The sequence below is a fragment of the Arachis stenosperma genome, chromosome 3, assembly GCF_014773155.1.
Source record: "Arachis stenosperma cultivar V10309 chromosome 3, arast.V10309.gnm1.PFL2, whole genome shotgun sequence".
Taxonomy (NCBI): domain Eukaryota; kingdom Viridiplantae; phylum Streptophyta; class Magnoliopsida; order Fabales; family Fabaceae; genus Arachis; species Arachis stenosperma.
In genome coordinates, this window is record NC_080379.1 from 70,181,686 (window position 1) to 70,253,774 (window position 72,089).

The 72,089-nt window shown below is 35.9% G+C and overlaps 5 protein-coding genes, 1 long non-coding RNA gene, 1 other non-coding gene and 2 pseudogenes across 8 annotated transcripts; 4 read left to right on the forward strand and 5 right to left on the reverse strand.

The window, feature by feature from the left end:
• Nucleotides 1-17,477: 17,477 nt before the first annotated feature.
• LOC130966378 (uncharacterized) lies at nt 17,478-21,686 on the reverse strand. Its single transcript, XM_057891173.1, has 3 exons — nt 20,881-21,686; nt 20,606-20,790; nt 17,478-18,000 (listed from the first exon to the last, which is right to left on the reverse strand). Coding segments are annotated over exons 1-2 (774 nt in total). The 5' UTR covers nt 21,654-21,686; the 3' UTR covers nt 17,478-18,000; nt 20,606-20,789.
• Nucleotides 21,687-27,130: 5,444 nt separating this feature from the next.
• On the forward strand, nt 27,131-28,060 carry LOC130966240 (uncharacterized). Its single transcript, XM_057891026.1, has one exon. It carries the CDS (start codon nt 27,131-27,133, stop codon nt 28,058-28,060), a length of 930 nt encoding a protein of 309 aa, XP_057747009.1.
• Nucleotides 28,061-29,251: 1,191 nt separating this feature from the next.
• Nucleotides 29,252-31,353, forward strand: LOC130968585 (3-ketoacyl-CoA synthase 4-like; annotated as a pseudogene).
• Nucleotides 31,354-32,709: 1,356 nt separating this feature from the next.
• On the reverse strand, nt 32,710-35,893 carry LOC130968586 (phosphoenolpyruvate carboxylase 2-like). Of its 2 annotated transcripts, none has more exons than XM_057893936.1 (3): nt 35,466-35,893; nt 33,246-33,640; nt 32,710-33,080 (listed from the first exon to the last, which is right to left on the reverse strand). In XM_057893936.1, exons 2-3 carry the CDS (start codon nt 33,563-33,565, stop codon nt 33,062-33,064), a joined length of 339 nt encoding a protein of 112 aa, XP_057749919.1. In that variant the 5' UTR covers nt 33,566-33,640; nt 35,466-35,893; the 3' UTR covers nt 32,710-33,061. The 2 variants fall into 2 exon arrangements, with proteins under 2 accessions (XP_057749919.1, XP_057749920.1); XM_057893937.1 differs by having other exon boundaries at nt 35,367-35,893.
• Nucleotides 35,779-41,818, forward strand: LOC130966241 (uncharacterized). Its single transcript, XM_057891027.1, has 12 exons — nt 35,779-35,846; nt 36,554-36,641; nt 36,710-36,796; nt 37,106-37,252; nt 37,345-37,469; nt 37,703-37,712; nt 38,840-39,148; nt 39,372-39,544; nt 40,424-40,603; nt 40,727-40,808; nt 40,889-40,973; nt 41,087-41,818. The coding sequence occupies exons 1-11, from the start codon at nt 35,779-35,781 to the stop codon at nt 40,949-40,951; spliced, it is 1,332 nt and encodes a 443-aa protein (XP_057747010.1). The 3' UTR covers nt 40,952-40,973; nt 41,087-41,818.
• Nucleotides 41,819-43,654: 1,836 nt separating this feature from the next.
• On the reverse strand, nt 43,655-44,900 carry LOC130967898 (3-ketoacyl-CoA synthase 4-like; annotated as a pseudogene).
• A 1,186-nt stretch (nt 44,901-46,086) lies between these two features.
• Nucleotides 46,087-50,310, forward strand: LOC130967474 (uncharacterized). Its single transcript, XR_009081340.1, has 5 exons — nt 46,087-46,297; nt 46,386-46,511; nt 48,192-48,321; nt 49,397-49,545; nt 49,783-50,310. It is a non-coding gene; the product is annotated as an uncharacterized LOC130967474 (long non-coding RNA).
• Nucleotides 50,311-57,717: 7,407 nt separating this feature from the next.
• Nucleotides 57,718-64,594, reverse strand: LOC130968682 (lysine-specific demethylase JMJ18-like). Its single transcript, XM_057894081.1, has 12 exons — nt 64,339-64,594; nt 64,028-64,121; nt 63,416-63,487; nt 63,114-63,191; nt 62,499-63,011; nt 62,181-62,402; nt 61,892-62,053; nt 61,165-61,533; nt 59,977-61,006; nt 59,782-59,885; nt 58,732-58,929; nt 57,718-58,458 (listed from the first exon to the last, which is right to left on the reverse strand). The coding sequence occupies exons 2-12, from the start codon at nt 64,067-64,069 to the stop codon at nt 58,105-58,107; spliced, it is 3,144 nt and encodes a 1,047-aa protein (XP_057750064.1). The 5' UTR covers nt 64,070-64,121; nt 64,339-64,594; the 3' UTR covers nt 57,718-58,104.
• A 4,147-nt stretch (nt 64,595-68,741) lies between these two features.
• On the reverse strand, nt 68,742-68,849 carry LOC130970950 (small nucleolar RNA R71). The gene has a single exon (XR_009082192.1). It is a non-coding gene; the product is annotated as a small nucleolar RNA R71 (small nucleolar RNA).
• Nucleotides 68,850-72,089: the final 3,240 nt, after the last annotated feature.

Below are 72,089 nucleotides of genomic sequence, written 5' to 3' on the forward strand. Positions count from 1 at the left end.
AGTAGAGGTATCAGTTAAGTATATGCAGATGCTGTAGAGCTCATGGACGCCTGCTCTCCTATTGCTTCTACTCAATCCTTCTTACTCCTTTCCATGGCAAGCTTTGTATAGGGGTTCACCATCAGCTGTGGCTACTTTCAATCCTCTCGGGGAAATATCCTATGCGGCTGTCACTCGCACAGCTAACCAGTCTGGAGGCATCACCCATGGTTGATGGCTACATCCCATCCTCGCAGTGAAAGCTAATGCTCACGCACTCTGTCACAGTACGGCCAATCACCGGTTGGTTCCCGCTCCTACTGGAATAGAATCCATTGATTCTTTTGCGTCTGTCACTAACGCCCAGCAGGTTACAAGTTTGAAGCACGTCACAGTCATTCATTACCAGAATCCTACTCGGAATACCACAGACAAGGTGAGACTTTCCGGATTCCCAGGATCCTACTCGGAACACCACAGACAAGGTTGGACTTTCCGGATCCTCATAAATGCCGCCATCCATCTAGCTTATACCACGAAGATTCTGTTGGGGAATCTAAGAGATACACATTCAAGCTCGGTTGCATGTAGAACGAAAGTGGTTGTCAATCATGCGCGTTCATAAGTGAGAATAATAATGAGGGTTATCTAACTCATTAGATTCATCATGTTCTTGGGTACGAATGAATATCTTGGAATAAGAATAAGATAGAGACCGAATAAAAGAAAATAGAATTGCATTGATACTTGAGGTACAGCAGAGCTCCACACCCTTAATCTATGGTGTGCAGAAACTCCACCGTTAAAAATACATAAGCAAAGGGTTCAGGCATGGCCGAATGGCCAGCCCTCTCCATGATCAAGTGACCCAATGAATAAAGAGTTTAAGGTGGTCAAAAGATGTCAAATACATTAGTTAAATGTTCTATTTATAATAAACTAGCTCCTAGGGTTTACATGAGTAAGTAATTGATGCATAAATCCACTTCCGGGGCCCACTTGGTGTATGTTTGGGCTGAGCTTGTTCAATCCACGAGCTGAGGCTTCTCTTGGAGTTGAACTCCGAGTTATGACGTGTTTTGGGCGTTCAACTCCGGATCATGACGTTTTTCTGGCGTTTAACTCCAGACAGCAGCATGAACTTGGCGTTCAACGCCAAGTTACGTCGTCAATTTCCGAATAAAGTATGGACTATTATATATTGCTGGAAAGCCCTGGATGTCTACTTTCCAACGCCGTTGAGAGCGCGCCAATTGGAGTTCTGTAGCTCCGGAAAATCCATTTTGAGTGCAGGGAGGTCAGATTCCAACAGCATCAGCAGTCCTTTTGTCAGCCTCTTTCAGAGTTTTGCTCAAATCCCTCAATTTCAGCCAGAATTTACCTGAAATCACAGAAAAACACACAAACTCATAGTAAAGTCCAGAAATGTGAATTTAACATAAAAACTAATGAAAACATCCCTAAAAGTAGCTTGAACTTACTAAAAACTTCCTAAAAACAATGCCAAAAAGCGTATAAATTATCCGCTCATCACAACACCAAACTTAAATTGTTGCTTGTCCCCAAGCAACTGAAAATCAAACAGGATAAAAAGAAGAGAATATACTATAAATTCAGAAATATCAATGAATATTAATTATAATTAGATGAGCGGGACTTGTAGCTTTTTGCTTCTGAACAGTTTTGGCATCTCACTTTTTCCTTTGAAGTTTAGAATGATTGGCTTCTCTAGGAACTTAGAATTTTGGATAGTGTTATTGAATTTCTTAGTTAAGCATGTTGATTCTTGAACATAGCTACTTTTGAGTTTTGGCCGTGGCCCTAAGCATTTTGTTTTCCAGTATTACCACCGGATACATAAATGCCACAGACACATAACTGGGTGAACCTTTTCAGATTGTGACTCAGCTTTGCTAGAGTCCCCAGTTAGTGGTGTCCAGAGCTCTTAAGCACACTCTTTTGCTTTGGATCCTTTTTACCCTTGCCTTTTGGTTTTAAGGGCTATTGGCTTTTTCTACTGCTCCTTCTTTTTTTTTTCTTTTTTTTTCGCCATTTTTTTTTCAAATTTTTTTTTTCGCAAGCTTTCTTTTTCACTGCTTTTTCTTGCTTCAAGAATCAATTTCATGATTTTTCAGATCCTCAATAACATTTCTCTTTGTTCATCATTCTTTCAAGAGCCAAAAATTTTAACATTCATAAACAACAAGATCAAAAGACATATGCACTGTTCAAGCATTCATTCAGAAAACAAAAAGTATTGTCACCACATCAATATAATTAAACTAAATTCAAGAGCTATTTTCGAAATTTATGTACTTCTTGTTCTTTTGAATTAAAACATTTTTCTTTTAAGAGAGGTGAAGGATTCATGGAATTATTCATAATCTTTAAGGCATAGTTACTACATACTAATGATCATGTAATAGATAAACATATATAAAAAAAACAAAAAATAGGAAAAAATTTAGAACAAGGAATGAGTCCACCTGAGTGAGGGTGGCGCCTTCTTGAAGATCCAATGGTGCTTTTTTTTTTTTGAGCTCCTCTCTGTCTCTTCCTTGCTTCTTTTGAATGATTCCTAGTAATTTTGGTGTTCCTCCCCTTAGTTGTTTCCAATATTTGTGTGGAGGACAACTTATTCCCTGAGGTATCTCAGGAATCTCTTGATTTGCAGCCACATGTTCTACCACTGAGCTATGATGGCTTATATTAGTCTTTCCATCTCCCATGACTTGGAGGTGGAAGCTTTTTGGCTTTCCTTTTTTTTTCTTTTTTTTTTTTGAGGTTTCTCTGAATTGTTGATTTTTAGTTTCTCTTGACTTCCTCTTCAGAGTCCTTTCAGGTTCAGGATCTGTTCCAATAAGAATGTTCTTGTCCTTGCTCCTGCTCATATAGGGAAGAAGAGAACAAGAAAAGAAAGAGGAATCCTCTATGTCACAGTAAAGAGGTTCCTTATTGTTAGTAGAAGAAGAAAGGAATAAAAGTGGAGAATCCAATCACAATGGTGAGGATAGAAACAGTGATTGGAGATGAAGAGGGGTGAAGAAAATAAAAGAAATAGAAAGAGATGAGGTGGACAGAAATTCGAAAATAATTTTGAAAAATGGGTTAGTGATTTTTGAAAATTAAAATTAAAATTTAAAACAATTAATTAATTAAAAAGAATTTTTGAAAAAGAGGGAGGTATTTTCGAAAATTAGAGAGGGAAAAGTAGTTAGGTGGTTTTGAAAAAGATAAGAAACAAACAAAAAGTTAATTAGTTAGTTGAAAAAGATATTAAAATCAATTTTGAAAAGATAAGAAGTTAGAAAAGATATTTTAAAATCAAATCTTTTTTTTTTTGAAAAAGATAAAATTTTGAAAAAGATATGATATAAAAGATATGATTAAAAAGATATGATTTAAAAAGATATGGTTTTGAAAAGATAAGATTGAAATTAGTTTTGAAAAAGATTTGAATTTTAAAATCACAATTAATGACTTGACTCACAAGAAATCACAAGATATGATTCTAGAACTTAAAATTTGAATCTTTCTTAACAAGAAAGTAACAAACTTGAAATTTTTGAATCAAAACATTAATTTTTGATGCAATTTTCGAAAATATGATGTAAAGATAAGAAAAAGATTTTGAAAATATTTTGAAAAAGATTTTTTTTTTGAAATTTTCGAAAATGATGAAAAAATGGAAAAGATATGATTTTTGAAAAAGATTTTAAAAAGATAAGATTTAAAAAGATAAGATATTTTTTTGATTTTTGAATTTTTTTTTGATGAGAGAGAAAAACACTAAAAATACTCAATGTATGAAAAATTTGGATCAAAACACATGTTGCATGCAAGAACACTATGAATGTCAAGATGAACACCAAGAACACTTTGAAGATCATGATGAACATCAAGAACATATTTTTGAAAAATTTTCAAGAAAAGAAAACATGCAAGACACCAAACTTAGAAATTTTTCATGTTTAGACTCTATGAATGCAAGAATGCATATGAAAAACACCATACAACACAAAACAAGAAAATATGAAGATCAAACAAGAAAGTTCATCAAGAACAACTTGAAGATCATGATGAATGCTATGAATGCATGAATTTTTTCGAAAATTTTATGCAAGAAAAAGATGAACATGCAATTGACACCAAACTTATGACTTGACACAAGACTCAAACAAGAGACACAAAATATTTTTGATTTTTATGATTTTCTAATTTTTTTGTATTTTATTTGATTTTTCGAAAAAATTATAGAGAAAATAAAATAAGAAATTCAAAATTTTTAATATGAATTCCAGGAATCATGCAATGTTAGTCTAAAGCTTCGGTCCAGGAATTAGACATGGCTTAATAGCCAGCCAAGCTTTTGTGAAAGCTCCAGTCCAAAACACTAGACATGGCCAATGGCCAGCCAAGCTTTAACTGAAACATCCTATACAGTAGCCAATTTGCTGAGAAAGACAAAGAAGCTCTTCTATAAGGATGAGTGAAACCTCGGTCCAAAAGAATTTAGACATGGCTTTTACAGCCAGCCAGGCTTCAACATGCTTTATGAAACTCTAGAATGCATATTAAAAAATTTTTTGAATAATTTTCGAAAATAGGGAGAAGATTTTGAAAAGATTTTCGATTTTTTTTCTTTTTTTTTTTTAATAAAATAAAAATTACCTAATCTGAGCAACAAGATGAACCGTCAGTTGTCCATACTCGAACAATCCCCGGCAATGGCGCCAAAAACTTGGTGGACGAAATTGTGATCAAAATTCTTGTATCATTTGTGATCAATGTTCTAATTATGGCACTGGTTGAATTCACAACTCCGTTCAACTAACCAGCAAGTGTACTGGGTCGTCCAAGTAATACCTTACGTGAGTAAGGGTCGAATCCACAGAGATTGTTGGTATGAAGCAAGCTATGGTCACCTTGTAAATCTCAGTTAGGGAGATTAAAGGGTAATTGTGATTATTGGAATAATAAATAAATAATAAACTAAATAATAAAAAGGATAGAAATACTTATGCAGATTCATTAGTAGAGGTATCAGTTAAGTATATGCAGATGCTGTAGAGCTCATGGACGCCTGCTCTCCTATTGCTTCTACTCAATCCTTCTTACTCCTTTCCATGGCAAGCTTTGTATAGGGGTTCACCATCAGCTGTGGCTACTTTCAATCCTCTCGGGGAAATATCCTATGCGGCTGTCACTCGCACAGCTAACCAGTCTGGAGGCATCACCCATGGTTGATGGCTACATCCCATCCTCGCAGTGAAAGCTAATGCTCACGCACTCTGTCACAGTACGGCCAATCACCGGTTGGTTCCCGCTCCTACTGGAATAGAATCCATTGATTCTTTTGCGTCTGTCACTAACGCCCAGCAGGTTACAAGTTTGAAGCACGTCACAGTCATTCATTACCAGAATCCTACTCGGAATACCACAGACAAGGTGAGACTTTCCGGATTCCCAGGATCCTACTCGGAACACCACAGACAAGGTTGGACTTTCCGGATCCTCATAAATGCCGCCATCCATCTAGCTTATACCACGAAGATTCTGTTGGGGAATCTAAGAGATACACATTCAAGCTCGGTTGCATGTAGAACGAAAGTGGTTGTCAATCACGCGCGTTCATAAGTGAGAATAATAATGAGGGTTATCTAACTCATTAGATTCATCATGTTCTTGGGTACGAATGAATATCTTGGAATAAGAATAAGATAGAGACCGAATAAAAGAAAATAGAATTGCATTGATACTTGAGGTACAGCAGAGCTCCACACCCTTAATCTATGGTGTGCAGAAACTCCACCGTTAAAAATACATAAGCAAAGGGTTCAGGCATGGCCGAATGGCCAGCCCTCTCCATGATCAAGTGACCCAATGAATAAAGAGTTTAAGGTGGTCAAAAGATGTCAAATACATTAGTTAAATGTTCTATTTATAATAAACTAGCTCCTAGGGTTTACATGAGTAAGTAATTGATGCATAAATCCACTTCCGGGGCCCACTTGGTGTATGTTTGGGCTGAGCTTGTTCAATCCACGAGCTGAGGCTTCTCTTGGAGTTGAACTCCGAGTTATGACGTGTTTTGGGCGTTCAACTCCGGATCATGACGTTTTTCTGGCGTTTAACTCCAGACAGCAGCATGAACTTGGCGTTCAACGCCAAGTTACGTCGTCAATTTCCGAATAAAGTATGAACTATTATATATTGCTGGAAAGCCCTGGATGTCTACTTTCCAACGCCGTTGAGAGCGCGCCAATTGGAGTTCTGTAGCTCCGGAAAATCCATTTTGAGTGCAGGGAGGTCAGATTCCAACAGCATCAGCAGTCCTTTTGTCAGCCTCTTTCAGAGTTTTGCTCAAATCCCTCAATTTCAGCCAGAATTTACCTGAAATCACAGAAAAACACACAAACTCATAGTAAAGTCCAGAAATATGAATTTAACATAAAAACTAATGAAAACATCCCTAAAAGTAGCTTGAACTTACTAAAAACTTCCTAAAAACAATGCCAAAAAGCGTATAAATTATCCGCTCATCAGAAGGGTATGATGAGTGAGGTGGATTGTGGTAGGTTCTGTTGTTGTTTGATTAATGATTGGGGTTGTGATTTTGGTATTGATTGGCTTGGTATGGCTTGTGATGATCTTGGTTGTGACCTTGTTGGTTCCCTCACCCGAAATTTGGGTGGTTCTTCCATCCTGGGTTGTATGTCTTGGAGTTAGGGTCATATGGTGGTTGAGAGGGGTTGTGTACATAGTTTGCTTATGCACATTCGACTTCTGGTGCATCTCCTTCTTGGGGTGGTGCTTGAGCTTGAACCACTGCAACTTGATTGTTCTCCATCTTCTTAGTCAAGGCTTCTAGTTGTGCTGTAATTGCCTTATTTTATGCCAACAAGGCATCTACAGAGTTAAGTTTTAGCACCCCCTTCTTTTGGCCCCTTTCTGAAGCATAGAAGTAGTCATTATCAGCTACTGTTTCAATGACATCTATGGCTTCCTCAATGGTCTTCTTCTTGTTGAGTGAACCCCCGGAAGAGTGGTCCACATCCTTCTTTGATTCATAAGTTAGTCCTTCATAGAAAATGTGAAGCTGTACCCATTCATTAAACATTTTCGGTGGGCATTTTCTCGTTAGATCCTTGAACCTCTCCCAGACCTCATAGAGTGTTTCACCATCTAGCTGTCTGAAGGTTTGTACCTCAGCTCTTAGCCTGTTGATCCTCTGTGGAGGGTAAAATCTTGCTAGAAATTTGTTCACAACATCTTCCCATGTGGTTATGCTCTCCTTGGGGAATGCTTCTAGCCACTTTGATGCTTTGTCTCTAAGTGTGAAAGGGAATAAGAGTAGCTTGTAGGTGTCAGGGTGTACCCCATTGGACTTTACAGTATCACATATCCTCAAGAATGTATTGAGATGTTGATTTGGATCTTCTTGGGCACTTCCTCCACATGAACAGTTATTCTTTACTATATTGATGAGTTGAAGTTTCAACTCAAAATTGTTAGCATAAATTGTTGGCTTGAGGATGCTGCTGCCACAGCTTCCTAGATTTGGGTTGATGTAGGAGCCTAAGACTTCTCTCTTCCCTAGCTTGATTGCCAGCACCTCCTCCAACATTGTCGTGCACTTCGTCATCCATTGTGGTTTTTAGATCTTCTTCCACTGGCTCCTCTGCAACTATGCCTTTACCTCTAGCTTCCCTCCTTAATCTAAGGAAGGTTCTCTCAGGTTCACTATCAAAAGAGGATGAAGTTTCTCCCATTATACCCATCATACATTCAACACACAGCAAAAAAAGGGCAAGTGAAAGAATCACCTCAGTTAAGATTAGTGGTTAGCTTGATTGATGCAATTAATCAAATAGTTAGAAGAGTGGAAGTATAAACAATGAATAGCTAAAATGATCCCAAAAAGAAGAGAGAGAAAAGCAGAGATTAGAAGGGAATTTAAAGATCACAAAAATAAAAAGAAAAAGAAAAAGAACAAGGTAAATGAAAATGCTTAATCTAGCTCTCCAATCAATTTAATCATTGTCAAATTCAAACCAATCCATGGCAGCGGCGCCATAAAACTTGATGAGTCTGGATTCACTCCCCTCCCAATAAAATTGATGAATCTGCTCCTTAGCAAGTGCACCAAAATTATCGTCAAGTAATAACCCAAAGTTTGAGTGGGATCGTATCCACAGAGATTGGTAGATTTGAACAATTTTAATTAGTTAGTGAATTAGTCAAGCTTAAACAGAATAAGTTATGAGTGTGGAATTATAAATGACTGATAAACCCCATTTTGAGGGTTTATCTTGTGTTGATTTCAGGGGTTTTATCAATAATTCCACACACTTTCTATATGAAAATACAGGATTTTGTGTTCCTTTCCTAGTTTTGCCCCATGGAGGAAAACATGCTTATTTTACACTAAAATAGATACATTTCTAATCTTCTCTTGATGCCATTTGATGCCGTGACTTGTGTGTTAAGTGGTTTCAGAATATAGGGCATGGATGGACCGAAAGAGAGAAGGAGGACGGGTGCAAAGGAAGGGAGCATGAGAATTGAGTCTTGGAAATCTCAGCATGGGCGCGTACGCGCACTTAACGCGTCCGCGTGGATGGAGCAACTAGAAGTCGAAGCCAAGAGCCAAGCCACGAGCAGGCTTATGTAGCGGCCAAGCCATGATCTTCATGGGCGCGCACGCGTACATCACGCCTCCGCGCACATTACAAGACGGTGGCGCGCACGCGTACCTTGCGCGTGCGCGCTGATGTTTGAATATGATTTTTTTAAGAAGTCACGTGACTTAGGCGTGGGGGTAGTTGGGAATCTCATTTTGGGGAAATGCCTTGGCGGGAAAAGCTTAAGAAGACCAGAGGAGCAAGGGTTAAGGACTTTTAGTTCATTTTCTATATTTTAGATATTTTGGGAGGTTAGTTAGTTACACTCTTGGAGAAGGAGAGAGAGATTCCAAGCTTTCACTAGGGTTCATCTTCATCCAATTTCTAAATTTTCAATCACTCTTTGGTGAGATCCATTACAATTCTCACTTCACCTTGTTCATGTCATAGATTTTCTTCTCCAATTTCAAGTAGTAGTTGTAATTGCTCAATTCTCATAGATCTAGAATTCAACTTTGTAATTTTGGATTTCATCAATACTTTGAGAATTTGATTTTCATTGTTGCTCTTTGATACTTGTTGTTAGTTCCTTGTGTTGCAATACTTTTAATTCTACTTTTCTTCTCACTTTACTATGACTTTCTTTCTTGCTCATCAAATGTTTGATAAAATGTCAACACTAGCTATGGAGTAGAAATTTCTCACTTGGCATAGGGTTGGGCCATTAGAAGAAGTTGAATATTTGTGTCAATTGTTGATTTGGAATTAGGGATTGCTAATTGACTTGGAGTGCACTAAAGCTAGATTCCCATGAGGTGAAGCTAGGACTTGTGACTCAAGTTGATTATCTTCATTTGACTTTCCTCTATACCTAGGGGATAACTAAATGAGGCAAGGCCTAATTGTTGTCATCATTGAATGAACTATAAGGATAGAAATTCTAATGCCAACCCTAAGCCAAGTCTTTTAATGATTGATTGTTTGTTTCCTATTACTTTGCTAAAACCTTCAAAGAATCCTAACAAGGCTTTCTAATCAATAAGATGCACACTTTGGCAATTCCAAGGGAGAACGACTCGGGAGACTTGTACTCTCGGATATAGATTGTAGGATTGTTTGGTACGAAATTTAAGTGTCGATTAGACTATACTCACGATCACATTCATCTTTGAATTCTAATTCGGCATGCTAAATTTCGTTTATCAAAATGGCGCCGTTGCCGGGGAATTTGCTTAGTGTGCCATGTTATTGTTTGGAATAAGTGTGTATATATGTACATAGTTACATTTCATTGTAAATTGTTCAAGTGACTAACCCCCTCATCGTTACCATGAATTTCATTTCCCCTTCATTGCATGACGCGTTCACAACCGAATCCGAGCTTAGTCCCTTTTGATCCGGAAATAGAACGAACTTTGTTTCATATTAGACAAGCTCGGAGGCGGCTAAAGTTTGGGAAAGGTGAAGAGGTTTTCACCACCTCAACCACCTTACTAAAAGTGAGCATTGAACCGTCACTCAAAGAAGGCATTAGTCATACTTCCATCAATCTCACTAACAATTCTTCTTTTGTTTTAGATACTAGTACCATGGATGCTCCGAGGAGAGTTACCATCAAGGAAGCGGGTGCATCAGATTATGTCCTTCAACCCCTTCATGTAACTCACCCCAACTTGAATGCAAACTTTGAATTGAAGACCGCTTTGATCAACCTCTTACCTAAGTTTCACGGGCTTCCCGCACAAGACCCTATTCGACATCTCAAGGACTTTCATCGCATATGCACAACTACTAGACGGGAAGGATCCGATGAAGTTGCTATATGGTTGTTTGCTTTCCCTTTCTCTCTTGAGGACAAGGCTAAAGAATGGTTCTACACTCTATCTAGTGAAGTCACCTCCGATTGGGACCTACTTAGAAGAGGATTCTTGGATAAATTCTTGCCTCCGGAAAAGATGGATAGGCTAAGGAAGGAAATGTCTTGTATTGTGCAAGGTGAGACGGAACCACTCTACGAGTATTGGGAACGGTTTCGCAAGCTACTAGACGCATGCCCTAATCACATGATCGACACTCAAGTATTGCTTGGATACATATGTCAAGGGATGCGAGAGCAAGATAGAACTCTCTTGGACACTTCTAGCAATGGTTCTTTGTCCAAATATAAAACAGCGGAGGAGGCATGGCAACTTATCATTGACTTAGCCGAATCCAATCAACATATGAGGCGAAGAGTCAACCGCCCAAGGACCGTGAATGAGGTGTCAACTAGTAGTGAAACCACCGCTCTAACTCAATCCTTGAGCGAGATGACATCCATCTTGAGGCAACTCCAATTGAACCAACAACAACCACAACAACCTCAATTATACCAACAACACCCTCCACCACCTCAACAACACCCTCCACCACCTCAATCATGCAAACTCGTGGCTAGCGAATTTACAAGCCTTGTGGGCCCAATCCAACTCATTTCTGATGCTATTTAAGCCAAGAATTGAAGAGGGATGAGAAAGTTAGTTACCATTAGTTTAGTTTAGCTTAGTTTAGTAGTTAGAGTTAGTTTCAAGAGAGAGAAGCTCTCATTTCTCTCTAGGATTAGGATTAGGATTAGGCTTAGTTCTTAGATCTAGATTTTAATTCACCTTCTTCTACTTCTATCTTCTCAATTCCTTGTTGTTAGATTCACCATTCTTCCATTCTTTTGTTGTAATTTCCTTTATATTGTTCTTATGTTTTGTTGTAGATCTACTATTGTTCCTTCTATTTTCTTTCAATTCAATAAGAGGTAATTCATGTAGATCTTGTTTCCTTTAATTGTTGTTGTTAATTCTTTACATTTGATTGTTGTTAGAATTAATTCTTGTTGTTGATTTACTATGCTTTCCTTTTATGCCTTCCAAGTGTTTGAGAAAATGCTTGGTTGGATTCTAGAGTAGAGTTTTATGTTCTTGGCTTGGAAAGGTAACTTAGGAACTCTTGAGTTACTAATGTCCAAGTAATTGATGATTGGGATCCATTGACTCTAGTTCTCACTAATTGAATTAGTGGAGAGTTAGGACTTATGGACTAGGATTGATATAGCTCATTTGACTTTCCTTTACTACTAGTTAGAGGATGATTTAATGAGATTAATCCTTGCCAATTCTCATATTGTGGTTAGTGATTAGGATAGAGATCCTTGACCACCAACCCTTGCCAAGACCTTTTTAGGCCTTAGTTTACTTTCTTGCCATTTATCTTTCATGTTTCTTATTAAAACCCCAAAAATAACTCACAACCAATAACAAAACACTTCATTACAAATCCTAGGGAGAACGACCCGATGTTTGAATACTTCGGTTATTAATTTTAGGGGTTTGTTACTTGTGACAAACAATCTTTTGTATGAAAGGATTATTGTTGGTTTAGAAACTATACTTGCAACGAGAATTCATTTGTGAAATTCTAAACCGTCAAAAATCTAATCATCAAAATGGCGCCGTTGCCGAGGAATTGCAATGGTGTTATGTTATTGGTTATTGTACATATGTGAATAGTGTGAATATCTTGCTTTTTGCTTTATTTGCTAGTTGTAGAATTTTGTTTCTCTTGATTTCTATTAGCTTTTGAATTTTATTTTCTCTTTTCATTATGAATTCTCACTTTGGCTATGAGTGTAGTTACAACTATCTTGTAGGTAATGGGAACTTTGATGAGAATTGTATCAAGAATGGGATAATCAAAGGTGGGAAGAGCCATATGCTTATGATCAATCCTCATGGCAACAACCCCCACCAATGCACTATGAAGAAGAGTTATTCTATGATGCATACCAATCAAATGGCTATGGTGAATCTCCTTGTGATTTTCAAGAACCACTACCATATGCCTATGAGTCATATCCTCAACATAAACCTCAACCACACTCACAAGCCTATTTTTAACAAACACCTCCATATGACCATGATCCTTACCCACCATACCAACCTCCTTTTGAATCATATGAACCATACATGGAACCACAATTCCAAGATTACTACTCCCAAAAACCACCTCAATACACACCACCACCTTACCAAGAAGAACCACCTTCCTATAATGAACCCTTTCTCCAAGACAATGAACCCTCTTATCCACTCCAATCCTCAATGGATGAAATCCTTAGCCTTATACTTCAAGGTCAAGGAGAAATGCAAAGGGAGACACTATAATTTATGGCTACCTTAGCCAAGGTAGTAAGCATTTTAGCCTCCCAATGCTTGAGCACTCAAAGCACTCCTATGGTTACATGTGGAGAATTAATTAAAGAGCATAGCATGAAGGAGAGATTGGAAACTTCGGTGGAAAATGAGGAATGCCACTTTGTATTAGAACAATTGGAGAAGCCTATGATTATTGAAGAAAAGGAAGAAGTGGTTGAAGACTTAAGAGATACGGAACCTCCATGGGAAGCTAAAATCAAAGAAAATCCCTCCAAGAAGAGTAAATTTGATGTTGAGGAGGAATGTGCACAGCCTCCGAGGCATATTCTATATGAAGACTTGGAGAGAATGAAACAAGAATTGAGTTCCCTTGGTGATGAGGATCATGCATCCAATCTTCTTGGTGAAGAATCCTTTGAATTTGAAGAACCTTCTCCCAATGAATTTGAAAGTGATATGGAGGTAGATTTCTCTCAACCTCCCATTTATGACTTGAGTGATGGAGAAGAGTTAGATGAAGTTGATGAACAAAGGATTGAGAATGAAGAAGTTTATGAAGAGGTGGAGATTGACAAGGAAGCAAACAAGGGAGTAGAGCTTGCAAGCACATTGGAGATACCTCTCCACAAGCCACCACCATTTATTCTCTCATTCAAATGGGTAAATTTCTTATACTTAAGCTTTGTTATTCCCCTTGAATATGGTTTGCTTGAGAGGGATGGTCAACTTAGAAAAATTAGTGGCTTTAAGAGTAAAAAGGAGATGGTTAGTGGTTGGAAGCATCATTCTAGGTTCATTATGGTCACATGTTCAAAGCTTAATAGCAAGAGTTGGTGTAGAATTAGATTGCTTGGGTCTAGGATGATGTTTGGTCATTTCTTTGAGAATTCACTTTGCTCACTACCCACATGGACTAATGGTAATCAACTTCAAGACGGGTGTGAAAATAAAGTGTGGGATCCCGGATTAGAAAAAGAGGATCAACATTGGGAGCCCATGGTTTGTGAAGAACTCCATCAAAGCTTGGAGATATTGATCTTAAATGATGGAGCTTATTGGAAGTCCAAGCATTGGTGGAAGTTCCAAGATGAGTACAAGCACAAGCCACCTTGAGAAGAGCTCCCCATAAGTCCAACTTAAGGACAATAAACAAAAGTGCTAGGTGGGAGACACCCCACCATGGTAACTTCTTTTCATTTTCTCTTTTTGTACATATTGGTAGAATTAGTTTAAATTCTTGTTTTGATTGATTTGATGAGTTTAATTGGTAGTTTAGTATGTTAAATAAGGTTTTATGGTATTTTGGAAGCTGTTTGGAGGTTTGGAATGCTTGAATTGGTGCAAAAACATAGCAAAAATTTTTGAAAAACAGAGCACCATCCACGTGTACGTGCACTGCGTGCGTACGCGTGCATCTAGCATTTTGGACCATCCATGCGCGCGCCAGGCGTGCGTACGCGTGGATTGAGATGTTTCACCTTCCATACATTTTCCAGAGAGTTGTGCCTGCGCCGCGCCAACGTTGTGCCTGTGGCACAAACACTACTCGCGCGTGCGCGCACATGACGCGTACGCGCCACTCTCGAAATAAGCCATCGACGCGCGCGTGCCATGTGCGCGTACGCGCGGATCCCCTTTTCTCAACACTTCTCTTTTCTTCCCCTCTTTCCATTTCTTTCCTTCTCCTTTCTTCTTCCCTTCTTCTACCCCTCATCCAACACTTCCAAACACCATTGATAACCATTTATTTTAGTTAGTTAATTAGTTAGTTGGGTAGTTAATTAGTTAGTTTTAGTTTAGTTTTCATTTCATTTTTCTCTCTTTCCATTATAAGTGTTGGATTATGGATTTTGCTTACCATATATTGCTGCTTATTACTAATTGAATGCTATCTTAGCATAATTGTTTTAAATATTCTTTGTTGGATTCTATCGTTGAGGTTATATTTTGCTACTTGGTTTTGAGTTTTTTTATGCTTACCTTTTGAAAAATACCAAGTGATGAGAATTGCCTTCGAGCTTGTAACTCTTCTTGAATCACATGATTTGCCACCATGTGGTTTGAGCCTTATTCTGTGATTAGGCAACCTCTTGATGGATGATGTTGTGCATTTACCTTAATGCCTTATGTTATGATCATATGCATCCATAAGCTTTGAATTGAATGCTCTCATGCTTCTTTAATGCTTGTTTTATCTTACAAGCTTACTTAAAGCATCTCAAGTACACTAGGATAAGTAAAGTGCATGCTTCTTTTATGACATCACTTTTTATGCTAATGTGTGTTCTAAACCGCGCAATTTAGAATTCACACACTTATTTGTCATTAATGTCACATTAATTCACTCACCTCATTCTAGTGATTTACCTCATTCCAACAATTATGCTTCCTTGCTTTTATATCCTCTCATCTTATGGTGTTAATTTCTGTTTTTCATGATTGATGCACCACGAGCAATAACGGAAGCAAGACTAAGAACACGCAGCAATCCGGAGAGTCACCGTACCCCCTTGCTCATCTTTGAGTGCACCGAGGACGGTGCAAACTTTTAAGTGTGGGGAGATCGTCCGACCGATCGGCGATTTTGGGTGACAAATTTCTAATCCCAACACTTTTGCATTTCATTTTAGATTTTTAGGATTTTTACTTGCATTTTCTTAACTTTGCATATATATACACAATAAGCTTAGTCAAAATAATGAAATTTTTCAAGATTTCTATCTATAGGGCATCTCAATTGATGTGAGTGAAAACTTTTTCATAGAACTTGCTTGAATTATGTATATTGTGGATCATATTTTTGAGCTAAGAACACAAGCAAGTGAGATTTGAGCCTAATGGTGTGGTTACATCTTATAACCACTTATTTTCCTTCTTGTGTGCATTATTCTCTGTCTATGAATGTGATCTTTGACTTGTTTGATTCTTTATGTCCATTATTTTGTGTATTCATGCATTTATATGATTGAGGCCATCATTTCATTTAGCTTACTTACCCAAAAAGTCTTACCTTTTATCATCCATTGTTAGCCAATTTGAGCCTACGCTTAACCCACTTGTTCTTATTTTAGCACATTACAAGCCTTAAAGTGAAAAATAATAATTGTCCTTATTTGGATCTTTGATTAGCTTAGGCTAGTGTGTGTGAGTATCATTCAAGTGTGGGAATCTTGGGACATTGGGTGAATGAAAGGGTAGTTTTGTATTGTTATTGAAAATATTGGGAATTGGGTACATACTCATGTATTGATCAAATGTAAAATATTATGCATTGATGTTCTCGTATATAGAAAGAAAAAAATGAGAAAAACAAAAGAAAAAGAAAAATAATATGGAAAAGAAACAAAAATAGAAAAAGAAAAAAAAGAAAAAGAAAAGTAATAAAAAGGGGACAAAATGCCCCAAGTGAAGCAAGGTCCAATAAAATCAATGCATATGTGTTGTGAAATAAAAAGAAATACATGAGTATGTGAAAAAGTGAAAATGGGTAGTTAGGCTAGCTTTGAAATTATATAGGATGTCATAGGTTAGGTGGGAAGTCTAAGCTTATCAAAGATTCAAATCTCAAGCTCACTTAACCAAATATACATCCTACCTTGACCTTGACCCCATTACAACCTAAAGAAAAGACCTTGATAAACCCATATTTCATGAATTCTTTTGTGCTTAATTTGAGTGATTTATATAATCCTTCACCTACTTATTCACATTAATTGCATGGTTTTACTTTCCCTTCCTTATTATGTCATATTGTGAAAAACATGTTTCCTAAGCTTTAAAAATTAATTATTTTAATTACCTTTATTTCCATTCGATGCCGTGATTAGTGTGTTGAGTAGTTTCAGATTTTCTAAGGCAGAATGACTTAGAGGATGGAAAAGGAAACATACAAAAATGGAAGGAGAAAGTAAAACGGAGCTTTAAGGAAACTGGTGTTCACGCGATCGCATGTACGACGCGATCGCGTGCCAGAAGCGAAGATTCAGCGACGCGGCCGCATGACTGACGCGACAGCGTGCCTTAAGCAGAACGCACATGACGCGGTCGCATGACTGACGCGACCGCATGGCAAGGAAAAGCTCCGAATGACGCGACCGCGTGACCCACGCGGACGCGTGACAGAGGCCACGCACCAGAAAATTACAGAACACGTCCCAGCGAGTTCTAAAGCCCTTTTTGGCCCAAATCCAAGTCCAGAAAGCATAGACCAGAGGTTATGAAGTGAGGAAATGCATCCATTCAGGGGGAGCTCGCATAATTTTAGTTTTCAATGAATTAGGTTTAGTTGAGAGGGAGATCTTCTCCTCTCTCTCTTTTAGGATTTAGGATTTCTTCTTGTTTTAAGAGTGACTCTCAATCCAGGTTTTATATTTCTTTGTTTTAAATTTCCCTTTCACTTTATTTGTTTATTTCAGTATCTGAGTTGGCTATTTATCTTTATAATTGGATTTATGAATCTCTTCCATGTTATAGATTGATATTTGAATTAATGATAATTGAGGTACTTTCAGTTTATGATTGTTCTCTTTGATTTAAGTTACCATTGCTTCCCATCTAAGGATATTTTTATTATTTCAGCAAATTTACTTTTTTCCTTTTGGTTCTGGTTAAGAATTCAGTAACTCAACAGTTATTAAACTCAACATAATTGATAATCGTTATCTTGCTAATTGAGCTGAACTTAAATAATCCCAACATTTTCTTAAGAAATAATTAGGATTCAAAGGTCAATTTAATTAGTCCCTTGACTTTCCTTTGCCCTGGTAAAGGTTGACCAAGTGGAATTAAGATACAACTTTCATTATTGTTGAGAGGGATTGTAACGACCCAACTTCTAGAATGTCATGATCGTACCGAAAGTAAGGCATTACCAACCTGCTTTCCTTTATTAACTATTTACTATTGAGCCTCTAGTTCGATATCGCGATTCAATTTTAGTAAAAATACCAGAAAATTTTGTTTTTATTTATCAAATCCTATAGCAAGCATCACCAAGTAATAATAATCACATAATTACTAATAATAATATCTGTCATACAAAAGATTTCCAATAAAACTTAGATACAAATCCTATCCCTCTGTGTAAAATAAAAAAAAAACTAAAACTACAAATGCGAGGGAATTCTATGAAAGCAAATTAACTCATACATTTAACTCATAAATAAATTCTGTAATCGCCCGCAGCTTCAAACTGTATCTTCGAACCTGTGTCACTGAAAGGGTGAAAGAATTTTGGGGTGAGAACAAACCACACGTTCTCAGTAGGTAATGGGAATGCCGTAAAAGTAATGATTAACATGCAAATAATTAACTTTGCTTAATAATCCATCTTTGTCAAACCCTTTGAAATACTTGTTAATCTTACTTTAGTTAAATAATTACTTTCTTTGAATTTCTAAACCCAAAACTGATCTCAATTGCAAAACTTGTCATATTAAATACCTTTCAGCCACATAATTGATTCAAAGTCATAACAACAGATATTAATCATCTCTATCCATTCACAAACTACTAGCACAGGTAAGAAACTCAACTCAACACACAAACAAATCACAATAAGACAAACAACACAATCACAAACAAGTAATACAAGCAATACAACCAAATGCTAATACACAACTAATATGATGCATGTCTGTCCTAAGCAGGCCATGAGCTCACGTGTCGGTTTACACCCTGCAACCCGACATTACCTAGGAACAAGTCCCAGATATAGCTTCCCTTTGTGTCCTTAGTGCATATGTGTCGGTGGTAAAAATACCACTCCTTCGTGACTACCGGCAGTCGGCGCAAAGCCTGACCCCATAATATACGCACAAGGGGAAACAGTGATCCTCAGTTCGTGGGCGTCCCCGAGATCAATTCACAACAATAAAACAGAGATCTTCAGTTCGTGGGTTATTCCCCGAGATCAATACACAATAACATAGTGATCTTCAGTTCGTGGGTTATACCCGAGATCAACATACAATGATTCATGGGTTATTCCCGTAATCAATGATTATCAGTCCGTGGGTTTTTCCCGCTTATAAAACAAATAACAATTTATGGGTTTTCCCGAGATCAATGATCATTCAGTTCGTGGGTACTTCCCGAATTCAACCAATTATCAATTCTCCATTCTCTTTTTCCCTTTGAATCCTTATCACATTTTCTTAAACCTTTCTTAACTTTCTCAAGCATTCGTTCATAAAAATCTCAGTCATCAATTCAGTTCATAATCTCTGCTTTGGCAATCTTAAATAAAGCCAACTTTAAAACTATCTTTCATTAGAAGTAATCAAATAAAACTCTTTCGCATGCTTACTAACTTCACAAAGATTCAAAAGTCATATCTCTTTACCATTCAAATTCAAATATTATAAATTCATCAAACTTCTAAACAGCAATCCTTTAATTTAAACCCAAAACATAATTCTTTTCATATTAATTCAATCTCAAAACATGGTTTCTTTTTTAAATAATTTATTTTTGAAGTATAAACCTTTCTTTGGTAAACCGAATTCAAAATAAAATAATTCTTTTCTTAACTAAACAAAAGTCAAGTAATATAATTTTCCAAATTCAAAGGTTCTAAAATAACTTTTCAAATAAAACCTCATATTTTTTATAAAATTTCGGCAGCACCTCCCCTAAAACTCGGACTTCGCCACCCTGACGGGTTCCCTCTTTCTCAACAATTCAACAATCCTTTCCCAATAATTATCAAATACAAGATTCTCAAGCAACCAGAAAATCCACAATTCATAATATTTAACAGATCAATCATACTTCGCAATTTCTGCTAATCCATCAATCCAATCTCACCATTTCATATTTACTTTTCACTTATCATAAAATCCTTTCAAAATTAACCACAATCAATTCTCCATCCATGTATTAGCAACTTCCATAACAGATTCTCAATAATCATCTCATCATAATTCAGTTTAAGAACTAACATCCTTTCATCAATTAAAATCAGAATTTCACCCAGTCATCATTTTTTTCTAAAAGTAAACCAGTCTAACTTTAAAAACTCATAACTAATCTCCCAAACCAATCTTCAATCAGTCACCAACCAAATCCACTACCATTACAATATATCAAATAACCAACACATCATTCAATTCAATATAAATCCATCAAAGAACAGAATTTCAGTCAATTTGCAACCATCAGGCAAACCAGCCTATAACAACCAGTTCAACATAATCAAATAACAGGATTCTCAGTAATTCCAAACAATCAGAAAATCGGTAACAGTTACAGCCTCAAATCAAAATCAATATCATCAATTAATCACTTACAACAATGAAACCGGCCACAATCACAGCCAAGTTAGAATCAACAAATCATGACACAGAAAATTAGTCTAACCATTACAAAATTATTTAGATACTCTTAAAGTTTACTATATTATTTCAGGAGATCACAGGTTCTCAAAACAGTTTAATCTCTTAGTCCCAATCCTTCAATAACCATCAAAACCAATCTCAACTAGTTACAAGTAGACTTCACAGCCGTTCCCATTCATCAAATATCCAATTCAACATCAAACAAGTCAATAATTCACTCAAAATCAGAATCTCAACCAATTCATCGCAGAATCAATAATTCAGTCACATTTCACAACTGCATCTAATTTCAATTATAATTCAAAGTAATCACAACCATATTTAATTCGAATCATAACTCAGAAAAATCACAATAGCTAACCATTCTTAAACACATTTCAAGTCATTCTTGTCAATTAAGAAATTCTTAACTATTATTAACCATTTGCACTTATCCAATAACTTTGTAGGCATTCTAAATTAAAAACGTTAAATCCCCTACCTCAATTAGCCGTAATTGAAGAATTTAAACGCGGCAAACCAAATATTACGAATTCACAGCAGCAACGGTGCTCCATCGAATCCCAGCACCTGTTCTTAGCTTCGGTGGTGACTTAGCAGCAGTTTCCAATTAGAGCTGGCAGCTACCTCCAGTAACGGCGGCGGCAAGGTAATTTACAATAATCTCTTTATACAATACAAAAAGTTTCAGGGACAAGCTTCAAAGTAGAAACAAATTGGTAGGACAAGGAAACAGAAATAGGTGACAGAGCTCACCAAAACAGTAGTGGTTCTAAGGGTGGTTTCCTGAGCAGCTCAATGTTGGTTCCGAGTGGCAGAGAGCTCCGGCAACTCACAGAATTCAGAGGCAGAGGCAGAACAAGGGATAAAGATGAGTAGTAACATGGATGAATTGCTTCAGAATCAGAACAGTATCCTCGGCAAGCTCCAACAACCTTCCCGGCGACAGCTACAGCAGCGCGGTGGTTCGGCGACGGCGGAACGGCGGCGGTCAGTGGCGCGACAGCGGCGACTGGATGCAGCTGGCTTCGTGACTCCCACTCCCTCTTCGCGTCTGTCTCCGGCAGTGGGCTGAGCGGCGACGACACGGCTCCACAAAACGGCGACACTCCTCTTCCTCGCGTTCTACTCGACGGCGGCTCCAATGCAGACCAGCGGCGATGGCGACGACAAGGATGAATGGCGATGAAGGCGGCTGGCTCCAGCGATGGTGACAGGTCATGATGAGGACAACGATGGCGACGGCGGCTTTCCTCCGCGGCGAGCTCGCAGCAGACGCGACGCCACTCTCCTCTGTTTCTCTCTTCCTCCTCGGCGTGGGTGGATGGCACGACGGCGAGCAAAACACGGCCGGGTGTGACGCAGAGCGGTGGCGGCGCAGCTCCTCCCTCTTCTCCGATTCTGATCTCTCTCCTTTCCCTCTCTGTTTGTACGTTTCTTTCTTTGTTTTGTGGGTGTATTGTTTTAGGAAGAAAGGGGGCATGGTGCGGCTGAAGGGAAAAGAAAATGGGTAGGTTAGCGTTTCTCATTAGAAACTTAGGGTTTTCAATTTGGGAAATTAGGGTTTTTGAGTTTGATTTGGGAATTAGGGTTAGAAATTAGGATTTTATAAAAAAATATGGATAGATATGAATAGATATTTTGATAAAATTGAAGGGTAGGATAATTTTAAAATTAAATATACTCCGCTAAAAATATCTAAGAACATTGTTTATCAACATATTGCTAAGTTCAATCAATTATTTCTAATTTAAATTATAAAATAAACAAGTTAACCATATTTTGTAAAGTACAATTTAAATTCAAATATCAATTTTCTAGATTAAATCATACAAATCTCTATTAGTTTTCTATCTCTGAAACTTTAATTTTCAATTTATAAAATAACCAATTATAATAAAAATTGTACATAAATATTAATTGACGTAAACTTAAAGTATTTATAAATATCAATCTAATCATTTCTAATAAAATAATTTCTAGGAGTTCAAATTAACAACATATTTCATTCAAAATAGAATTTATTTAAATTAAATTATACAATTCTTTCATATTTTTCAATAACCAAAATTATAATTTCAATTATATCAAATATCTAATAAAGATTATATAAAAATTCAATTAATTTAAACTTCAATTATCATGAAACTCCATTTAATTACCTTTAGTAAAATAATTTTCTTAAAATAAATCACAAATAACTAATTATTTGATTTTCAAAAACTAGGGTTGTTACAGGGATAACTAAGTTGGACTTCTAATTTCCCTTATCTTGCCAAAAATTGTTTTACAGTTATTTATTTATTTTTAATTGCCATTTAATTCACTCGTCATTTAAATTACTTGCTTCTCATATTCTAAACCCCGATTACAACCTTTATAGCCAATAATAAGAACACACTTCCTCGCAGTTCCTTGAGAAGACGACCCGAGGTTCGAATACTCGGTTAACAATTTCTAAAGGGGTTTGTTACTTGTGACACCCAACACGTTTGTACGAAAGGATTTCTGTCGGTTTAGAGACTATATCTACAACACGACTGTTTTTATGAAATTCTTTACTGGCAAAAATCCTAACGTCAGACCTCATGATAATTATCTGACATGCATGAAATAAATGTTGATTGTTAGAAGAAAAATAAATCTTAGAAAGCATGAAATAGAGGAGAATTGAGAGAATCAACCCTAAACACGTGAGCGAATAGAGCACAAACACATCCGGTGAGGGTTTGATGCTCAATTACATGTTTCCACCTATGATCATCTCTTCTCATGCAAGTTTGTAAAAATATTTAATAACTCAATTCAATTGTGGATTAGACTTGCTAGTCCTTAGCCCTTGTGCATATATGATTCTTGGGAATTGATTTATTTTGACCAAGCAATTGCATTCATGTAGGTAGTTGCACATAGGTAGATTGCATTTAGTTAGTTTCCATTGAATAAATGCCATCCCTTACTTCATTCTTGGTTTAAGCATGAGGACATGCTTGGTTTAAGTGTGGGGAGGTTGATAAACCCGATTTGTAGGGTTTATCTTATGCTTCATTTAAGGGATTTTATGACCTTTTACCCACATTTATTCAATGAAATAGCATGGTTTTATAACTTCTCCTTTAATTATGCTTAAGAGTGAAAACATGCTTTTTAGGTCTTAAAATAGCTAAATTTAATTCTCCTTGATTCCACTAGATGCCTTGATATGTTTGTTAAATGATTTCAGATTTAGGAGGCAAAGATTGGATTAAGGGAATAAAGGAAAAGCATGTAAAAATGGAGAACTCATGAAGAAATGAAGGAATCGCAAAAGCTGTCAAGCCGACCTCTTCGCACTTAATTGACCATAACTTGAGCTACAGAGGTCCAAATGATGCGGTTCTAGTTGGGTTGGAAAGCTAACATCTGGGGCTTCGAAATGATATAATATTTGTCATAGTTGCTATACGTATAAGGATGCGTACGCGCACTGTATGCATACGCGCCGTTGGTGCACGTAATTTACTTCATGCAAACTCGTGGCTAGTGAATTTACAAGCCTTGTGGGCCCAATCCAACTCATTTCTGATGCTATTTAAGCCAAGAATTGAAGAGGGATGAGGAAGTTAGTTACCATTAGTTTAGTTTAGCTTAGTTTAATAGTTAGAGTTAGTTTCTAGAGAGAGAAGCTCTCACTTCTCTCTAGGATTAGGATTAGGATTAGGCTTAGTTCTTAGATCTAGATTTTAATTCACCTTCTTCTACTTCTATCTTCTCAATTCCTTGTTGTTAGATTCACCATTCTTCCATTCTTTTGTTGTAATTTCCTTTATGTTGTTCTTATGTTTTGTTGTAGATCTACTATTGTTCCTTCCATTTTCTTTCAATTCAATAAGAGGTAATTCATGTAGATCTTGTTTCCTTTAATTGTTGTTGTTAATTCTTTACATTTGATTGTTGTTAGAATTAATTCTTGTTGTTGATTTAATATGCTTTCCTTTTATGCCTTCCAAGTGTTTGAGAAAATGTTTGGTTGGATTCTAGAGTAGAGTTTTATGTTCTTGGCTTGGAAAGGTAACTTAGGAACTCTTGAGTTACTAATGTCCAAGTAATTGATGATTGGGATCCATTGACTCTAGTTCTCACTAATTGAATTAGTGGAGAGTTAGGACTTATGGACTAGGATTGATATAGCTCATTTGACTTTCCTTTACTACTAGTTAGAGGATGATTTAATGAGATTAATCCTTGCCAATTCTCATATTGTGGTTAGTGATTAGGATAGAGATCCTTGACCACCAACCCTTGCCAAGACCTTTTTAGGCCTTAGTTTACTTTCTTGCCATTTATCTTTCATGTTTCTTATTAAAACCCCAAAAATAACTCACAACCAATAACAAAACACTTCATTACAATTCCTAGGAAGAACGACCCGAGGTTTGAATACTTCGGTTATTAATTTTAGGGGTTTGTTACTTGTGACAAACAATCTTTTGTATGAAAGGATTATTGTTGGTTTAGAAACTATACTTGCAACGAGAATTCATTTGTGAAATTCTAAACCGTCAAAAATCTAATCATCAGAGCCCACCGATGCGTACGCGTGGCTGACACATACGCGTGACGAGCATCACGTGCTGCAATTAACAGAACTCGCTGGATCAATTTCTGGGCTGATTTGGACCCAGTTTCAAGCCCGAAAACGGATACTAGAGGTTGGAATGGAGCTGAGACTGAACACATTTTCACTTTTCACTTTAGTTTTTTATTAGTTTGGAATTCTAGTGAGGGAAACTCCTACTTCTCTCTAGGATTTTTGATATTCTTAGTTTTACTTCGAATTGGATCTTGAGAGAGTTGCTCTTACCTTCATTCCTCGTTATTTTATTTCGAGTTTCTTCTTTAATTCTCTTAATACTCTTTTCTATTTGGTTATTGAATTCATGTTTGGATCTTGTTACTCTTGAATTTTATTAGTGCATTGAATTTTTTTATGTCTATTTTTATTGCTTGTTTGGTTATTGTTAATTATTATTAGTGGTAACTTTGATTTAATTAATTTCTCAAAATTATATGTCTTTTATTTTTATCCACCAAGTGTTTGTGGAAATATCATCCTTGATAATGGAGTAGATTTCCCAACTTGGTTGGGGGTTGAGTAATTGCAGCCACTTGAGTTGTTATACCCAAGTATTAATCTATAATTGAAAATTGCTGGCTAGCTCGAACCTCGCCAACTCTAGTTCTTCTCTATGAAGTGACTAGGACTTGTGAGCTAAAGTTAGTGATAACCACTTGACTTTCCTTCAATTACTAGAGGATAACTAAGTGGGAACAATGAGCATTTACCATCACACTTGAAAAAGACAATAAGGATAGAAATTCTGATTCTCACCCCTAACCGGGCCTTTTATATTGATTAATTATCAACTCTTGCTAGTTATTTGTTGCTCTAAATTACAGTTATTTATTTTTCTTGTTCTCAACTTTAAAAATCTCTAGGAAATCTTAACCAATAATTCGCGTCTTGTGTCAACTCTTAGGGAAACGACGCGGGATTTTGCTCCTAGTTATTTATTTCGTTTGTGACACATTTTGAATTCGATAGTAAAAATTTCGTCGGTCAAGACTGTACTTGCAACGTTAATTTGGAAAAATACTTTTGGTAATTCTTGACCGGTATTTATCCGCCTATCAAGGTATTACCTATTTGATAATCATGTTTAACTGCTAATTGTATTACTTTTTCTAAATGTCATTATTTGTGATTGTTTGGTATGATGGTTTGTTTGTGATTGCATTCCATTGAAAGTATAGAGACTGAGAACAATAAAGATGACTATTGGAAGTGGATAAAACTAGTAGTAGATTAAAATACTTTTGTCTTAGTAAATTAACTATGTACGGATTAGTTAAGACCCTTGACTTTGGATTCCTGTAAAGTTAGAGATCAAGATTGTCTAGAGGGTTCATATTTTCTTGTGTAATTTTTATTTGGAACTGTTACTTTGCTGGAAACCTTCAGGATCTTACTCTTTGTTGTTATTCTGTTTTTCAGATATAGGATGTAACGAACCTCGTTGAGAGTATGGGATTTCACGTGATGAAGCGAAAAAGATTTTTTAGAGATTTATTTGGCTCTAAAGTTCACTCTTTTTTTAAAAATTATTGTTGTGTAACCAAAATTCCTCTTAGAGGCATTTTATGGAGAGATATTAGGTTGTTTATTTCGTATATTCTCTAGTATTGTAATATTATAGCCGGCCTTTCTTTACGGGTCAAGACTATAGTGACTATTATGTATCTTCACGTGAATATATGAATATATATTTCGCTTACGTATACGGCATTTATCACTTTAATACGTCTGTGTGGATTTAACAGTTTTTGGTGTTTATTTTTTTTACGGATTCCTAGTTATAATATTATTTTTTTAAAATTATATATGTATTTTTTTTTAAGCATAGTAATACTTTATCACCGTTGATTTCTAACTTAAGCGTAAATTAAAGGTTTTTGTGATAGGGTATTACAAAATTAAACCTGGATTATTTGATCCTAAATTACATATTTAATTTTATATTAACCTCATCATTCAAATGACCCACAGGTGGTCGATATCCTTATACTTTGTGGTATATTTCTTCTTCTTTCTCCTTTTTCTTTATTCTCTCGTTGCAAATAAGCAAATAGATTTTGCGATCTTGAGAGAATATTTATAAGCCCAAGTTGAATGTATTTCACAGCCAAAGTGACGAAAGTAACTATAATTCTAGTGCAATATAAATTAGCTAGGCCAGGTTGAATGGATTTCAGTGCCAAGGAACATGTGTATATATAGTCTGATCTGAGGCAAGTCACGCTTGAGAATCACCACTTTCAACTCAAAATCGCTCCTCCATTTGTTTTGGTTACCCCTTCCGCAAGAAATCCAAGAACACAAAGAAAGAAAAGAAAGGAGCCACTTTCACTCTCTCTCGCTCTCTCTCTCTCTCTCTCTCTGTTCTCTTTCTCTCAATGTCCCATGATAATGGCAACCAATCACGATCAACACCACCATCTCCTCCTCCTCATTCTCCTCTTCCTCCTCCAGACCCCACTGAACGCATCATCATCCCCATCACCCTCACCCTCACCGTTTCCATCACCAACGGTAACAACGCCCCCATTCTCTTGCCCATTATCACCGGTAACTTCCGTATCGTCCTCTCTGCCTCCAGCGACGTCTTTGGCGCCGGTATCACCAGAAACATCACCACCGCCAAAATCCCCACCACCACCACCACCACCGCCTCCTCCTCCACCACCGGCACTGCCCCCACAGCTGAACAACGTCATAGACGCACTGATCGGAGCCGGTGACTTCAGCATATGGGTGAACATTCTCTCAATGTCAAACCCTGCATTGCTCCCAATCAGCGCCACACTCTTCATTCCGCAAGATGCCACATTGAACCGCAACGGCAACGGCAACGGCAACGGGGTTCCGCTTATGGTAGACCCTTTTCTTTTTCCCTACCACGTGGTCCCGCAGCGCCTCACCTTCTCTGACCTCCTCCTCTTCCGCCGCGCCGCCCGCCTCCCAACCCTCCTTCCCGGAAAGTCCATCTCCGTTACTGACGACTCCGCCGTAAACTTCTCCCTCGATGGCATTCCGATCACCCACCCTGACATCTACAAAACACCCTCCATCGCCGTCCACGGTGTCGCCGGTGTACTCGACTACTCCGTCTACGGCGATGGCATCCCCCCGCCGCCTCCTCCTCCTCCTCCTGCTCCTTATTCTCCGCCGCCGCACACCTCCGTCATGCAGCCGTTCATGCCGATGGAGGAAACCATAGGAATGATGGGTGGGAAGTCTGGTTCTTGCGGTTCTCCACGTGCGTCTCTATGGTGCACCCTCGTCCACGTGGCAATCTTGGCTCTCGTTATTCAAGAACTCGTCTTTGTTCTGCATTGAGTTGTGATGTTAGTTCAAACGGTGCAAGTTTCTTCTTCTTAGCTTTTCTTGATTCGAATAAAGTGGAAGTTAGATATAGTTTTGTTGTTGTATGCTATTTTTTCATTGGGAGATTTTTCGTTACGGAAATTTATTAGGATAATGAGTTTTTTGTTACATTAATAATGACTGGTCAATGATTTTGAAAGAGTTTACTTGGAAACTTAGATTAGAATGGAGCTTAGCTCACTTTTTTCATTGTAATTGAACAAACATCGAATAATGCATACAAGTTTTTTTTTTTTTTTTGAGGTGCCAAGATTCAGTATGATTCTGGTTTCTTGTTCTATTCTGTCTCTGTTTTTTCTTCCCTCCTTGATTCTTTTCAGGCATCGATATATCTTTCTTCAGCAATGGTTTTTCCTTGATCTTGAATTGTTCTTGTGAAATATTCTGCAAATTATTGTGAAAATTTCAATAGTATGTTTTAAGTTGGTAATATGTAACGAAATTCGTTCACATAAAATTACTTGGGAAAAATTAATTCTGGAGATAAAAATTATTTCACTTCATGATACCATTTTATTTCGCTAATATTACATGTAATATTCTAACTGAAAGTTTGGAACATAAGCATGCATGGTCAAGTTTTGATTTATTTTATTATAGTCAATTATTCAAATTACTACTAAAGGATTTCTATTATTAAAGTGAAATCATATGAAACCTGAGTTTAATATAGCCAATGATCCGAACCAAAGTTAATATTAATTCATTTTGGTTGGGTGGGGTTGTTTTTTTTTGTTGGGGGGGGGGGGGGGGGGGGACTGAAACTTACACTTGTTTTTACTTTTTATTCCATATATTTAATGCACTAACTTCTTGTATGGATAGAAATAAGAAATGAAAAATGTTATAAAAAATGGTGTATATGTAAAAGGTGATTGCTACGGTACGATGATAAATTCATACATACCGATACGTTTAAAATGTGGACAAATAATAATAAGACAAGTGGAATTTATTTTCCACGTTAGCATTTAATTTTTTCTTTTTTAAATATATAATATATCACAACTTTTACTAAAACACCTTTTTAATTAAATAAAAATAAAAAATAAATTTTATTTAATTTTAATGAAAAGACTTAAACATCCTTTCTTTATTTAATTAGACAAAAATACCCTTTGAATACCCCTATCTTAACAGCTTCTCCCCTAAACCCTAGCTTCTCCACCACCGCCGCAAGGACTGCCGCCGACCGTCGCTCTCAGGCACTACCATCGTCGTCTGGTCGTCCGTGATTCTTCTTCCTTCAAGAATCGCAGCTTCTTCTTCGTCGACCTCGGCGCGTCAGTTCCTGGTATTCATCTGCACCATCGCGCTCCTGCCGCCGTCCGTCGGGCGCTCATTCACCATCGTCTTCGTCTGGTCGTCGCAGATTCTTCCAACCCACCACCGTCTTCTGAGTTGTGTTCGTCGCCTGGCCTCTATCTCCGTCACGATTCTGCCCCCTCTTCTCAGACTGCTCAGTAGAAAAACCCATCTCCATTCCAGTTTCCTTCCTTCGAGTTCAGAGAGCAGAAGCTCAACCAAGAACAAAACCTTAGACTTCGACGGTCAATATGTACCCGAAGCCATGCATCATATCCCTCCAACTCCTTCCATGGCTGCTGCAAGAGAAGAAGCTGAGAATGTTATGTTTGGTGCTTTGGATAATCTCTTTGCTAATAGAAAGATTAAGCCTAAGGATATTGGTGTTCTTGTTGTGAATTGCAGTTTGTTTAACCCAACTCCTTCACTTTCTGCAATGATTGTGAACAAGTACAAGCTTAGGGGTAACATTAGAAGCTTCAATTTGGGTGGTATGGGTTGTAGTGCAGGAGTTATAGCCATTGATTTTGCTAAGGACATGCTTCAAGTTCATAGGAACTTATGATGTTGCTGTTAGCACTGAGAACATTACTCAGAATTGGTACTTTGGGAACAAGAAATCTATGCTGATCCCAAATTGTTTGTTCCGTGTTGGTGGTTCTGCTGTTTTGTTGTCCAACAAAGGCTCTGTTAAGAGAAGAGCAAAGTACAAGCTTGTTCATGTTGTGAGGACTCATAAGGGTGCTGATGATAAAGCTTTCAGGTGTGTGTATCAAAAACAAGATGATGATGGCAAAACTGGTGTTTCTCTCTCAAAGGATCTTATGGCTATTGCTGGTGGGGCTTTGAAGATTAACATCACAACTTTGGGGCCTCTTGTTCTTCCAATAAGTGAACAGCTTCTGTTCTTTGCTACTTTGGTTGTTAAGAAGCTTCTGAATGCAAAAGTGAAGCCTTATATACTTGATTTCAAGCTTGCATTTGATCATTTCTGCATTCATGCTGATGGGAGAGCTGTGATTGATGAGCTTGAGAAGAATCTCCAGCTTCTGCCTATGCATGTTGAGAAAGAATGAGGAAGGGGAATAGGGTGTGGCAGATTGCATTTGGAAGTGGATTTAAGTGTAACAGGGCAGTGTGGCAGGCACTTAGGCATGTCAAGGCTTCACCCAAGTCTCCTTGAAAAGATTGCATTCATAGGTATCCAGTGCAGGTTGTTACATAGCTTTAATTTCTGCTACTCTCTCTGGTACACATAGCATAAGCCAATAATCAATCCTATTCAAGGAGATGATAGATAATGTCTCAGCTGTTCAATCATCACTTTAGAAGCCTATTTTTGTTGTTATTTTTAATTATTCTAATGCTTCTGTTTTAGTTACTTAATTCTTAAATTAATATTTATGTATTTGTCACTGAATCCTTTATTTCACTTGGTTGCATAAAGACTAATGCTAGATTTATATCAGCAATATAATGACTTTTGCTTTGCCTTGCTATCATGTATGAGATGCTACTAAGTTTGGTTAATCACTGTAGTCATCAAACATTTTGCTAAGTTAGGCATCGATTTCCCTTCTAGTAATTTTTTGTGTTGTGCCAACTGGAAGAAAACCTGTCTCTGTTCCTGAGGTAACAAGTTCTGGGATATCTTCTTGTGCTGAAATTAATTTTTGTTTCCTTCTGGACTATGCTTATGCTTAGAAACAAACTTTGTTCTGCCCTTCCAGTTTTTTTATGTTTTGTTTGTGTTTTTTTTAAAGAAAAAGAGCAGCAGCTTTGTTTTTGGTATGCTTGGAAACCAAAATTTATAGTGTGCCAGTAACTTTGTTTTTGTAAGAAATTGCATCTTCCCAGAATCCTATAAGCTGTTGAAAATGGTTGGACTATTTTAATTATAGTGCAGGAATTTTTTGTTATAACTAGTGATGTAAGTTTATCCCATTTTTGCTTTGTTAATTGCCTGTAGCTTCTGGAGAGTAAGATACAGGAGGCGAGATCAAAGGAGGATACTCTGAAAGCAAGAGCTCAATCTGCACAGTTTGTCCAAACCATTTTCTGATTGACTCGCATTTTATTACAGTCTATTCCTAATCCCTTTTAATCCTGGTTTTTTATTTATGTAATAAATGTAACTCTCTGATTTTGTTCTAGAACAATTCATTTTTCCATTAAATTTCTTGTCATTTGTTGAAAGAAAGTGAGAGAAGTTTTGTGGTCAAATATTAACTGTAAGAATAGTTAGATCTCTTACGAAGAATTCTAGTGTTGGAAAGTTATGGCATTAGCATTTTTTTATTCTTCAGCTATGTTTTGTTACTATTATTTTCATATAAAACACTGAATATTTAGCATCAATGGCCTTGTTACAACGTTTCTACTCATTGATAAAGCTTACATAGACTTCACTTATGCAATTTATAAATTTCATTGTGGATATTAATGTACAAGGAATCAAATCAAGGAATGTTACAAGCAATTGTTAAGTTGTAATCATGATTGCATCCTCTGAAAATGAAGTATATACATGAAAGAAGAAAGAAAACAACAATAGAGTGGTGCAACATGCACATTTCAAAGTATATCAAGAGCATGTACCTGAAGGCAGTGTTGAGTTTAATTCTTTATATACAAGTAAGACAGTGAATGGTAGATTACAGGCTTCATTTTGTTAGCATATCAACCGTTGAACAGAAAAATTATGATCTTATTGCAATTACTTGCAAGTGAAATTACTATATTAATCTGACTCACAACAATGACACCATTTTGCTTCCCATATAGTCATCAATTTTGTTAGCATATCAACCGTTGACTCCCTAACATTAACTCTAGTGTTGGATAACAAATGAATTTATATTCTAAGATAGGAACAGAGACAATGGGTTAAACAAATCAAAAATCAATTACAAGTGGGAGGGGAAAAATGGTGGCTTGTTTCTATCCAAAACAAGCAACAAAAATATGCATTATCTACCATGGCATTCATCCTCCTTTTGGCTCTCCATATCTCTCTATCTGTCTACCAAATTACTCTCATAACCACTGAATGAAAAACAACCCAATCCCTTTAAAAAGTGACAAAGTTCAAGGGATATGAATGCAACTTTGACATTAGAAATATACAATATGCACCTTCCAAGAATGATCACCCACCGTTACAACTTTAAAAGGGGTTTCTAATGGCTCTCCATACATCTCATTGAATAATGATCACCCACCGTTCATTGACATGATCAATCCAAAAACAGCCACAACATACTATTAAAAAAAAAGGGACATACTAGGTAGTAAAATGAAAAAATAAATACAATCATTGGATTCCTCCCAATTTAAAACACATATATGCTACTAGTTCACAATCATTGAACCACATAGTTTTAGCACTATGTAACAGATATTATTAACTAAAAGATGTTCTGCCCCTTAAACTTTAATAATAAAGAATAATATATTAGATTATTGTGTTCCTGAACTAGTTCTCACGTAAAGAATAATCACCTAAAAGATAGAAAAAAAAAAAAAAAGGAAATGTCATAACATGCTTCCACTCTAGATAGATATGCCTAAAGGCCTTAAAAAATAGCAATAGCCTTCTTCTTCTTCTTCTCATATCTGATTGGTTCTCATGAGACTGATCTTGCTTGACTATGGTATCCTTCCAGCCCTGTTCAAGCAAACAAAAAATAAGCAGGCTTCCTGGATCTATTACTCTATGAGATCTGTTTATATATAATTGCAAAGGAGATGGTAATTGAGATCTAGTAAAAGCAAATGGAACGACAAATTCGTAGTTAATGGACTATAATTATTCCTGAGTCCAGTGACAAACCTTCCATGCTTTTGCAGCAGAGATCGACGAACGGACTGAGTGGGATGAGCAGTTAGGACCAAATCTACAGTTTGCTTCTTCAAAGCATCAAACACTTCCTGTGGGGACTTTTTCAGTTCAGTCACAAGCCTCTTGAAGGTTTCTTCAATGTCAGATTCAGTGATGGCAGAGTTCTCATCAGCAAAATCGCCCTTCTTTAATAGCTTAATCCTTCTTCGGTAGGCAATTTGAACTTCTTCTGCCAAGTTAGCCAAATTAAGCATGTGGGAAAATGATTTGGCAATGACAATAGAATCCCCAGCATCAAGACCAGTTAGCATATTCCCAAGTTCCTCCAACTTCTCAGTCTTATGCTTCCTTTCATACTCAGCTGAAAGCTCATAACAATCTTGATCCTATTAAGCATCAAATTGTTTAAACTATAAGGCACAACAGGAAAATAACAAAGAAAGAAAAAATTACAGAACAAAGCGGAAGATTGGGTTCCTCTTTTTGAGTCAGTGCCAATCCTTAGTATGTAACATGTTTGAGAGTACTTGTGCATATTAAACTTCTCCCCTCTTTTCTAGAGTCAATAGATCAAAACAAGGTTCTGAGAACCGGACCGGTCATCGAACCGTTCTAATCGTTGGTTCACTGGTTCATTGGTCCAACCAGTGGTTCAACCAGAAAAACCGTTTTAAAATAAAATAATAAATAAATTATAAATAAATATCCTAAAATATAATTATAGTATAATATAAATCTTAAAATATCTTCGAAATTTAAAACACTACATAATATCATCAACCTAATCCATATGATCTTATCAAAATACAAACTCAAAAATTAAATAGTAAAAAAACATATCTAAATATTAAATCCTAACATCATGATTTATCAATCATCAAAATCCACAAGAACTTGTTGCAAATTTGCTTCAGTGGATTAGGATTAGGATTAGCAGTATCATTCGAAATTAATAAAAGTTTTATTAATCTCTATTTGATTAATACTATTATCTATAACTGAAATTAATAAAAGTTTTATTAATTAAAACAAAATTAAAGACCAGCCACAGCACAATGAAAAATCAAAAAATTATCAACATGACCATATCTAAATTCTGCCACCAACATTCAGCAACAAACAAAGCCAGCAAAACCAGCAATAATTAGGAGCCAGCGACTACAAATCAAAGCAAAACCAGCAACTACAAAACAAAGAAGTATCCATAACCAGATACGAAATTAAAGACTAGCCATAGCACATTGAAAAATCAAAAAATTATCAACATGAGCATATCTAAATTCTGCCACCAACATTCAGCAACAAACAAAGAAATAAAAACAGCAGGACATTCAGCAGCAAAAACACCATTACCAACAGCATTCAGCATTCAGCATTCAGCAACAAAAATGATCATTCAACAACAAACAGGGCATTCAACAACAAAAGTTAGCATTCAACAACAAAGTGTGATCTTATCAAAATACAGTCTCAAAAGTTAAATAGTAAAAAGAAATATCTAAATATTAAAAACCAACATGAAGATTTATCAATCATCAAAATCCATAAATTAGAACCTTGTGACTGACTATTATTCGAACTAGGTGGATTAGGATTAGCAGAATCATTTGAATTAGGAGGATTGGCAGACGAATTATTACTCAAACAGGCATTGTAAGCAACTGCTTCTTGATTAATACTTTCATCTATAACTAAATTCAATAAATCATAATCCAAATTAAAAACAGCAACAGAACGGCTAGAAATCCAATAATCATCCATAAGACCGTAGAACAGAATCAGTAACAAATCCATTACTCAATTTCAGAATCAGTAACAAAAAGCACATATTAGAACAGAATCAGTAACATCAGAAATCAATCACTAACTTCAGAGTTCAGATTCACAAATTCCTAATTTCAGAAATTGCATATTTGAGTAATTTGAAATTTCAGAGTTCAGACCACTAACCTTGGTTAAAGCATTTCATCAAACATGTTGAGTGCGGTAAAATTAAAATGAAATAAGAGAATCCAAAGCTTAATTTCAATGTGATAGAGAAGAGAACAAAACTATTGTAACTTTAATTTAATCTATGAAAAAATCCAAACCACTACCAAATCAAATAATTACTTATTGTAGTAGAAATTAGAAGTTGCAGAGTTTGAAGATGAGTATTGGTGTTGTCTGTTGTGTGAGTGTATTGTCTGGTGGCTGGTTTAGGGAACTCACGGCGGGGACAACAGAGAGCAGTTCGACGAGTGGAGCACGCGGGTTGGTCGCAGAGTTTGAAGCAGAGCAACGTGGCTTCCAGACGAACGCGAACTCGAACGGTGAACAACGAGTGAACGCGAACGGTGAACGCCGAGCGAACGCGAACGACGAAGAACGCGAACGAAGACGCGAACGTGAACGGCAAACAAACAGCGACGGAAGCGTGGCTGAGCAGACAAAGACGACGGACGCCGAGCTCGAGGAAGCAACCGCGCTCGGTGACAGCGAACAGGGGTTGAAGACTTGGAGCACGAGGGAAGCTAGATGACGGATGGCGAACTTTGAGTGCGACGGACGGCAGCAGTATGCCCCTCCTTGTGGCGGTGGTGTAGGCTTACAGTGCTAGGGTTTTGTGGTTAGGTTTGTGATTTCTCTCACTGAAAGAAAGAAAGGGAGAACGGGAGAAAGAAACGAAGGAGCTTCCCTTTTTGTGTAAACCGGACGGGTTCCGGTTCGGTCTGACCGGCCGGTTCTCGTCCGGTTCAACAGTTTTTAGCCGATTTTCTAATTGTCGGTTTTATATGCTGACCGGACCGTTAATACTGTCGGTTCGCGGTTAAACCGGTTTGACCGGCCGGTCCGGTCCGATTTCAGAACATTGGATCAAAATATTACCAAGAAAGAAAAAAAGCCATACAGATTTGTGCATCATATCAAAGTGGACCTAAATTTATTTACTTAAGAGTTTGCATTTACTTATGGCTCTAAAACAAAGTGGATATTCTATTAGCATGCCTACCCTAAACCAGAAAAACATCGAGCACAATAAATGGAGAATTGAATGGCCATCTGTAAGTTCTCATATCACGAACATTCGCATGAATCCTCTACGGTTACATAACTTAGTGATCTCACCAATTTTTTTTTATTTTTTTGCAGTGGATCCCGATTTTATTTAAGCCTCCTGCATACATGGATTTGGATGACTTAGATATTAAAATGGCAATCTATGTGTTTGCACCAAATAAAAGAAGGTTAAATATCTCATTATCTATCTACTAAAAATTTGAAAAATAGTTCAATATTAATGTGATTCGTATTTGTAGTGATGAGGTATTGGCGACAACAAACAAATTTAGCGGAACTCGTGACAATTTCAAGTCATTAATTCCCAAGCAGTGGGTACATGGGGATGTAAGTGCATAATTAAACTGCTATGTCTAGCATACTTTAATTTCTAATATATTTATTTTATCACATAGGTGTTGGATTTGGTTGCTACTATGCTAACCATGCAGGAAAAAGAAATGGGATGTCAAACAAACTGGTATTTGCCAGCTGTATTTTCGGTACGTAATGTCTTTTTCAGGCTTGTTACCGTTTTTATTTATTTTATCTTATTACTTAATTGGTGTCACTGATTTAGCCCCTAACTATTAAATTCAGCAATTCATACTGCAATGTGATACCAAAATTGAAGTTCTGTTGAAATATTATCAAAAAGAATTTATGAAAAAAGTTGATGAAGGTCTAAAAAAAGTATATGATTTATTGTATTTTAATTTTTTATTATTTAATGGCATTTATCTTTATGAATTGATCTATACCTTTTTTTTAAAAAAAAAAATTGTATCTAGTAATATTCTAATACGTGAAAGTTGGTACTAGATTTTTTACCTGTCAACGAGAACAACAGACATTGGTATTTGGTTGTTTTTGATTTGTGCAATCATCAAATAATTCTGCTAGACTCCCTACCGATTGCTACAAATAAAGAGCAGAAGAGATCGAGTATAGTAAAGCTGGTAAATTAACTTTTCCTATTTTCACTTTTATGACTTTTTTTTTTAGGTTTCAAATACCGTCCTTTATTTAATTTTTTTTCCTATATAAATAGGCAAAATATCTGGAAGATATGCTCAAGTATGACTCGTTCTATAAATACAACACTCCGTTCAGGCCAAGGATACTTGATTTTGCATTTGTGGATATGCTAGAAACAGGAGAACAAGCTTCTGGCTCGTAAGGAATATCTGTATTTGTGTTTTTTTTTTTCAAATTTTTATCTGCATAAGCTAACCGCGTCTTATTTAACACAGTAATGATTGTGAAGTATGGGTGACAACCTGGATGACAAACTACAGGAAGACGTATAGTTATACAATAAATGTAATTTTCTTTTGCTTAAAAAAATAGTACTTCAATTGCTAATGTGTATGGTTTTGTTGGTAACCTAAAATATTTATATTTTTCAGGTTAACCATGGTACAAGGATGCGACTTGCGTTGGATTTGATTCTAAGGTCCCACAACTTGATGCTGCGCAATGTCATTGAATCTGCTACCAGGAATTACAATAAGTATAAACAAAAGGAGTCAAACAAAAATTAATTAATCGTAATTGTCATGTAGTCATGTTAAGATTATATTAACTACTAAGACTTGTTAGTTTCATCTCTTTTACTTAAAAAATTATTATGCACTATATTTTTTATGGACTCTTGTTGAGAATTAATGTTTCTGTCTTTCGTTCGATTTTAGTTGAATTTACGTGAAATTTAATTTTTACTCTAGCATTTTGATTCCTTGAACCACTTCTATGTTGTAAGCTTAATTGAAAATTTGATACTAAAATATATTAAGCATTTTAAATAAAAACAGCATGAGAGAATAGTTATAATCTATCTTTTGAAAATCGGTTCGGACCAGCCGGTTAAACCATGAACCGCTACAAAAAATAACTCGGACAAATGTTAAAACCCCAAATTTCAAAAACCACAATTGAACCATTGAACCGGCCAAGAACTGATCGGTCAAACCGAACCGTCACTTGGCCGGATTCTTGGAATAAGGGAAAAATGCAAAGTTCTGAAAACGGTTCGAATTGACTGGTCAAACTGGTCAATTCGTGAATCGAGGGAAAAAAGCGGTTCGGACCAAGATTCTGAAAACCCGTTCGAACCGGTCAATCGAACTGTGAACCGGTACAAAAACAAATCGGTCATATATCAAAACCGAAAGATTCAGAAACCGTTGTTAGACTGTCGAACCGGTCGTGAATCGGTCGGTCGAACCGAACCGAGACCCGACCGATTTTCTAAAATTTGCTCAAAACGGTGCCGTTGGTTAGAGGAACCCTAACCAGTAAGAGTGTTCAAAACCGACTCGGACCGAACTAAATCGATCAACTGAACCGAAAAAACCGAAAATCAAAACCGGTTCTGATAATAAAAACCCGAACCGAACCGGTCAAGTAAAAAACCAAAAAAAACCAAACCCCCCCCCCCCCCCCCCCCCCCAAACCCCCCTCCCCCAAAATGAACGAAACCTAAACCTAACCCAGTAACCCCCATTCGGCCATTCCCCCAAGCCCCAATCCCAAACGAACCCTAGCCCCTCTCTCCCTACTCCCTAGGTCTCACAGCCTCGCTCTCTGCAACTCCCATCGCCGGTGAGAGACCTCCTCCCACCACCTCGCAGCCACCGCCACCTTCCTCCCAGCGCAGCCATTCCACTGCTCCGACCCAGGACCTCCTCGCGGACAGAGCAGCCCAGCACTGCAGCACACAACCAGCGCCCAGCGCCCAGCAGGTTGGCACCACGCTTGCAAGTCGCACCCACCACCACCCTCGGTCCCTCGCAACTCGCAAATCGCACCTAGCAGGCCAGGACCACCCAGGACCACTCGATAGCCTATTGCAAGTAAAGAACACGATTTGCTATTATATATAAAGTTCTTCTATTCTTTCTTATTAGCATGTTTTCCAATGCCATATACTTTGGTTCTAACTTGGCATAATGTGATTATTGAAATGTTAGACCAACGTAGTTCTGATTATTGCTTTTCTGTTCTCTCGCGAACATAAGGGAACTATATGCTTTTCTGATTATTGCTTTTTCTGTTCTCTGAATGAAAACACTGAAGAACGCAGAGAAGACAGAAGAGAACTCGAACGCAGCTTGGAGGAAGCACCGAAGCAGCCATCTCTCGTCGCCGTTCCTCAACGCCCAGCCACCGTCGCTGGCCTCGCCTTCTGCCTCCGTCGTGCAGCCACTGTCTCGACGGTGCCACTTCTGTTCCATCGCGTCAGCCCTTCGGTCGTGCCCTGTTCCTTTCTTGCTACTGATCTGCTCTGCTCTGTTCTGGCATTTAGTTCTAGGTGTTATTTTTTTAAACTATAATTGTTGAATAATTCTTGTTACTTGTTAGTTAATTCTACAATGAAGTGGCTTGCCAATGAGTTTTGGAAATGTGTTGCCTCTCAATTCTTCTGAATCTCACTTGGTTCTATAATGTTAGTACTTTTTGCGTGTACAACTTGCAATTCACTACTTTCTTGTCTGATTAAATTTTGGGTGACTATTTTTCGTAACAATTTAGTCAAATATATCAAATCAATCTATCGATTTTCACTTATCAGATAGAAACTTGAGAATCATTCTTATTTAAGTTGCATATGTGATTTCACTTGTGCATTACTGCCCCTTGGTGAGTGTGTATTTATTGCTATGAACTAGTGGTCTATTAGTAAAATTGATCCATCAATATGATGTAGTTTGATTCAGTTGCCAAATAATTTGACATCAACTTAATTCACTTCTCTTTCTTGTCTTATTGGCTCAAATATTAATATTTCTGGTCGTATTTCATAGCAAAGTAAAAAGCTCCTATTGTTCAGGTTTTGCTCTTTGGATTAATTGATTGACCAAAACATAGATGATGTACACCTATCCAAACAATCTTAGTATTGATGCTATTTGGATGTAGGATGATATATCCAATCAATCAACATCTTGGAGGCAACTTGAATTAATGCTGTTTAACTGTGGTTAATCTTGTCTAATTTGAAATTCATTCGATGCAATCAATTTACATTTCAAATGTAGATGGCATTGATATATGTAAGGCCAACTGCCAAAGGTACATTTAATTAATAATTGAATGACCTTTATATCATATCCGTCACACTCTCTTAGACTTTATAAATGGCAGCGAACGGGAGTAGTGTTTCCAAAGCGTTCTTTAGATGCGTCTCCAATATTTACTCCACCTCCTACCCATCAAGCTTCAGGAAGTATGCATGCTGGATATGGGATGCCAAGCGGTTCTTCAAAAACACTTGACAAAACAATGGCAACAGAGATAGAAACTTTGAGGTGAAATTTCAATTTTTTCACTATGTTGCCAACCGCTGGTGCTGACCTCTGTCACCAGACTTGTGTAAACTAAAATATCTCTCCTTTTTCCTTGTCTTCTTTTATTTTTTTTATAATTCATAGTTTGTCAAGCTTGGAATCCATGCGCCATGTTATGGACCTGTTGAGTGACATGCTTCAAGCTGTGAATCCTAGTGACTGTACGGTACGTTGGATGATATCTTGGTCTGGCTGAATTATCTCAGGCCACAGTAAGCTAAATTTATTTTGTTTTATGCTTAGCAGGCTGTAAAAGACGAAGTAATTGTTGATCTTGTTGATCGCTGTCGCACCAACCAGAAAAATTGATGCAGATGCTAACAACAACTGGGTTAGTTCCTATAGACTGGTTATAACATGTCACACAGACCCCAACACCTGTCGACTGCTTTATGAACTCTGCATGTCCACAAGATGCGTGGAATAATCCTAGTTTTCTTTCAGGGATGAGGAGCTTCTTGGACGAGGCCTTGAACTAAATGATAGTATTCAGAGTTTGCTTGCAAAACATGATGCAATTGCTACAGGGAATCCCCTTCCAATTCAACGTGCAGGTTCCAGCACTCCACCAGGTGAAGTTCTGCCAGATGAAGCTAACTCAAATTTCAATCAAACTGATGTGCGGAGCCCCAGCCATCAGACTGACATGAAGAGCCCCAGCCGCAGTCCCGTAGAGTCTATTTCAATGATTGTACTCTGAACACTCCACAAGCTCTAAGGTTCAATCACAAAAAGGGGCTGCAAGGGAACAAAAATAAATCAAAACAATGATGATGGACAAGTTAATCTGTTACTTTGAAAATTTTTTACATTCTCGGATCAATGTATCTGAATATAACTAGGATCTGGATATGGTGATAGAAGGATGTATCAAATTTTCACTGCGAGATTAAGGGGAACAAAAGAAGTATTTAGTTGAAGACCTAGAATGTACTTACCATGTCAACACTAACAGGCTTGCCATCTTCTGCAAGGATTTCGACTATAGTTCCTGATTGATCAGCCTGTATATACACACACAAGACACAAATTTGTAGTTCAAGATGGAAAGAAAATCTGAAGAACTGTGAAGTGAAGATAATGCTACAACTTATGCATCTCCCATTGCTTTTTAAATTTGCATCCCATAGTTACTAACCAAGAAAATCAAGTTGGTTTACTGGTTCACTATGCAATTTTTTATTGCATAGTTCATTTGATGGAAATGTCAGCCATAATGCTTCCTTAAATAATTCAACAAGTTTTTGCACTTTGCTTTGCTATAACCACCAGCATAAAAGAAGTGAAGTATACCTATTTTATACATAAGAACTCATAAAACACAAGAAAAAACCCCACCTTAAGCAGGACAAAAATTATAGCTATTATCGGGATACTTTTTCTTTTAATATGTCAGGACCTCGTTGTAACGAATTTTATATACATACGCGAAGAACCAGTAACCTCACAGAAAGACAAAAAGCAAAATAAAACACATGCATAAACCCGAAAATGCAACACTCCGTTCAAAGTACTCTGAATCAAGCAATTACTAAAAGTCCTATAAAGAAAAGTTTATAGAGAAACTATTTGCATATTATGATACATGGATGAGTACTATAGGAGTGAGATTCAATAGGACATGAGGAGCAAATACTACCAAAAATGAAAAAGAAAAAAGACGCTAAAGTGCAGAAGATCAACCCACATACTCCCCCTTTCCTCATTTATGTTGACATCATCTTCTTTCCGAAAAGCATATTTTTCATGGGAAAAGGCACCACTTTAATCATATTTTAAAGTCGATAGAGAGGAATGAAGACCGCTTAGCAAATTGAGAACCTTAAATCTCAACCTTCAACATGCACCGCATAAACAAGTCAAGCGATATACTATTCATGGTGCGATTTGAGTATTAGAAAGCAACTTGCAAGTAGTTTTCCAAGGCACTCACTTCAGAGAATTAATCAATAATTAGTAACCATTGACTAGAGAAAACAGCCCAAATCCCTCATTGCTACATACAACATCTGTTTCAGAACACAGCATATTACATAAACTAACATTAATCATACTTTGACAGGAAGATTTTCAAGCAATTATAGGTACCTTTAAGAGTAATTTCCTCCTGTGAAGCAATATGGCCTCTGGAATTAACAGAAATCAAGAAAATGTGCAAAATGTCAATAAAATTCTATCAACATGAAACTGGTAAAATTAATAATATCTTACCCGCCGGCATCTTCAGGTATGTCTAGATCAAAAGCATCCAGCTCAAATCTGTCTGGTATAATAACAGAATCCGCATTGTTTCCACAGATGCTTTGTCTTTTGTTTTGATCAGGAACTTAATGATTCTAACAAGCATCCCATTGCAGTCATCTAACAAATATTCAGGCTTCTTTCAAAAGAGAGAGCTCTGTCTCAAGACGATTTAGCCTGTCTCTTGAGGCCTTATCTGTATCATTTGTTAGAGAAAGTCGCTCCATCTCTAGTTTCAAGACTGACCGGTTGATCTCATCAAGTGCAGTAGGTTTAGAAGTAATTTCCATTTTCAGTTTGGGACCGGCTTCATCAACCAGATCAATAGCTGTAGAGGAACCACTGGATATTCATATCAAAAGCTATCTATCTATCTATCCATCCATCTATCTATCTTATAACAAAATTTTCAGGCAAATTTTAACAAAGTTTCAGCACATACTTAACAAAGAGTAACAAATTTTTCCAAATCTTTCTGATGTTAAGCATATTAGAAAAAGAAACCCAACTTTCAGGAGACAGTAACAAAATCATGAAATTTGAACAAGATCAAATACAGACCAAAAACAGAACAACACTCACGGAGCCAAAAATCAAGAACAATCAGCACAACATACTAAACAGAGCCAGAAATCAACAACAATCAGCAACTAAAATTAGAATACAGCAACACATAATCACCCTAAATCCTAAAATCAATAAATCTATCAACAAAAATTCAAAAACAGCAGATTCAGAAGTAAAAAAACACTAAAACAGCAGAAATTAAAGCTATGTAACAACCTGCACTGGATACCTATGAATGCAATCTTCCCAAGGAGAATTGGGTGAAGCCTTGACATGCCTAAGTGCCTGCCACACTGCCCTGTTACACTTAAATCCACTTCCAAATGCAATCTGCCACACCCTATTCCCCTTCCTCATTCTTTCTCAACATGCATAGGCAGAAGCTGGAGATTCTTCTCAAGCTCATCAATCACAGCTCTCCCATCAGCATGAATGCAGAAATGATCAAATGCAAGCTTGAAATCAGGTATATAAGGCTTCACTTTTGCATTCAGAAGCTTCTTAACAACCAAAGTATCAAAGAACAGAAGCTGTTCACTTATTGGAAGAACAAGAGGCCCCAAAGTTGTGATGTTAATCTTCAAAGCCCCACCAGCAATAGCCATAAGATCCTTTGAGAGAGAAACACCAGTTTTGCCATCATCATCTTGTTTTTGATACACACACCTGAAAGCTTTATCATCAGCACCCTTATGAGTCCTCACAACATGAACAAGCTTGTACTTTGCTCTTCTCTTAACAGAGCCTTTGTTGGACAACAAAACAGCAGAACCACCAACACGGAACAAACAATTTGGGATCAGCATAGATTTCTTGTTCCCAAAGTACCAATTCTGAGTAATGTTCTCAGTGCTAACAGCAACATCATAAGTGTTCCTATGAACTTGAAGCATGTCCTTAGCAAGATCAATGGCTATAACTCCTGCACTACAACCCATACCACCCAAATTGAAGCTTCTAATGTTACCCCTAAGCTTGTACTTGTTCACAATCATTGCAGAAAGTGAAGGAGTTGGGTTAAACAAACTGCAATTCACAACAAGAACACCAATATCCTTAGGCTTAATCTTTCTATTAGCAAAGAGATTATCCAAAGCACCAAACATAACATTCTCAGCTTCTTCTCTTGCAGCAGCCATGGAAGGAGTTGGAGGGATATGATGCATGGCTTCGGGTACATACTGACCGTCGAAGTCTAAGGTTTTGTTCTTGGTTGAGCTTCTGCTCTCTGAACTCGAAGGAAGGAAACTGGAATGGAGATGGGTTTTTCTACTGAGCAGTCTGAGAAGAGGGGGCAGAATCGTGACGGAGATAGAGGCCAGGCGACGAACACAACTCAGAAGACGGTGGTGGGTTGGAAGAATCTGCGACGACCAGACGAAGACGATGGTGAATGAGCGCCCGACGGACGGCGGCAGGAGCGCGATGGTGCAGATGAATACCAGGAACTGACGCGCCGAGGTCGACGAAGAAGCTGCGATTCTTGAAGGAAGAAGAATCACGGACGACCAGACGACGATGGTAGTGCCTGAGAGCGACGGTCGGTGGCAGTCCTTGCGGCGGTGGTGGAGAAGCTAGGGTTTAGGGGAGAAGCTGTTAAGATAGGGATATTCAAAGGGTATTTTTGTCTAATTAAATAAAGGAAGGATGTTTAAGTCTTTTCATTAAAATTAAATAAAATTTATTTTTTATTTTTATTTAATTAAAAGGGTATTTTAGTAAAAGTGGTGATATATTATATATTTAAAAAAGAAAAAATTAAATGCTGACGTGGAAAATAAATTCCACTTGTTTAATTATTATTTGTCCATATTTTAAACGTATCGATACGTATTAATTTATCATTGTACCGTAGCAAACACCTATGTAAAAAATCAATCATGTGTCTTTGTAATAAATATATGTGTGTTGTGATAAGATTGAATAGGTGGATGTCCATTCTCAAGAGAGATTGAATTTAATAAATATTGAAAATGTTACCTTTTGTATGCCTATAAATAGGAGGCTAATTCTCAGGCAATATACACACAACATCAATAACAATAATTTTTTCTCTCTATTATCTGTATACAAAACTTGTCTTTCTCTCCTTCTTTCATACGTTACTACTATACATATATATATATATATATATATATATATATGAATCATCTCCTTTATAATAGTAATTGTAGTGAATATTACTACTAGAGATATCTAATTATATTTCATATTTTATATTTGTCACCTCTTTCACTATTAGAAAAAACATTTTTTCGACGCAAAAAATCGACGGTTATTTCTGCCGTCGATATTTATCGATGGCTTGCTGTCGATATTGCTAGAAAAAATAATTAAAAATAAAATATTAAAATCGACGGCTAGGTTGTCGATAATGTTATGATACATAATATTATCGTCACATTACCGACAAACTTTGGACTGAAAATAATTTTATTTTAAAATCGACGAAAACGACGTCGATTTTATTAATTAAAATATCGACAACAATTATCATTAATAAATTTTAACGGTTTAGATCGTTTTCTAAAATCAAATAAACGGTATAGATTTAATATATAAAATAGACGCATAGAGTGTCGATTGTTTTTAATTTAAAATCAACAAATGCGTCGTCGATTTTTATCATTAAAAAACATTTACCCCCGTCCACTCCCCGCGTCCAGAGAATTCAGAAACACAATTCCCTTTTACCCCAAATTCCCTATTTCAGCACCAACCCGCGTCATTCTCCGCTGCCGTCACCGCTCCGTCACGGTTGCATCGCCGGCGCTCCTCAACACATACTCTCTCTCAACCATAAATCCTACTCCGACGCCTTACCCAAACCAAGGGTTTTCAGCGAGGGTCAGTTTCCATTCTTCCTTCTTTGTTTAGGGTTTATTCATAAGTTATTCGATTCAACATGCATTTGATAAGAATTGATGTTGTCAAGGATGACAGGCAGGAGCACGTAATTTGAAAACCCTTACCGTCGCTGGTTCCGAAGTTCCCTTCGCCATTGTCGCTGGTTCTACTTGTCGTCGCTGCTAGCTCGTGCTTATCCAATGGCCTGGTGAGGGTGAGTTACCTGCTCCCCTGCTTGTGTTTGGATTCTTCTCTACTCCCCTGCTCCCCTACTTAGCTAATTAATTTGTTGATTTAGGGTTTCATATTTTAGATAATTAGTTTGTTGATTGGTTTTTAATGGATGATTTAGTAATTAGGTTTTAAATTTAGATTTTTAATTTAGTTTGTTTATTGATTGACAAAACATATGGAGGGAGGGAATTTGTAATGCTGAACTGAACACCCAATAATTGTTGTAGTTATCTCAGTTGTTGATATTTTGCTAAAAATGTGCTAGAGAGCATGAACTACAAATTCTGTGTGTAGATCTACATTTAGGATCTATATTTGTCTAATTATAATAAAGTTTTTTTTAATTAAAAAATATAAACAGGAACAACAAGAAATGTAACTTCTATGAACAGATCTGGCAATAAAATATTGTTTCACATGCTTCTTTTTCCTTACAAAAGAATGAAAGAGTTGAATATATAGGAATTTAAAATTTTGACCCAAAAACCAGCATGCACAGTTAGATCCACTAGTAAATACTAAATATTAGTAGGCTAATAGCTCTCTCTTTTGAGGGTTTCTAGTTATTTTCTATAGCAGTTGAACTTCAATCCCCCCTCCCCACAGTTCTATTATCCATTTTGACATTAGTACTATTTGCATTACTAAATCATGTGTTGTTTTGGAAAATATATAAATCTGAACAACTTAGGTTGTTGAGCTTGTTGCCATTAGAAATAGTTAATGATAGAAAATGGAGAACTGTTTTTATATAGTTTTTTTAGGTGTCTTGTTATTAGATCCTGTCATTTTATCATTAAATTATTTGTTCTTTATAAACCATGTTTAGAGCCATAATCCTTGCCATGAATCAACATTAAATTATTTCTTCTTTATAAACCCTGTTCAATAGACAAGTTGTTCAGTGCTGGTAGTCTTGAATTTTTTGTAATCTCAAAAATTTGATGGTTGCCAGTTTTAAAAAGCCAAAAATTTGTTCACCACTGTTGTTGGCATTTTCTTCTTTGATGGCTAGAATTTTCCTCAATCGAGAGCAATCCGAGACCACAAGCTCTTCAAGATTTTTTTCAAGTGTTTTGGCGACAGGAACAGAAAATATATTTTCCAACCTTTTACAATCTTAAACCCATATCTTATGCAAATTGTTTTACTTAAGAATCCCTTCAAGCTGGCTTTTTTTCATGTTGAACATGTGCTCTAATTTTGGTTTTTCTTAGAAGCTGATGGTTTATTTTCTCAAGCGAGGTCAAATATAGCTTTCATTGACTTGCAATTTGTAGCCAACAGTTTATCTTTATCTTTATGCTTTATTAGTACTATTATTAATTTAATCTTTATATTATAATTAATTTTTCCATGTTTCCCAAGCATTTTGCCCATGAATAAGTAATCAAAATAAATGAGAAAATAACCTTAGCTTGACTGACCAAGCATTTTGCCCATGAATTCACGTTAATAAGATATATGTTTGTTTGCTGTGTTTCTTCCAATGCCTAAGGAACAAATTAACATGGGATATTATAATATATACAAGCTGAAACCAAGGTCTATATATAATACAAGCAGGTTAGAAATATAATTATTCTTGTACTTCTTTTTATATGTCAGATTAATTATTTTTATGAATGATTAATTCTGAGTACAATGACAATTTGTTCAGGGCTGTTAAGGTGTGGAAAGAGCTGCAGATTAAGGTGGATAAATTATCTGAGGCCTAATATCAAGAAAGGGAATTTCACCATTGAAGAAGAAGAAACCATCATCAAGCTTCATGAAATGCTTGGCAACAGGTACATATTCATGATTCATGATTCATGATACATGCATGTCATCCTCTCTCATCATGTTCTATATATCTTTAACATGCATGGATGATGCTGTTTTCTTGATTTAATAGTTATCCTTAATTTGTAAATAAAATGGTTAATTCAGTAGTACTAGTTTTCATCTCCTGTTTCAAGAAGCTGGATTATTATTCATGAGTTCACAGAAGAAAATTAAAAGCTAGGCCACATTATTGATGAGTTGAAGGTATTCTGCCACCTTAATTTGACTCTCCAAATAAAATTAAATACCATGCATTTTCATTATTTTAAAAATATCTTTCACATTAGAATTAAAATTTTAATTTAATTGATATTATGGTCATCTTTGTAAATTGTACAGGACCTGAATAATTCTATTGAAATAATGTCAAAAAGAAGTAAGAGATAGAACTAATAATTTGAGAACATGAGAAGACCCTGTTACACGCATTAAGATAACAAAATGTGGGGCTATACAAGATTCTCTTATAGATCTGTGGCTTGTGCAAGAATCTTAGTGTGGCAGTTTATGTCACATGCATTCTATAGTACCATGTGCAACACATGCATATATAGTAGTATCAAAACATTGAGTTTCATTGTTCACTCTCCAACGTAATCTACAATTTGAATGAATGGGAACTACTTATGAAAATATATAGCGTCATGGATGGGTTAGTTAGAACTTAGAATAATTTCATTTCTGTAGCATTTGAATGAGTCAATTGAGAAGAAAGAGTTAGAGTGAGAGGCTTATATGGTTTTGTTTGTTTGTGCCTATGGGTTAGAACTTAGAATAATTTCATTTCTTTATTAGCTTAACAAGGCAATATACGGCCTAAAACAGGCTCCCAGGACTTGGTTCTTAACTTTTTCTTCTACTTTATATTTTTTGTTTTAAGAATACTAAATCAGATCCATTTCTATCATAAGAAGAACAACTGACTCGATCATTTTTCTATTAGCCTATGCGGATTACATTTTGATTACAGGTAGACTGAACTTACTTACATAGAAAAAATATGTTGTATACCTATTAACTAAAATGAATATGTTGCAGGAAAATCCTGTTCCAACACCAATGGTTTCTTCTACAAAACTGACAGAATTCATAACAGAAAGGAGTTGAAGAAGAGATTGAGCAACAGATTTCATTTACACTATCACAAGTATTGGTAGAGCTTAAGACTTCCAGAAAAGCTATTCAAGGTTTAACCTTCTACTTTTTTATTTATTTATTATCTCTGTTAAACTATTGAGTTTTAATTTATCTTCATCTTTATTATCTCTGTTAAATTATTATGCATGCTTATCTATACTTATTTATATATGCTTGTTTGTGTAAACCATTCATGGTGAAAGTATAAATTATATTCATGATAAGACTTTTATTTGTTGTGGTTTCTCGTTGAAAAAAAAATTAAAAAGAATATGTAATGTGTACAGGATATGGTTGGTAGAGACGGAGATCGCGGTCGTAGCCGTGGCCGTGGCCGAGGCCGAGGCCGAAAGGGAAAGCCTAGGCTTTCTACTGGTCAGCCCCTTGACTTGCATGCGGATCCATACTCTCTCGTTGGGTCATCATCCGACACGACTGGTTATGTTGATCCTTGCTCTGTTTTTCTGTTGATGGTTGTTATGTTGTTCTTGCTACTAGTTTGTTGCTCTGTTGTGACTTGTGTTCTTGAGATCTTGGCTTCCTTCCGTGGTTGCTGACTTGCTAGGTTTTATTTTTATTTTTATTTTTTGTTGTAATGTTGTAATGTTATTTTTTGCTAGAATTAGCTTTTAAGTATATAATTAATTCAATTGTTCTTATTATATTCTTTGTTTTACGTAATAGTGAATAGAAAATTAGAAAATTAATGTTTGTTCATAATTTTGGAGGAAGAGGAATTAATATACTATATGTACTGTACCTTTTGTTATTAACTTAATAATGATTTAACAGACAAGGGTAGTTTTAACTTTTAATCCTCCTTATAGGATTTGTTTTGAATGCATCCATGAATAATTAATTACATTAAAGACGTCGAGTTTCTTCCTTTATAAAAGAATTCTGATATCTTTTGCTATTAGAGAGAATTCTGATATCTTTAGATTATTATTTTCAAGCAGAAAATTGCATGCTTAAGTTTTGTAATTAGTATTATTAATTTATTATCTAATATTTAGTATAAATTTTATTTTTTTATTTAAAAGTTTATTTATCTTGTTATCTAATATTTTGTATAAATTTTATTTTTATTTTTATTTAAAATAGTAAACCGTTAAAACAAATAACTATTAAAATCGATGGTAAAGTTGTCGCTTTTAAAAGTAAAATAGACAAATTTAAATAATTAAATCGACGGCAGCTGTGTCGATTTGATTCAATCATATCGACGGTGTTGTCGTCGATTTTATTAAACATTATAAACAAAAGTGTTGTTGATTTTATTGAGTTAAATATCGATACAAAGGCCGTCGATTTTATTAAACATATTATAGACAAAAGTGTTGTTGATTTTATTGAGTTAAATATCGACACAAAGGCCGTCGATTTTATTGAATCATTTATTGACAAAGAAGGCGTCGATTTTAAATAATAATATCGATGGCATTGTTGTCGATTTTAGTAAGAATGTAAAATTCTCACTCCCATATTACAGACGGAACAAATGTTGATTTTATTAAATTATTATCGACGGCCAAGAAAGCCGTCGATTTTATTAGCATTTTGAAAAATCGACAAGCTTTATAGCGACCAACTGCGTCGTCTATTTTGCCGTTGAATTTCAATATTATCGACGGTTTAGCCGTCGATTTTAACGACGTTTTTTGTAGTGTTTCTTATTTATTTATTTAGTTATTTTATAATACGTTATCAGCACGAGACTCTGATCAAATTTTAGGAAGACTCCAGGTAACAAATTTTTATTATGTCAAAACTCTTTCATCTAGAATTTAATGCTTTTGATATATTTGGAAATAATTATTTATCATGGATATAGATGCTGAAATCCATCTTGATTCAATGGATCTTGGAGATACCATTGAGACTGAAAATAATACATCCCAAAAGGATAAAGTCAAAGCTATGATTTTCCTTTGTCGTCATCTTGACGTATGATTGAAAAATGAATATCCCACATTAAAAGATCATGCAGATCTGTGGAAAGACCTTAAAAAAAGGTATAATCATCAAAAGACGGTGATACTTCCTCAAACCTGATATGTTAGAGAAAACTTTCTCGACCTTCCATGTCTCGAATGTGCTCCTGCAGCAGCAGTATCGAGAAAAAGAAATTAAAAATATTTTTAGTTAATTTCTTGCTTTATTATTGCTGAACGCAACAATGAGCTATTTTTGAGAAATCATGAAGCGCGCCCAGCTGGTACGGCCCCATTTCTTGAAGCAAATGCGGCAAATTATAACCCAAGAAGAGGTAAATGGCAAGATTTTGATAACAAGAAAAATTATGGAAGGAAAAGAAATTATGTTCATAAGAAAGGATTTCACCAGAAGTGGGATAAAGAAAGAAATAATGGACAAAGTAAATCAATTGAGGATAAATGCTTCCGTTGTGGTGGAAAGGGCCATTGGTCACGTACCTGTCGTACCCCAAGGCACCTAATTGATCTTTATCAAGCATCCTTGAAAAGGGATGACAAAGGAAAGGAAACAAATTTTGTTTCAAATGATAAAAATTTCACCACTCATTACGATGTATCTAATTTCTTTAAGGATTCTGAAGGAAATATTGGCTATTTGATCAATGATGGAATAATTTGATATGTGTATGTGTTTGTTAAGTATTCATGTGAATAATTTTACTATGCATGTACTTCTACTCATTTTATTATTATTATTATCATTTGTCTTTGAAGAAAAATGGCAAGGACATATTCTGAAAATATTTGCCTTGCGGATAGTGCAAGTTCGCACACTATTCTTAAAAGTGATATATATTTTACCCATCTTTGTCAAAAGAAGAATGTGTTAATACTATAATTGGCTCAGGCAATGTGATAGAAGGCTCCGGAAGAGCTATAATTTTGTTTCCTGGAGGAACAAAATTTATAATAAATAATGCACTATTGTCTACCAAGTCTCGAAGAAACTTGTTGAGTTTTAATGATATTCGCCGAAATGGATATCATATTGAGACTATGAATGAGGGAAATCATGAGTATTTATGTATCACAACTCATGATTTAAATAAAAAGGATATATTAGAAAAGTTACCCTCACTTTCATCTGTATTGTATTATACCAATATTAGTTCAATTGAATCACATGCCATTGTAAACCAGAAGTTTACTAGCCCAAATGAATTCATAACTTGGCATGATAGATTGGGTCATCTGGGAACAACCATGATGAGGAGAATTATTGAAAACTCTCATGGACATGCACTAAAGAACCAGAAGATTCTTAAATCTAGTGAATTTTGTTGTGCTGCATGTTCTCAGGGAAAGTTAATTTTAAGGCTATCACCAGTAAAGATTGGATTTGAGTCCCCTGAATTCTTAGAAAGGATTCAAGGTGATATATGTGGACCTATTCATCCACCATGTGGATTTTTTAGATATTTAATGGCCCTGATAGACGCATCTTCGAGATGGTCACATGTGTGCTTATTATCTTCTTGCAACCTGGCGTTTGCGAGATTACTGGCTCAAATTACTCGATTAAAAGCACAATTTCCAGAAAATCCAATCAAAGCAATTCATCTTGATAATGCTGGTGAATTTACTTTCCAAGCTTTTGATGCTTATTGTATGGCTAATGGAATAAGTGTTGAACATCCAATAGCTTATGTTCACACACAAAATGGGTTAGCAGAATCACTTATTAAGCACCTCCAATTAATTGCTAGACCCTTGATTATGAGAACAAATCTCCCAACCTCGGTTTGGGGGCATGCTATTTTACATGTTGCAGCACTTATTCGTTTGAGGCCAACGAGTTACCATCAATTCTCTCCTATGCAATTAGCTTTTGGCCAGCAGCCAAATATTTCCCATTTAAGAATATTTGGGTGTGCGATATATGTTCCCATTGCACCACCTAATCGCACCAAAATGGGACCCCAAAGAAAATTAGGAATATATGTTGGATATGATTCTCCCTCTATGGTGAGGTATCTTGAGATACAAACTGGAGATGTATTTAAAGCCCAGTTTACGGATTGTCATTTTGATGAATCAAAATTTCCAATATTAGGGGGAGAGAATAAGCTTCCTGAAAAGGAACTTAATTGGAATGCATCATCGTTGATGCATTTAGATCCTCGATCAGGGTAATGTGAACTAGAAATTCAAAAGATTATACATTTGCAAAGAATAGCAAATGAATTGCCTAATGTATTTTTCGATACAAAGAGGATAACCAAATCTTATATACCAGCGGAAAATGGCCCAATTCGAATTGATGTCCCAGTAGGACAAGTAGCCACTGAAGCAAATTCACGCCAGAAGCGTGGCAGGGCGAAAAATGTCCCAATTCGAATTGATGTCCCAGTAGGACAGATAGCCACTGAAGCAAATACACACCAGAAGCGTGGCAGGCCTGTCGGTTCCAAAGATAAAAATCCTCGAAAGAGAAAAGACATAAATACTATTCCTGTTAAAAAAGACATAGTAAAAAGACCTGCAGTTGTCCAAAATTCTGATATAATTTTAACGCCAGAAGACGTTCAGGTACCTGAAAATTGTGAAAATGATGAGATCTCGATAAATTATGTCTTTACAGGAGAGAAATGTGATCAAAATAAGACAATTGTCAATGAAATATTTGCATATAATGTGGCATTAAATATCTTGCATGAAAGTAAGGATCTTGAGCCAAGATCAGTCAAAGAATGTCGACAAAGGAATGATTGGCCAAAATAGAAAGAAGCCATGAAGGCTGAATTAGACTCACTTGCAAAACGTGAAGTCTTTGGACCTGTAGTCCGTACACCTGAAGATGTAGAACTTGTTGGATACCGATGGGTATTTGTGAGAAAACGAAATGAGAAAAATGAAGTTGTGCGCTATAAAGCCCGACTTGTGGCACAAGGTTTTTCACAAAGGCCCGGTATAGATTATGAAGAAACATATTCCCCTGTAGTGGATGCGATAACATTACGTTATTTGGTCAGTTTATCTGCATATCATAAACTGCATATGCATTTAATGGATGTGGTAATAGCCTATTTATACGGCTCATTAGATCGGGATATCTATATGAAAGTCCCTGAAGGACTAAAGATATCTAAACCATCCAATGAATATTCACAAGGATTATACTCAGTTAAATTGCAAAGATCTTTATATGGTCTAAAGCAATCTGGACGAATGTGGTATAATCGTCTTACTGAGTATTTGGCCAAAAACGGATTTAAGAATGATGATATCTGCCCCTGTGTTTTCATAAGAAAAACTGCATCTGGATTCATTATTATTGCTGTATACGTTGATGATTTAAATATCATTGGAACTCCTGAAGAGATTCCAACAATTATAAAAACTCTAAAGGAAAAGTTTGAGATGAAAGATCTTGGAAAGACTAAACTTTGTCTCGGCCTGCAGATCGAGCATACAAAAAATGGGATCTTTATTCATCAAACAACATACACAGAAAAGATCTTGAAAAGATTTTATATGGATAAGTCACATCCATTAAGTACCCCAATGATTGTAATATCTTTAGATGTGGAAAAGGATCAATTCCTTCCTAAAGAAGAGAATGAAGATATCCTTGATCCTGAAGTAGTATATCTTAGTGCCATTGGAGCGTTAATGTATCTCGCTAATAATACGCGACCTGACATATCATTCGCGGTGAATTTACTAGCAAGATATAGTTCCTCTTCAACCAGAAGTCATTGGAGTGGAATCAAACATATCTTTCGATATCTTCATGGAACGGTTGATATGGGATTGTTTTATCCCTATGGATCCAAGTCACAATTAGTTGGCTATGCAGATGCTGGATATTTGTCTGATCCACATAAAGGGATATCTCAAACAGGATACTTATTCACATATGGTGGTACAACTATATCATGGAGGTCCACGAAACAGACGATTGCAACAACATCCTCTAATCATGCTGAAATACTAGCGATACATAAAGCTAGTCGCGAGTGTTTTTGGTTGAGGAGTGTAATCCAATATATTCTGTCATCATGTGGACTGATTGATCAGAAGATAGCTCCAACTGTCCTGTTTGAAGATAATACAGCATGTATTGCTCAACTTAAAGGCGGATATATCAATGGTGATAGAACAAAGCATATTTCTCTCAAATTTTTCTTCACTCATGATCTTCAAAATCAAGGGACAATTGATGTCCAACAGATCTGCTCAAGTGATAATCTGGCAGATTTATTCACAAAGTCACTCCCAAAATCTTCTTTTGAAAGATTGGTAAATCAGATTGGGATGCGCCGATTTTGAGATATAAAATAATGTCGGCAAGAGGGGGAGACTGTACTCTTTTTTCCTTGGTCAGGTTTTTTCCCATTGGGTTTTTCTTGACAAGATTTTTAATGAGGCAGTCCCTATCACTAAAGGATATTGTACTCTTTTTCCTTCACTAAGGTTTTTTCCCACTGAGTTTTTCTTTAGTAAGGTTTTAATGAGGCAATAATCCTAAATGGAAATTCAAGGGGGAGTGTTGTGATAAGATTGAATAGGTGGATGTCCATTTTCAAGAGAGATTGAATTTAATGAATGTTGAAAATGTTACCTTTTGTATGCCTATAAAAAGGAGGCTAATCCTCAGGCAATATACACACAACATCAATAGCAATAATCTTCTCTGTCTATTATCTATATACGAAACTTTTCTCTCTCTCTTTCTTTCATACGCTACTACTATATATATATATATATGAATCATCTCCTTTATAATAGTAATTGTAGTGAATATTACTATTAGAGATATCTAATTATGTTTCATATTTTATATTTGTTATCTCTTTCTTATTTATTTATTTAGTTATTTTATAACAATGTGTTGTTTTAACTATTGTTATAGTTATCAAACTTGGTTCGATCGGATCTATTGAACTGAATCCGATCACCCGATCATCAACCCGGGTTGAATTACTATTTGAACATATTATGATATTAAACAATTAACTAAACTGAATTTGGTCAAATCTAATAAAAACCGTTCAAAACTAGTTAAAACACGATGAATTAACTCGGTCAAATCTATTAAAATCCAGTCAAACTAAAAAAACTATTATTTATTATACATGATTCTTTTATTAAATATATTACATATTATTTAAAATTTAAAAGATAAAATATTTTTTATTAATTAAAATTTTTTTTATTTCCATATGATGAAATTTTTTTCTATAAATACTTGAAGAATATAATAAATATAAACTTATAAATATTTAAAGAACATAATAAATATAAATTAATTGATGAATTATTCAAATTTAAAAATAAGAGTTAATTTAATACAAAATAAAATTAAAAAAGTATTTATTATGAAAATAAAATAATTAAATTAAATTTTACATAATTATTTAATTACGACCAAGTCAACCGATTCAATATGTGAGCTACCAATTAAACTGGTGACTCAATCAGTTGATTCTAATAATTATGTTTATTTTAAATGTATATTTTATATTTAATATGTATTTATACCAATAATTTGATAAAAAAATTTTTGTATATTCATAATATAATTGAATGTTAAATTCCTAACATTCTTCTGTTTTTTGCTTTATATCTAAACTAACATCAACCCATGCAACAATCTATTAGTCAACAACAAACCCTTAAATGAAACTCAATATTTATATCTAAACTAACATCAACCCATGCAACAATCTATTGGTCAACAACAAACCCTTAAATGAAACTCAATATCGCAGCACATTAGTCATTGGCCTGTCAGATTGGGAGATACCGTGAGAAACCAAAAAAATAAAATAATATAATATCAGCCAACTCTCCACTTTTTTTTCCCCTACAAATATTGATATACTAACATTCTCCTCATAATGACTACAAATTTCGAAGGTTCTACCGTTCGCATATTAAGTTTAGGATTCGGATCTTATTTAACAAGAATCCCCTTAAGTTTATTCAAAAGAAATTTAACTCTAAATGGCACAACAAGCTTTGGTTAAACAACAAACCAATATGTGGAGTAAATAGACTTTACATTAGAAATTAACAAAGATGCCACTTTAGAGGAAAAGTATAAATATACGCACCACATTGCTTGTCCCCTAAAAAAGACAAGGGAATGCACAAATTACCGAACCCTTGAAATTTTCATATTGAATTTGATGTTTTTTTCTTTTTTTGTTGGTTTTATTAAAGGAGCCACCCAAACTAAGGAACAACGCAAGAAGCATTAGCATAGTGAATAACTGAATATGACATCTGACCATGCATTTTCCCTCTACTATTATTATTGTAATATCAGCATTTGTATTTCTGTGTATATACAGGAATTGATGAGAGATAATGTGGACAAAATATTTAACCTAAGTCTAGTAGCAGCTAAAATTCTAAGCCTTATAAAAATGAAAAAAAAAAAGAAAGAAAAAAGAAAGATACTTTCTAATGAAAGCCTGAATTGGTCAATGGCATTATCCGTCTATAATCTGGTCATTGATTGTGGGCAAAAGTAGCAAAATTTTATCATGTGTTTCACTCAGCAACTTCTTCAGTTTAATTGATCTCTTAAAGAATGGACCTACCCTAGCAATTAAATTGAAATGACTATCCCAGGAGTCAAAGAACTGAAACCTTATTTTTCTTTTATCTACCAGCTTTATTGATCTCCTCCATCAGGGCTAAGAATGTCATTCTCCACTGGGAGCACAAAGCGTCCGAGCTGAATAACTTCCGCATTGCGCTTAACTCATCAGCACTTGCCCTTTTTAGCAATCCCTGTAATATTGATTGCATCTCTCCAAGGGAATGACAACTTCCACCTATGTCATCATCTTCCTGCTTAATTAAATTGATGCCAAAAACTTTGGTATTGCCATTACCTGAAGAGCTACCTGAACCATCTTTGAACTTTTTAATCGCGCGGCCCTGTGAAGTGAGGGCACCTTTGTGGTTCCAGTACTCTGCACACTGATGAGTGAGATCTTGCGCTTCAATGGCCTGATAAAGGTCGTCAAAATAAAATACATGAGAAGTGAACAGATAATTCCAAGGAAACACAATAGAGGATCCATTTAAAATTTTACTAAATTACATTCAAATTGGTCCAACAGTCCTTTAAACTTCCATGTTAAGCTAACAATGTCAATCTAGTTCAGCAGAATTCAGTAGAGCTTCAAGTAACGTGACATAAATCTTAGAGAAGATATCCAATATTATTAGTTTTTGTTAAAGTAGCAGCAAATATATTAAAGATTCATGTGTTCACATTACCTGAATAACAGATGGCAAATGGAAGCCAAACATTCTATGACCATTAATGCTTTTCAAAAGCTCTATCGGAGGAAGTTCTAGTTCACCTAGACTCCTTTGCCTAACGATTTCATCATGTAGTCTCTTTAGAATTGATTCCCAGCACTTGTCTGCTGTGGTATCAGTGAACACCTCATTTGGATGACCTTCCAGGGTAACCTAAAATTTATTCATATAGTAATGAGAGAGATACATAAAATGAAAAATAAGTCAAAGCAAATACATTCTACCCTAATTATATCTTGTCTAGTATGTCCACTTTTCTAAAGCAACATCATCGTCTTTGCAAAATTGATCTTTTATCTCTTGTTAGCTCTTCATTGCCCAATGTTCTGCCTCGCAGCCAATCTTTTAGTTGCACAGTATAATCTTCCTTTAAACTTGAATAATTCCGGAATCACTTTTATATTTCATCTACCTAGCTTGAAAATAATGGTCTACATTACCATGTATTTCTCCATTATTTTAATTGACGGATCCCAGAAAAAAAATACTTGCACCTTTTTCGACAATTCCATTTCTCAAATCATTCAATTCTAGGTCCCACTATTTTGTCATTATCATCTTCAGAACTTCTCTTAATCATATTCTATGATAAAAAAAATGACAAATCATGCTCTAAAACATTTGATCCTAGAATTTAAGTTTACATTAACATTGGTGATATGAGATCTTAATACTCCACGACAGGCTATTTTCACATTCATTTAGGAGTAGCTTGTCATCAATTTAATGTTAAGACCCCAAGAGAGTATAGTGTCAAAAAATTTGAGCATCTTTTTATCTTACACCTGCTTTGCAGTCTGTACTCATCTCTTCAATACTATAAAAGAAAAAGGAACATAGATGGCATAAAAAGCAAAATCAAAAGTTGACGGAGCTGGTAATTATTAATCCAATTGCAATAAAAACTAAAAATATGTGCATACAAATTATAAATAAAACAAATCAAGAGAGTTACTTGTCAACATGATTTTGAATTTAAAATGAAAACCAGGTTAGGCGTGATACCTTGAAAAGAGGTCCAAGAAATCCAGCATCAACAACTTCAGAAATATAGCTACATATTCTTGCTGGATCAAGAATGCTAAAGAAGCTAACTAGACTCTTGAATCCTTCATATGTTCAAAATAATAGAGAAGTTAAAACTCGGAGAAAAGGGAAAGAAAGATTAAAAGCGATAATCTAATCAAAGAAATATCCTACCTCTTGGATATATTGCCTGCTTAGTGCACCATAGTTTTCCATAAGCAACAGATCCCAAACTTATAAGCTTCACAGTAGTACCAAACACTTGCATTAGATGGCTTTCATCACTCAAAGATATACTTCTATTCATCGAGTCAATGATTTCCCTTTTAACCATGCAGTTAGGATGCTTTCCAGAATTTGAATCTATCCCAAATTTTCCACCATTAAATGGACCAGAATAAGCAACAACCCTTGAACATGATGAAAGTTCTGTCTTCAGAACACAAAACTGTGATAGGTTATGCTCGCCAGCAAGCCCAATGTTTTCTTGTTTTGTTCCAGAGCCGGAGCAACATAATTTTTCCTCTGTTAAGAAACTCTTAAGCAGCAAATTATTTTCATTTCCATCTGATACGGCTTCAACATTCAAATCCAATGAACCTTCCTGGTCCACTTTATGTCCATTATCTGCGACCAACTTTTTATCAATACTATGATTATGATTTTCTATAATTCCATATGATGCACCAGAAGTTACATCGTGAGACTCTGACTGAACTATCTCTGAAGTGACATGACTATGAGGCCTGCTAGGTATATTTAAATTTGAGTTATTCGTGGCTCCTATTACCGAGGTCTCCTCTTCTTTGGGATTCTTTGCTTTGTACATGTCTTTCTCCATATCTGGTTCATACATGCAAACCTCACTGGAAACAGTAGATACCATTCCAAGCCTTTTATTTGCCCACACCTTAATAGCATGTGATTCTCCTTCTAATGCTTCAACCAAAGATTTTAGTTCATCTATGGTATAACGAAAAAGAACAAATCTTTTATCCATTGCGCAAGAGCATAAAAACTTTGAGTGCTTAAGACAAGAATATATGTCCCTAGAGCACTCACATCCCACAGCAGATAAATGCAAGTCATAGAAGCAAGAGAAGCATTCTCTTTCATCATAAGAATCGAAGTCTTTGTCCATCTTTAGCAACTTCAAATGTGTTGGAAGACATCCCAGCCTCTCTTCTTCCATCTTTATCCTTGTCTGTTACAAATGAGGGTAACAAAAAAGTAAAGTGAAGAAAAATCAGATTCTGCATTTTAATTAACCTATATAATAAATGAGTTCCAAAATCACATGCAACTTCTCAAGAATTTTGGAAGTGGCTAAAATAAAAAAGGAGAAAGTAGAATATAAATTACCTTGATGGCCTTTGTTAGAACTCCCTCTTTCCCGCAGACACTTCTCCATTTCAAACATTTTGGAGTTTCTTTTCCATGAAGAGCTAGTTCTGCGAGGGCCTGTACAGCTTCCTGTGCTGATCCAAATAACAGCTTGTCATGCGACAAGGATGTCTTACGACTCTGCAAGCTATAAAGCTCAACAGCATTCTGGCCATGCATTAGCCAATCAACAGGAGCCACATTCACTGCCTCTGCACAGTTGAAGCCGCAATTGAAGCCAGAGTGGTATGCCCTTGGAAAAGTAATAACAAACTCCCCAGAGTGCTGGACAGTACGATATACAGGCACACCCTCAGATTTAAGAATCGAAGGAGATAACTGTGTAACCTGCTCAAAGATGAAAGTCATATATCATAACCATTCCAAAACTATGAAGCAATGTACTGTACACAGATTATTAAATAAATTCTATCTTTTACTTTATAATTCTATATATAAAGGGATCTTAAACTAGCTTGATCAGAATAAGTGATAATGAACCAGGAGGGACATATTATACATATAAATGCCATCATATAATTATAGTTTTCTTAAATTCCATGTCACATTGAGCTCATTTCCTAGCAAACTGCACCCATAAAGTATACATTTTCATCAGCTAGAATCTCACTGCATTCATGTCTACGTGGAAATAACAAAGTAGCAACACTTGAAAACAAATTATGTCTAAGCTGTAGCAATGTACCAGATCATTGAGTAGATTTGGCTGTTCCTCAAATAAATCAGGTAAGTGCTTCTTCATTGTATCTTCCAAAGCTGAGGCATGGTTTCCAGGTACCCCATACCATACTTTTGGGTCACCCCAGTGCAGGTAATTAAGAGAATAAAGGTGATGATCCTCCACATGCTGTTCCAAGAAGAAGGTAACAAAGGCATTGTGTTATTGTCAATAGAAAATTGTTCCAATTTGAAACATGGGTGGCAAAAAAGGAAAAGAGGGGTAAAAATTGAAAAAGAAAAGTGACTACACTTACCCAGCAAAATGATGAAAAGCACATGCCAACATATAGCCACGGCACAAGGACTCCTGAGATGTCACTTCCTTCAAAACTAAGTACCGAACCTGGTAGTCGCGCAAAATTATTGAGATTCCAACCAGAGAGGGCATATTGATTCGAGTCGCTCTTAGTTAAGGATGATGATTTGGGAAAACCACTTCCGACTGATCCAGTTTCCAAGTCTGCACCATAATACACCTAATATACAAGAGTATTAGAGTAACATGCATAGATTTTTGCACAATTACATAACAGCAAGACCAATTTTATTGTTAATAATAAATTATGCTATACCTCAACCTCATCAGTTGGTTGCTCAATTATTCGCCAATATTCACCTTCAATTTCCTCCACTGAGGGCTGCCATCTCCTCTGGTAGCTATCATTGCTAAATTTTTCATCTTCACCAGGATCTTTCAACCGAAAGTAGCATTCCTTAAAATAATTAGCATACAGCTGAAAGTCTTTAAATGTGAAGTCTGACCCTGATTGGAATCCAAATTTCTCATCAGGTTCAGAAGCACTATTAGCTCCTGAACTTGAATTGACCAATCTCCTGCATGTTCCCATTTTGGAGTGATTTCTACGTTTCCGTTTCCTTCCCCTTTTTTTCTTTTTCATGGGCTCCCTGTTTTGAAGCAAATCAATCTGCTGAATACGGGTGGAAAATTTAGCATTTTCCCATATATCTTTCTCCTTCAGAGGGCAAGGTGGCACCCAGCAAGCAGGAGGGACAATCCTGCATATTCCATGGGGTTCAGCTTGGGGGCGTATCTTCGCTATGTAACCAAGTGTGTCTTCAAATTCCTAAAGAGAAGTCAATACAAGAAAAAACATTATTCAAAATTCAATCTTGCTGCATATGCTACCACCAAAGCAACAATATGAAGAACTGACAATAATAAGCACCTCATTAGTAGGATAGAACACGGGTGCTTCATCAATTATGGGTCGGCATGCCTCAGCTGGATCCCATCTAGCAGAGACCTAGAACAGTAATAAGATAAATGTTTAAGAAATTGAAAGTAGTCATTGACTTCATTGAGTATACTGTTATGCTCTAAAAAGAATGAGAATCAGACAAATCAAGTTAGAAGAAATGCTTCATGGTTATCATGTAAATACTGCTTTGCATGAGTGGAGCAATCATAAAAAGTTTTAAGCACAGGATCCTATGATAAATGATACAGTAGTCAGATCATACTGCTTACCATTCTACTTCTAGGACTGCCAGAAGGCTCAGGTGCATCATTACTTTTTGGCTTTGGCCTCAAAGGAGAGTCCTGCCAAAATGTAAGAATGATAAATTAGTTACAAAAGCAACCCCGGCAAACGTAGTCATAGAACAAACAATGAATTGGAGAAAACTATGACTAATGTTATAACAATCAAACATTGCCAAAAGATTTGACAAAAACACGCACAATAGCATGTCAGAGATTATGGGATTGAATACTTAAAAATATGAATGCAAAAAAACTACTCAAGATTAAATTATATACAAGTTTGAACATAAATATATATGAGAAAATTAGCTCATAAACTGAGGTAGAATAAACAACGATGATACAAATTCATAATGCTGCAAGCAAAATGAGAAAAAAAGGGTTAAGTTAATCCAAGAATAGCCAAAGAAAAAAGAAAGGGAAAAACAATCAAATTTCAGAAAAGTAGCAAGATCAGAAAGCTGAGATCCAAAAGAAAACAGAGGAAAGAAGATTCAAACAGAGGAGCAGCATATATAAATATAAATATTCCGTGAATGCATGAAGGATTGCAGAAACAAATTCATACAATGCATTGCTAGGGTTTGAAAAACCAACCTCTTTGATGTCAGATTCTGCAGCCAATATCAGCTGTTCCATTCAATGCAAAATTTATGATAAACAGGGGTAAACAAAACCTAATTAATTATTCCTGCAACAGAAAGAATACAAGAGAGACCTTTAGACTAACCTCATTTCAGGGTCATAGAAAATCGATCTAAGAGACATACAAGAAACAGTTTCTACTTTATTAGCAAACTAACTGAACACAAAAGAAACCTTAAAAAGGTGCAAACAGAAAATAGAAAGAATAAAATTAATTTAAAAAGAAGGAAAGAAAGAAACAAATGCAACATCAAAATACCTACCCAATGCAACAAAAGATAACTTGGATGTTCTCACGTTCTGATTGCGTAGTAATTAATAAGCCAAGAAAATTCCTCTAGAACAAAAACCTAAATGCACAATTTAATTTGCATGCCTAAGCAAAAATTCAGTGAAACCCCTAATAATAATAAATAATAATAATGATAACCTACAAATTGCAACAGAAAGAGAAAGGTATAAAAATCTTATGAATCTTTCTTGGCATCAAATGCTCAAAATATCAAAACGGGTCAAGAATTAAATTTAAAAATTTAAAACAAAAATGGGAGAAAAAACAGAAACAGAAGAATATGAGTATTTGACTGGGTAAATAATTTAAATTTAATTTGACAGGTGGAATTGGAATGGGAAATAAAAATTAAGAAAATCGAAATAAGGGGAAGAAGATATAAATAAGCGAACCTTTGACAAAAAGTAATGTAAACCAAATACTTTTCAAACATTTTCATTTAATTTTTTTTTTAGTCTGGATTTTCATCTAATTTAACTACAACAAACTATATTTTCAAAATTTGAAGCCACCTTTTATTTTATTTTATAAAAAAAATAGCAGCAAAAAAAAAAAAAAAAGGAAAGTGTACCTCAACCTTAGAGAAGCGAAGATTCTACCTTGAAAGACGTGTCGAGGTGTTTTGGAACATTTTATTATCTTTTTATAACTAATTTTTTAATATTAAAAGAATAGCTTTTTAGAATATAAAATAGTTTTTTATTAAAATAATAATACTGTACATTTTTTAAGATTATATAAATTTATAAAAAAATTATGACTTGTCCAAAATTTTTTATTTCTGTATTCTTAATCAGAGTAAGAATATCTATTAGTAAAATTTTTTATTAAAATTTAAAATTTTAATTATAAATTTTTGAGCATTTATATTAGAAAATAGTTTTCAAACAAATAAAAAAGTGGAACTATAACAATATAAAAAGTTATAAATAATAATAAGTTCATAAAAAATTAATGAAAATAACAAATATTAAAAATAAGATGTAGGCGAGAGAGTCAATCGTGAATCCGCTAGCCGCTATAACGCACGCAGTATTAAATCAAACAAACCAAGTAACCAACTAACCCATGTACAGATGTACTCATAACTGATAAGTTTCTTTTATCCTCTTTTATTTATTTATTTTTTTTCGGTGGGACCTCGCTCAAGTACTCTTCTGCAGTTCTGCTGTCAAGTGAAGAACATAAAACAATGGCAACCCCAAATTTTGAGATGCAAAAATGCTGTTAAAAGAAATTATCATAGAATTTTAAAAAATAAGAATAAAGTCAATAAACTATTAAAATCGCACCTGGTTTTTTGAAACGCAAGGTAATTGCAATTCATTATTCGAAAGATTTGAATGCTGTCCAAAAAGTTTCTAAAATATATTATAGATAAACTAGTCTTAAATCGTTTAAAATATAATAAAAATAATTAATAAATATTATATTTTTTATAAGTAATAAAGAAAATTTATATTTAACAAATGATTTATTCATTTAATTTAAATTTTTTTGACAATATTTGAATAAATATTTAAATAGCGCACAAAAATATTAAGATATCTCTAAATTTATCTTATATTTTTTTTTTTTAAATATGGTTGTTCCGGAGATTTACCTGAAATCAGATGATTGGACTCGAATAGAAGGTCCAAACGATGAAGGATGGTGGTCTCTGACTTGTTCACGTTTGGGAGCCGCCGTTCGAATTGTACATATGTGTTTGAATAGGTAGGGGCCGAGGTGGTACCTGCAAGACACTCCAATACTTAAGTATTGGAACTTAAGTTTACCTGAGTGTATCAATATATTTATAACGAATGAACCAATAACCACCGTTGAAGTAGCTCCACCTTTGATGGTGGATAACCTCTCCTTTATCTTAGGGTTGTTGAGATCTCTCTTCTAGAAGTAGGTGAGAGATTTGGGGAGGCAGTTACTCGTTCGGAGAGGTGTTGGTTGCTTGCTTACATCGAACCTGACCTCTTGGAGGAGGTCGAACAAGCAGTGGAAGCCAATCTTCTAGATTGGGCCTTTTAACTTGATTGGGCCCAATTCTTATTTCTATGGGCGCAGCATCTCCATCCCTGCCATTGGTGCAAACAACTTTGAGTTGAAGTCTCAACTGGTCACTCTAGTACAATAGAATTGCCAGTTTTATGGACTTCTATAGGAAGATCCCAACAAATTTATATCTGACTTTCTGCAGATATGTGACACTGTTAAGACTTTCTGCAGATATGTTTTCAAATTTTCTCAAGTTTTCGAAAAAAATTCATGCATTGTGTTCTTCTGTGATCTTCGAGTTGTTCTTTATGATTTCCTTGGTCTGATCTCATGATTTTTCTGTTTTGTGTTTTATGTTGTTCTTCATATGCATTTTCAAAATCATAGTGTTTGAACATTCAAAATTTCTAAGTTTGGAGTCTTGGATGTCTTTCTTTCCTTAAAAATTTTCAAAAATATGTCCATGATGTTCATCATGATCTTCAAAGTGTTCTTGGTGTTCATCTTGACATTCAAAGTGTCATTGCATGCATTACTTGTTTTGATCTTGCATTTTTATGTTTTATTTCATTTTGTTATTTTTCTCTCTCTTTATTAAAAATTCAAAAATAAAAAAAATATATATTTTCAAGTAAATAATACAGAGAAATGAAGGTTCAGAATATAAGGCAGAAGAATCACAGAGAAAAAGAGCTCACTGGCGTTAAAACGTCAGTAAAGAGGCAATTTGGGCGCTAAACGCCAGAATGGCTATCATTCTGGGCATTTAACGCCAGTAAAGGTACCATTCTAGGCGTTAAACGCCAGAATGGGCAGCATTCTGGGCGTTTAACGCCAGAATGGCCAACATTTTAGGTGTTTAGAAAAACGCCCAGTAAGGAAGGATTCCTGGCGTTTAACGCCAGCCAGGCCCAAAGAGGCAGCCAAGTGGGCATTAAATGCCAGAATGGATAGCATTCTGAGCGTTTAACGTCAAGATGACACAAGGGAGGTATTTTTGTTCCCAATTCAAATTTTTTTCAATTTTTCATGTTTTAATTCATAACTTTTTATATCAAACATATTTTAAACATTTATCTTTCAATCTTTTTGAAAATTTTTAAACTAATTTTTCAAAAATATTTTTCTTAACCATTTCATATTTTCAAAAATCCTTGCTAACAATTAATGTTTTGATTCAAAAATTTCAAGTTTGTTACTTTCTTGTTAAGAAAGGTTCAACCTTTGAATTTTAGAATCATATCTTTTAATTTCTTGTTAGTCAAGTCATCAATTTTAAAAATCAAATCTTTTTCAATCTTATCTTTTCAATAATATCTTTTTAAAAATCAAATCTTTTTCAATCATATCTTTTTTGATCATATCTTTTTAAAATCAAATCTTTTTTTATTTTGATTTCAAAATATTTTTTCTAACTTCTTATCTTTTCAAAATTATTTTCAAATCTTTTTCAACTAATTGCTATTTTTTTATCTTTTTCAAAATCACCTAACCACTTTTCGACTTCCAATCTTCAAAAATCACTAACCTCTTTTTCAAAAGTCTTTTTAATTAAAACTAAAACAATTAGTTAATTAAAAATCTTTTTAGCTTTAAAATCTTTTTTTAAAATCTTTATAGTTTTAATTTTCGAATACTCTCTCTCTCTCATCTCTTCCTATTTACTTGCTAACACTTCTCTTCTACTTATAATTCGAACCCTCTCTCTCCCTCTGTGTTCGAATTCTTCTTATTCTCTCTACCTCATTCCTCTATTTTTCTTTTCTTCTAACACATCAAGGAATCTCTATACTGTGACATAGAGGATTCCACTACTCCCTTTTGTTCTTTTCTTTTTCATATGAGCAGAAACAGGGATAAAAAATTATTGTTGAAGCTGATCCTGAACCTGAAAGGATTCTGAAGAAGAAGCTAAGAAAAGCTAAAGCACAACACTTCGGAGAGGACCTTATAGAGAATTTCAAAAAAGAAGCAGACATGGCAGCCGAACCCAACAACAATGCCAGAGATGCAAGGAAGATGCTTGGTGACTATGCTGCACCAACTTCCAACTTCTATGGAAGAAGCATCTCAATTCCTGCCATTGGAGCAAACAACTTTGAGCTTAAGCCTCAATTAGTTTCTCTAATGCAGTAGAATTACAAGTTTCATGGACTTCCATCGGAAGATCCTCATGAGTTCTTAGCTGAATTCTTGCAGATCTGTGATACTGTTAAGACCAAGGGGGTTGATCCTGAGGTCTATAGACTTATGCTTTTCCCCTTTGCTGTGAGAGACAGAGCTATAACATGATTGGACTCACAACCCAGAGAAAGCCTGAACTCTTGGGACAAGTTGGTCAACGCTTTCTTGACCAAATTTTTTCTACCTCAACAGCTAAGCAAGCTTAGAGTGGACGTCCAAACCTTCAAACAGAAGGAAGGTGAATCCCTCTATGAAGCTTGGGAAAGATACAAGCAATTAACCAAAATGTGTCCTTCTGACATGCTTTCCGAATGGAGCATCATATGTATATTCTATGATGGTCTGTTTGAATTATCCAAGATATCATTGGACCATTCTGCTGGAGGATCTCTTCATCTGAAAACACCTGCAGAAGCTGAGGAACTCATTGAGATGGTTGCAAATAACTAGTTCATGTACACTTCTGAAAGAAATCTTGTGAATAATGGGATGACTCAAAAGAAGGGAGTTCTTGAGATTGATACTCTAAATGCTATATTGGCTCAGAACAAAATATTGACTCAGCAAGTCAATATGATTTCTTAGAATCTGACTGGATCGCAAGCTGCATCTGGCAGTGCTAAAGAAGCCTCCTCTGAAGGAGAAGCTTATAACCCTGAGAACCCTGCAATGGAAGAGGTGAATTATATAGGAGAATCCTATGGAAACACCTATAATCCTTCATTGAGGAATTGTCCAAATTTCTCATGGAAGGATCAACAGAAGCCTCAACAAGGCTTCAACAACAATAATGGTGGGAGAAATAAGTTTGGCAATAGCGAACCTTTTCCATCATCTTCTCAGCAACAAATAGAGAATTCTGAGCATAACTTCTCTGGCTTAGCAAACATAGTCTCTGATCTATCTAAGACCACTCTCAGTTTCATGAATGAAACAAGGTCCTCCATCAGAAATTTGGAGGCACAAGTGGGTCAGCTGAGTAAAAGAGTTACTGAAACTCCTCCTAGTACTCTCCCAAGCAATACAGAAGAGAATCCCAAAAGAGAGTGCAAGGCCATAACTATAACCTAGATAGCCAAACCTGGAGAGAGTGAAAAGGCAGTGATTTCCAGTGAGGAAGACCTCAAGGGACGTCCACTAAACAATAATAAGTTCCCTATTAAGGAACCAGAGAAATCTGAGGCTCATATAGAGACCATAGAAATTCCACTGAACTTACTTTTGCCATTCATGAGCTTTGATGAGTATTCTTCTTCTGAAGAGGACGAAGAAACTATTGAAGAGGAAATTGCTCAGTATCTAGGAGCAATCATGAAGCTAAATACCAAGTTATTTGGTAATGAGATTTGGGAGGATGAACCTCCATTGCTCATCAATGAACTAAATACATGGATTTAGCAAACATTGCCTCAAAAGAAACCAGATCCTGGAATGTTCTCAATACCTTGCACCATAGGCACCATGACCTTTGAAAAGGCTCTGTGTGATTTGGGGTCAGGTATCAACCTTATGCCACTCTCTGTAATGGAGAAACTAGGGATCTTTGACGTACAAGCTGCCAGAATCTTACTAGAGATGGCAGATGGTGGACGAAATTGTGATCACTTGTTATTTGTTTATAAAGGATGTATACTCTTATGGCACTGTTTATTTTCTCCACAACTCCGTTCAACTAACCAGCAAGTGTACTGGGTCGTCCAAGTAATAACCTTACGTGAGTAAGGGTCGAATCCACAGAGATTGTTGGTACGAAGCAAGCTATGGTCACCTTGTAAATCTCAGTTAGGCAGATTAAATATTGATTTATGGGTTTCGAAAATAGAAATAAAGATTAGAAATAATAAAAAGGATAGAAATACTTATGTAGATTCATTGGTAGGAATTTCAGATAAGCGGAATGGAGGTGCTGTAGAGCTCTCGGACGCCTGCCTTCCTATTCCTTCCACTCAATCCTTCTTACTCCTTTCCATGGCAAGCTTTGTATAGGGGTTCACTATCAGCTGTGGCTACTTTCATTCCTCTCGGGGAAATAACCTGTACGGCTGTCACTCGCACAGCTAACCAGTCTGGAGGCATCACCCATGGTTGATAGCTACATCCCATCCTCGCAGTAAAAGCTAATGCACGCACTCTGTCACAGTACGGCCAATCACCGGTTGGTTCCCGCTCCTACTGGAATAGAATCCCTCTTTTGCGTTTGTCACTAACGCCCAGCAGGTTAAAGTTTGAAGCACGTCACAGTCATTCATGAACGGAATCCTACTCGGAATACCACAGACAAGGTGAGACTTTCCGGATTCCCAGGATCCTACTCGGAACACCACAGACAAGGTTGGACTTTCCGGATCCAGATAAATGCCGCCATCCATCTAGCTTATACCACGAAGATTCTGTTGGGGAATCTAAGAGATACACATTCAAGCTTGTGTTGCATGTAGAACGGAAGTGGTTGTCAATCACGCGCGTTCATTAGTGAGAATGATGATGAGGGTTATCTAACTCATCACATTCATCATGTTCTTGGGTACGAATGAATATCTTGGAATAAGAATAAAAGAGGAATTGAATAAAAGAAAGTAGAATTTCATTAATCTTTGAGGTACAGCAGAGCTCCACACCCTTAATCTATGGTGTGCAGAAACTCCACCGTTAAAAATACATAAGCAAGAGGTCCAGGCATGGCCGAATGGCCAGCCCCCTAAACGTGATCACAGGATAGAAAATACAATCCAGGATGTCTAATACAATAGTAAAAGGTCCTATATATACTAGACTAGCTACTAGGGTTTACATGAGTAAGTAATTGATGCATAAATCCACTTCCGGGGCCCACTTGGTGTGTGCTTGGGCTGAGCTTGATCAATCCACGAGCTAAGGCATTTCTTGGCGTTAAACTCCAGGTTATGACGTGTTTTGGGCGTTTAACTCCGGATCATGACGTTTTTCTGGCGTTTTACTCCAGACAGCAGCATGTACTTGGCGTTTAACGCCAAGTTACGTCGTCATTCTTCGATTAAAGTATGGACTATTATATATTGCTGGAAAGCCCTGGATGTCTAATTTTCAACGCCGTTGAGAGCGCGCCATTTGGAGTTCTGTAGCTCCAGAAAATCCATTTAGAGTGCAGGGAGGTTAGAATCCAACAGCATCAGCAGTCCTTTTATCAGCCTCTTTCAGAGTTTTGCTCAAATCCCTCAATTTCAGTCAGAATTTACCTGAAATCACAGAAAAACACACAAACTCATAGTAAAGTCCAGAAATGTGAATTTAACATAAAAACTAATGAAAACATCCCTAAAAGTAGCTTAAACTTACTAAAATTATATAAAAACAATGCCAAAAGCGTATAAATTATCCGCTCATCAGCAGACAAATCAATGAAACAGGCTTATGGACTTGTAGAGGATGTCTTAGTGAAGGTTGAAGGCCTTTACGTCCCTGCTGACTTCATAATCCTAGACACTGGGAAGGATGAGGATGAATCCATCATCCTTGGAAGACCCTTCCTAGCCACAGCAAGGGCTGTGATTGATGTGGACAGAGGAA

Bases quoted from the DNA above. Each gene is read 5' to 3' on its own strand.
- LOC130966240 (XM_057891026.1), top strand. From the start codon at position 27,131: ATGGCAACCAATCACGATCAACACCACCATCTCCTCCTCCTCATTCTC.
- LOC130968586 (XM_057893936.1), bottom strand. From the start codon at position 33,565: ATGCTAACTGGTCTTGATGCTGGGGATTCTATTGTCATTGCCAAATCA.
- LOC130966241 (XM_057891027.1), top strand. From the start codon at position 35,779: ATGGCGAACTTTGAGTGCGACGGACGGCAGCAGTATGCCCCTCCTTGT. The intron at 35,847-36,553 runs GTGCTAGGGTTT...TCGTATTTGTAG, and splicing joins GGCGGTGGTGTAGGCTTACA to TGATGAGGTATTGGCGACAA. The intron at 39,149-39,371 runs GTAAAGAACACG...AAAACACTGAAG, and splicing joins CACTCGATAGCCTATTGCAA to AACGCAGAGAAGACAGAAGA.
- LOC130968682 (XM_057894081.1), bottom strand. From the start codon at position 64,069: ATGGAACAGCTGATATTGGCTGCAGAATCTGACATCAAAGAG. The intron at 61,007-61,164 runs GTAATTTATATT...CATTTGTAACAG, and splicing joins TTCTAACAAAGGCCATCAAG to ACAAGGATAAAGATGGAAGA. The intron at 58,459-58,731 runs GTAATGTGAACA...GACCTTTATCAG, and splicing joins ATTTGCCATCTGTTATTCAG to GCCATTGAAGCGCAAGATCT.
- LOC130966378 (XM_057891173.1), bottom strand. From the start codon at position 21,653: ATGAGAAACGCTAACCTACCCATTTTCTTTTCCCTTCAGCCGCACCAT.